Source organism: Pogona vitticeps, chromosome 1 (assembly GCF_051106095.1).
Source record: "Pogona vitticeps strain Pit_001003342236 chromosome 1, PviZW2.1, whole genome shotgun sequence".
Taxonomy (NCBI): domain Eukaryota; kingdom Metazoa; phylum Chordata; class Lepidosauria; order Squamata; family Agamidae; genus Pogona; species Pogona vitticeps.
Window position 1 is genome coordinate 336,543,950 of NC_135783.1, and position 72,089 is coordinate 336,616,038.

Genomic DNA, 72,089 nt, shown 5'->3' on the forward strand with positions numbered 1-72,089 from the left:
TGCAGGAGAGCCAACTACTAAAAAATATTTCCAGTTCATATTGTTCCTTGTCAAAGATGTTTTGTAACTGCAGAACTGGAAACAGATGGTAGCACAGAGCTGCAGTAACTCCCTCCTCAGGTCACAGAAAAAGCTCTGTGTGTCATACAACTTGCAAGCATTATTTTATTATTGTGTTTCCCAACCCTGGGTATCCCAGGTGTTCTTGGACTGCAATTCCCAGGAGTCTTCACCACCAACTGTGCTGGTCAGGGTTTCTGGGAATTGCAGTCCAAGAACACCTGAGTTACCTGAGGTTGGGAAACACTGCTCTATTAAACTGAATATTCCCCAGCCAGCATGGCCACTGGCCATGTTACCTAGCAGAGGCATGCTGTCTTGCGTTTTTGGACCCAGCAAGTCAACCACTCCCACTATTACCTAACTGGCCAACAGGGTCAGGGTTCCCTGGGTGAGGAGGATCCTGGGAGTCATAGCCTGTCTGCCCGTTTCGTTTAGTCGTTTAGTCGTGTCCGACTCTTCGTGACCCCATGGACCAGAGCACGCCAGGCCCTCCTATCTTCTACTGCCTCCCGGAGTTGTGTTAAATTCATGTTGGTTGCTTCGCAGACACTTTCCAGCCATCTCATCCTCGGTCGTCCCCTTCTCCTCTTGCCTTCACACTTTCCCAACATCAAGGTCTTTTCCAGGGAGTCTTCTCTTCTCATGAGATGGCCAAAGTATTGGAGCCTCAGCTTCAGGATCTGTCCTTCCAGTGAGCACTCAGGGTTGATTTCCTTTAGAATTGATAGGTTTGTTCTCCTTGCACTCCAGGGGACTCTCAAGAGTCTCCTCCAGCACCACAATTCAAAGGCATCAATTCTTCGGCGGTCAGCTTTCTTTATGGTCCAGCTCTCACTTCCATACATCACTACAGGAAAAACCATAGCTTTGACTATTCGGACTTTTGTTGGCAAGGTGATGTCTCTGCTTTTTAAGATGCTGTCAAGGTTTGTCATTGCTTTCCTCCCAAGAAGCAGGCGTCTTTTAATTTCGTGGCTGCTGTCTCCGTTTGCAGTGATTATGGAGCCCAAGAAGGTAAAATCTGTCACTGCCTCCATATCTTCCCCTTCTATTTGCCAGGATGAGATGGGACCAGTGGCCATGATCTTAGTTTTTTTGATGTTGAGTTTAAGACCGTTTTTTGCACTCTCCTCTTTCACCCTCATTACAAGGTTCTTTAGTTCCTCCTCGCTTTCTGCCATCAGAGTGGTATCATCTGCATATCGGAGGTTGTTGATATTTCTTCCGGCAATCTTAATTCCAGCTTGGGATTCCTCCAGTCCAGCCTTCCGCATGATGTACTCTGCGTATAAGTTAAATAAGCAGGGAGACAATATGCAGCCTTGTCGTACTCCTTTCCCAATTTTGAACCACTCAGTTGTTCCATATCCAGTTCTAACTGTTGCTTCCTGTCCCACATATAGGTTTCTCAGGAGTTGGATAAGGTGGTCAGGCACGCCCATTTCTTTAAGAACTTGCCATAGTTTGCTGTGGTCCACACAGTCAAAGGCTTTTGCATAGTCAATGAAGCAGAAGTAGATATTTTTCTGGAACTCTCTGGCTTTCTCCATAATCCAGCGCATGTTGACAATTTGGTCTCGAGTTCCTCTGCCCCTTCGGAATCCTGCTTGTACTTCTGGGAGTTCTCGGTCCACATATTGCTGAAGCCTACCTTGTAGGATTTTGAGCATAACCTTACTAGCGTGTGAAATGAGTGCAATTGTGCGGTAGTTGGAGCATTCTTTGGCACTTCCCTTCTTTGGGATTGGGATGTAGACTGATCTTTTCCAGTCCTCTGGCCACTGTTGAGTTTTCCAAACTTGCTGGCATATTGAATGTAGCACCTTAACAGCATCATCTTTTAAGATTTTAAATAGTTCAGCTGGAATGCCATCACCTCCACTGGCCTTGTTGTTAGCCAGGCTTTCTAAGGCCCACTTGACTTTACTCTCCAGGATGTCTGGCTCTAGGTCAGCAACTACATTGCCTGGGTTGTCTGGGATATCCAAATCTTTCTGATATAATTCCTCTGTGTATTCTTGCCACCTCTTCTTGATGTCTTCTGCTTCTGTGAGGTCCCTTCCATTTTTGTCCTTTATCATGTCCATCCTTGCACCAAAGGTTCCTCTGATATCTCCAATTTTCCTGAACAGATCTCTGGTTTTTCCTTTTCTGTTATTTTCCTCTATTTCTTTGCATTGTTCATTTAAAAAGGCTCTCTTGTCTCTCCTTGCTATTCTTTGGAAGTCTGCATTCAATTTTCTGTAACTTTCCCTATCTCCCCTGCATTTTGTTTCCCTTCTCCTCTCTGCTATTTCTAAGGCTTCCTTGGACAGCCACTTTGCTTTCTTGCATTTCCTTTTCTTTGGGATGGTTTTTGTTGCTGCCTCCTGGACAATGTTACGAGCCTCTATCCAATTCTTCAGGCACTCTGTCCACCAAATCGAGTTCCTTAAATCTGTTCTTCACTTCCACTGTGTATTCATGAGGGATTTGATTTAGATTATACCTGAGTAGCCCAGTGGTTTTTCCTACTCTCTTCAGTTTAAGCTTGAATTTTGCTATGAGAAGCTGATGATCAGAGCCACAGTCAGCTCCAGGTCTTGTTTTTGCTGACTGTATAGAGCTTCTCCATCTTTGGCTGCAGAGAATATAATCAATCTGATTTCGATATTGCCCATCTGGTGATTTCCATGTGTAGAGTCGCCTCTTGTGTTGTTGGAAAAGAGTGTTTGTGATAACCAGCTTGTTCTCTTGGCAAAACTCTATTAGCCTTTGCCCTGCTTCATTTTGAACTCCAAGGCCAAACTTCCCTGTTGTTCCTTTTATCTCTTGACTCCCTACTTTGGCATTCCAGTCCCCTAGAATGAGAAGAACATCTTTCTTTGGGGTCAGTTCTAGAAGGTGTTGTAAATCTTCAAAAAATTGTTCAATTTCAGTCTCCTCAGCAATGGAGGTTGGTGCATAAACTTGGATTATTGTGATGTTGAAAGGTCTGCCTTGGATTCGTATTGACATCATTCTATCATTTTTGAGATTGTATCCCATTACAGCTTTACCCACTCTTTTGTTGACAATGAGGGCTACTCCATTCTTTCTATGGGATTCGTGCCCACAATAGTAGACATGATAATCATCTGAGTTGAATTCACCCATTCCTGTCCATTTTAGTTCACTGACGCCCAGGATGTCAATGTTTATTCTTGCCATCTCCTGTTTGACCACCTCCAGCTTCCCAAGGTTCATAGATCTTACATTCCAGGTTCCTATGCAGTATTTTTCTTTCCAGCATCGGACTTTCCTTTCACTTCCAGGCACGTCCACAGCTGAGCGTCCTTTCGGCTTTGGCCCATCCACTTCATCAGCTCTGGAGCTACTTGTACTTGTCCTCCGCTCTTCCTCAGTAGTATATTGGACGCCTTCCGACCTGAGGGGCCCATCTTCCAGCGTCATATCTTTTAGCCTTTTGTTTCCGATCATAGGGCATTCTTGGCAAAGATACTGGAGTGGAATTGCCGGCTCCTACTCCAGGTGGATTGCGTTTAGTCGGAACTCTCCACTATAACCTGTCCGTCTTGGGTGGCCCTGCACGGCATAGCCCATAGCTTCTCTGAGTTGCTCAAGCCCCTTCGCCGCGACAAGGCAGCAATCCATGAAGGGGAGCCTGTCTGCCCACTAGGCTCTATATCGGAGCCTCCCAAAGAACTGTAACCCTCTGGACAGTAAGCCCCTCTATGTTGTGGGAGAGAACCTTGGATGTTTGTGGACTGAAACTCCCAGAATTCTGCCTGGATACTTTTTGGAGGATTCTGGGGGCTTGAGTCCAGAAACACAAAAGACCATATCCCAATTGCCTAGGGATTTTGTGAGCTGGGGTTTAGAAAAGAAAACTTTTCCAGGCCCTCTTGTGTCATATCTGGACAATACAGATACAAAAGCCTAAACCCAGAAAAAAATATATATCTGTGTCATAAATGACAGGGAATAACTTCAGCCATCTATCTTACTGCCAATCGGGCCTGTCTTTAGGTTTGGAATACATGCAAAGAATCCTAAGCAGTAAACACATAAGACAACACCATGAAATCCACAAGGAGAGAGATGCTGGGTAGTTTGAAACTGTATCTATGATACAAGAGACATAATTATGCACTATGCAACTAATTAAAGTGTGCTATAATTGTTGAAATATTTTACTGAAACCTTTCCCCCCATTTTTTCCCCAAGCGACAGGTTTACCAGATGATAAAACTTGTCTTGTGGTTTGTTTGCGCTTGCCAAAAACCTTGCAGCTAAGTACAGTGGGCTGGGTCAGTTGTGGACATTAAACTCGCTGTGAATGCCAGCATTTTTCACTAAGCTCTCATTCTGAAGGCTTAAGTCAGGCTTCCTGCCAGACACTCAAGTCCAAGACAAATAGCCTACGTGGGTGTTTTGTGCACAAAGGCGACTGAGGCTCAGTTTAGCTAGACGGATAAACCTTTTGAAACCTTCCTTGTTCGCGCTGACTCTATTATAGATCAGAGTTACTTGCTTATTGAAAAGCCCTGTGACAGGAATGTAAATTTGCCAGCAAAATTAAGGCAGTCTGAAAAAGACACATCCGATGAGCGTACAATTGCCTGTTCTCACACACCACTGACATTTTTGTGCATTGTGGGGTTTTGTCCAAAATTACGGGCCCACTATGTGGATTTCATAATTTATTTATTTGTATCAACCTGATTTACAACCTGATTTCTGCCTCATTCTCTTCATGCAGTTTCCACTTTGTTGGACATTTTAACATTTCATTCTGCACAAATGAGTCATAACTGGCAATTTTAGCACCCGGGGCTTTACTGCATTATTAGTTAATCTTGTTCATGCAAGATTCATATAGTTGGACAGTGGATTAAGGAATGTAGGAACACATGACTCTCCCTGAGTTTTCAGATCTACTATCCATCCCACTATTCACATAGATATGCCTTAGGGGACATAAGACAGGGCCATTTCAGTGGTAGCTCCCAGGTTTGGCAGGTAATTGGCTGCCAAAGAAGGGAGTTTGATGGAGGAAAATTTTATTTGCAGGCATTTTCAAATGCTTTCAGATGGTTTTATTTGGTTCTTATTTTGATATGTAATATCTTTAATTATTTTCAGTGTTATTCTATTTTAATGAGATGAATGAATTGATGAATGTCTAACTGTGCAACAGCTGTATTGATCCCATGCTTTTTACAGAATGAGCAAGACTGAACCAATATGATTTCAGATTGGAATGTAGCTAAGAGCTGCTGCCTTCTTCATGGATTGCTGCCTTATCGTGGTTAAGGGGCTTGAGTAATTCAGAGAAGCTATGGGCTATGCCATGCAGGGATACCCAAGACAGACAGGTAGTTTCCAACATACTACTGAGGAAGAGCAGAGGACAAGGACAAGTAGCTCCAGAGCTAAAGAAATAGTTGGGCCAAAGCCAAAAGGACGCTCAGCTGCAGACATGCCTGGAAGTGAAAGGAAAGTCCGATGCTGCAAAGAAAAATACTGCATAGGAACCTGGAATGTAAGATCTATGAACCTTGGTGAGCTGAATATAGTCAAACAGGAGATGGCAAGAATAAACACTGATATCCTGGGCGTCAGTGAACTAAAATGGACAGGAATGGGCGAATTCAATTCAGACAATTATCATATCTACTATTGTGGGCAAGAATCCCATAGAAGAAACGGAGTAGCCCTCATAGTCAACAAAAGAGTGGGTGCCCTGCATAGCGACGATAATCCGTGCAGCCAAAATCGTCGCTATACGGATTCATCGCTATGCGAAATAAAAAAGCCCATAGGAATGCATGAAAACCCTCTTAATGAGGGTGAAAGAGGAGAGTGCAAAAAATGGTCTGAAGCTCAACATCAAAAAAACTAAGATAATGGCCACTGGTCCCATCACCTCCTGCCAAACAGAAGGGGAAGATATGGAGGCAGTGACATATTTTACTTTCTTGTGCTCCATGATCACTACGGATGGTGACAGCAGCCATGAAATTAAAAGGTGCCTGCTTGTTGGGAGGAAAGCGATGACAAATCTAGACAGCATTTTAAAAAGCAGAGACATCACCTTGCCAACAAAGGTCCGCATAGTCAAAGCTATGGTTTTTCCAGTAGCGATGTATGGAAGTGAGAGCTGGACTATAAAGAAGGCTGACCGCCAAAGAATGCTTTTGAATTGTGGTGCTGGAGGAGACTCTTGCATGTCCCCTAGACTGTAATGAGAACAAACCTGTCTGTTTTGAAGGAAATCAATCCTGATGCTCACTGCAAGGACAGATCCTAAAGCTGAGGCTCCAATACTTTGGCCATCTCATAAGAAGAGAAGACTCCCTGGAAAAGAGCCTGATGTTGGGAAAGGGTGAAAGCAAGAGGAGAAGGGGACGACAGAGGACAAGATGGTTGGACAGTGTCATCGAAGCTACCAATATGAATTTGACCAAACTCCGAGAGGCAGTGGAAGACAGGAAGGCCTGGCGTGCTCTGGTCCATGGGGTCACAAAGAGTCGGACACGACTTAACGACTAAACAACAACAAAGATGCTCATAAAAGCAACTAGTGGTAGCGGTAGGATAGGATAGAGGCGAATCCTGCTGACAGCTCAGGGCATCATATCATTGAATGCTTCCTTAAACAGCTCGGTCTTTAACAACCTCTTAAAGGTGCACAGTGATGGGGCTTGAGGGACCTGCATAGGAAGCCTGTTCCATAAGAAATGGGCCACTGCTGAGAAGGCTTGATTCCTAGTAGAAGCCTTTTTGAACTTCTCTGTATCAAGGCTTAGTAAAATCAGGTAAGGTGAGCAAACATTATTGAACCTGTTAGATCCAGCCCAAAAGGGAAAGGCAGATTTATGAGCCTTAAATTATGTCCCCCAAAAAGATAAAGAGGAAAAGGACTGTCTGGCTCCGAACGCCATGCCTATTTCTACCATCTTTCTTCCTCAATCTCAGCTTCTTCCTTCATCCATCATAATTCCTCCACCACCACCGCTACACCATCACGTTCTTTTCCTTTTAATCAGTCACATAGTATAGTATGTTGTCCAACCCACATTGTGGGACTGTGTAGTTTTCAGAGATGCAGTGGCAGGAGCCCTTGGGGCAGCTACAGCTCCATTACCCCTCAGTGCCCTGCCACAATGTTAGCTAAGTGCCGAACTCTTATGTTCCAGATGACTTGTTAATAGAGTTGAAAAGATGTTCATGGTCCAGACATATGACGTAGGCAGAGATCTGTGTCTGAAAATGCATCCTATGTTAGACCCAGCACAAAAAAACAAGAAAAACAAAAAAAAAGCTACATTGCAAGCTTGGTGAGGGAAGGAAAGCTGCTCCTACAACTATCAATTGCTTTCAGCCATCAAGGAATCCCCTTTCCTAATGACTGTTTATGTGTAACCTACAGTATAGTTCAGCCCTAATTCACATAATGAACATACAGTACTACACTGGCATTTATTAACAGCACTGCTTTCCAGTCAGCTAAAGGTTCACTGCACAGCACGAATTTTGACATTTAAATGCTTCTTTGTCTTGTACGACAGTACCGGAAGCATCTAATGCTTCTCTGTATAACACGATATTCAGTAATAACCCTTTCAGGAGTATCCCATTTCTAGGGATGGGGATTCAAGTTCCGGGACTTACTCTCAAGTCGAACTTAAATCACACCTGTGACTTGATTCAAACTCAACTTTGGTTTCTTTTCTTTTTTCCAATGACTCAGACACAACTCATGACTCAGAACCCACCCATCCCGTCCCTTTTTCTGGGGAGAAAAGTGTGTTTTTAATAGGGACTCAGACTAGGGACTTAGGACTTGGTACCAAAGACTCGGACTGGCACCTGAACCCAAGTCCCAAGTTAAGAACCTATTACTTCTTAGTAAGAACATATTACTTCTTAGATAAGAAGTAAAAGGCTTCTTCAAGATTTTGAAATGTGCTTATCATTTATTTATTTCAAACAATTTTTCCTTTCTCATCTGAACCCACAATGCTCAAGGCACCTTTTCATAAAAACAAACTATCCATTCAACTTCACCCCAAGAAAACAGAATCCAGCAGCAAAAATATCACCAGCTATTTAAAACAAGCCACTGTCAGTGCATTCTCTTACTTGTTAATATTCCATGAAAAAAACACAAGTTCAGAAATAACAAGAACCAAAAAGAGCAACAAACTAAGACAAAATCATGGATTAAATGGAACTTCAGCTTTTTAATATATTAAAGTTAGGATCACATAACTCCCCTGTTACAGCAGCTCCACTGGCTGTTGATCAGTTTCCGGACACAATTGATGAAGTTAACCACTATTATATACTCATTGTTTTCAACTTTAAATATTGTCTTTCATTGTTGTAAGCCGCCTTGGGTCCTTTTCGAGGAAAAAGGTGGGATAAAAATAAATAAATAAATAAATAATCCCCTTCATGTATTGCTGCCCTGTCGTGGCGAAGGGGCTTCAGTAATTCAGAGAAGCTATGGGCTATGCCGTGCAGGGACACCCAAAATGGACAGGTCATCGTGGAGAGTTCCGACTAAACGCGATCCACCTGGAGCAGGAACTGGCAAGCCACTCCAGGATCTTTGCCAAAACAAGTTCATGGACAGAAACAAAAGGCTAAAACAAACAAACAAATACATAAATAAATAAATAAGGATCTAACAAATACTCCCTAAATTATTAGTTCTGTTCAATTCAAGCTATTGTGATTCAACAACACACCTCAGCAGTGAACGTCTGATCCCTACATGATTCCTTGCGTGCAGGCAACGGTAAAATGTTCTATTTTTTTCTCATCAGGGTCTTCATACATTTCACAAAATGTTTGTGCCAAACTTGTTTTCTTTCCATAGGAAAAGCAGCATGCATTGTTAAAAAGGACATAAACTGTATTTCTGAAGCTTCTAATCCTTTAAAGCTAATGCACCACCTCCTCCCTTGACCCTTGCCCGGCCTGGCTGATCAAAGCAGCCAGGCTGATAACAACAGAATGGGCCACAGCAATAATCAGCGGGTCTTTCCTTGAGGGCAGGGTTCCTCCTGCCCTCAAGAAGACATTCATTAGGCCCATAAGAAAGAAACCTAATTTGGCAGCAGATGAAATTGGCAATTACAGGTCCGTCGCCAATGTTTCTTTCATCAGCAAAGTGGTGGAGAGGGTGGTGGCTGAAACAGATGCCCTGGATCCATTTCAGTCAGGCTTCTGGCCATGCCATGGTACAGAAACGGCATTGGTTTCCCTGCATGATGACCTGTTGAGGGAGGCCGACAGGTGTAAAATATCTCTGTTGGTCCTTCTCGACATCTCAGCGGCCTTCGATACCGTCGACCATGGTATCCTCCTGGGGAGGCTCTCCAAGTTCGAAATTGATGGCCTGGTGCTTGCCTGGCTCCGTTCCTTCTTGGGGGACTGTCCCCAGAGAGTACAGCTTGGGGAGAGTGTCTTGGCCCCGTGGAGTCTCAACTGTGGGGTCAATTATCTCCCCAATGCTGTTTAATATCTATATGAGGTCGCTTGGTGGGGTCATCAGGGGGTATGGGGCATTGTGTCATCAGTATGCTCCTCGCCTTTGGAATAACTTACCTCCTGGCATTCGCGGAGCTCCCTCGCTGGGCACCTTTAAGAACCTATTAAAGACTTGGATGTTTCGGCAGGCCTTCTCTCCAGATTACTTTTGATTTTCTTCTCTCCTTTATTGTTTCCCTATTTTTAATTGTTGTTGTAATTATGCTGTTTTATGTTATTGTATTTTATCTCTGTTGTTGGCCGCCTAGAGTAGTCCACCACGACTAGATAGGCGGGATATAAATTAAATAAATAATAATGATGATGATGATGATACCCAGCTCTACATCTCCTTTCCATCTGCTGCAGGAGATGCCGTCCTGTCTCTTCAGCGTTGCCTGGGGCTGTACTGCAATGGATGCAGGAAAATGGGCTGAGGCTAAACCCAGACAAGACGGAGGTTCTGAGGGTGGGTGCTCCCACTGTCGGTGGCCTGGGTGACTCTCTCTCATTTGGGGGGGTCACCCTTGCCGCAAAGAGTGGGGTCCGCAGCCTGGGGATCCATCTGGACCCGGCGCTCACCATGGAAACTCAGGTGGCGTCGGTCGTCCGTTCCGCCTTTTTCCACCTTTGGTGGATAGCCCGGCTGCATCCCTATCTCAATACAGGGGTGCTCACTACCTTGGTTCATGCGCTCGTAATCTCCAGATTAGACCATTGCAATGCGCTCTACGTGGGGCTACCTTTGAGGTTGACGGGGAAACTCCAAGTGGTGCAGAATGCGACGGCCAGACTCCTTACTGGAGCAAGAAAATTACCTCATATTTCTCCCATTCTGGCCGCGCTGCACTGGCTGCCCATTCGTTTCCGCGCTGACTTCAAAGTTTTGATGCTTACGTACAAAGCCCTAAACGGTTTAGGGCCTGATACTTGGTGGAACGCCTACTCCCACCAAGTTCTACCCGTGTCACTCATGCGAGTCAGGAGGTGAGGCTAAGGAGCCTGATGCCGAGGGAGGCCCGGAAGGAAAAAACAATAAATCGGGCCTTCTCAGCAGTGGCTCCTCGCCTCTGGAACAACCTGCCTCCGGAGATTCACGCGGCTCCCTTGCTGGGTATCTTTAAAAATCAACTAAAAACGTGGATGTTTCGGCAGGCCTTCCTCCAATTAATCCCTGATGTTTTCCTTTCCTCTCTTCCCCTACTGTTTGCCTCCCATCTTGTTGAATGTGTTCATTACATAATAATTTTTTTTCTTTTATATATTTCCTGTATATTTTTATGATGTAAGTCGCGTAGAGTGGTTGTAACTGACCAGATAGGTGGGATATAAATAAATAAATAAATAAATAAATAAATAAATAAATAAATAAATAAAGAAAGAAAGAAAGAAAGAAAGAAAGAAAGAAAGAAAGAAAGAAAGAAAGAAAGAAAGAAAGAAAGAGGGCTGAAATCCTATTACAAATTAATGCTTGCAGAAGGGGGATGAAGTCACCATCTAGGAGCAATTTTCAGTAATTAAAAACTTCCTGTTCAGTAATTCAGTAATTCAATTCAGTAATTTACCCCCACCCCCAAACAGCCCCTTTCATTGCATAGAAGAAACTGTGGGAGATGTGGTATGGAAGGAGAAAGTCTTTGAGTACCAAAAATCACCACTACCAGATGATGTTAGCTGTTATTTATTTATTTATTTATTTATTTGATTTGTATCCCGCCTATCTGGTCTGGTCGACCACTCTGTTACTTGAAAGAAAGACAGAAGAAAGAAAGAAAGAAAGAAAGAAAGAAAGAAAGAAAGAAAGAAAGAAAGAAAGAAAGAAAGAAAGAAAGAAAGAAATTTGTTTTTTTGTCATTGCTCACCAATAACTAAGACTGTTAGCTTTAAAAACAGCTGTCATAAACTGGAAAATTGGAAGAGTAAGAGTTTGGACACATTAAGCTAATAATTTACACTTTTCCATATGCGTTGTCTCTGACATGGTATCACCTGGCAGGACAAAGTTCCAAATAAAGGAGCCCTAGAATGAGTTGGAATGTTTAGCATGTATACAATTGAAACAGTGACGTCTACGTTGTCTTGGACATGTTGTAAGAATGGCTGACGGTCTGATTCCAAAAGATCTCCTGTATGGAGAATTAGTGCATGGAAAGCGCCCCAGAGAGAGACCACAGCTGCGATACAATGATATCTGCAAGCAGGATCTGAAGGCCTTAGGAATGGACCTCAACAGATGGGAAACCCTGACATCTGAGCATTCAGCCTGGATGTAGGCAGTGCCTCATGGCCTCTTCCAATTTAAAGAGACCGAGGCAAAGAGGCAGTCCCAAAACTAGCAAAATCAGGGAGCTGGGTAGGGGACAGGTTGTATTTGTCTTCAGTGTGGAAGGGATTGTCACCCTCGAATTGGCCTTTTCGGTCACACTAGATGCTGTTCCATGACCTTTATTCAGAGCACTATTCAGAGGATGCCTACTACTACACAACAGAACAGTATACTTCAAAGCTGCCATTGGTGTTGTCAACATTCAAGCTGCCCTTTGGTATGTAAAGCTTGCAATCCTTTTTCCTGCTGGCAAGATGGGCATGATATTGTGCAGCAATGGTGGGCCATTTCCCGGCTTTTTGAATCACGGGTACAGAAGCACGATATCACACATTCCTAAACCAAAGTTTTCGTGAAGAACTAAATATAAATAAGCATATGCAACTCTATGCAAGTGTTGTCCTCTGTTGGAAGAGATGCATGTCCTTTTTGGTGATATGTGGCCACCATGCCTACTCCATGTGGGTCTGCTCAGGACAACAAGTTCAGCAGGGTTTATTTCCAGTCAGACCCACAGCTAGAAGGTTACAGCCAAAGTGATTTATAAAATAAGATATTTACACCCACTGCTGTGGATTAAGCTAATGTACTCAAGAATTGAGTTACCATGCTAATACAGCAGGTTGCAGCACCTTTTCCAGATCCTCATTCAAATTTCAGTTGTTGACCATGAGGTCTTTAGAGAGTGCTTAGTTGAATATTTCTATATTCAGTTGATGTATTTGATTTCAATACCAAAATGTTGATTCATCAAAAGCCACCATCCATGCTAACCCTCAATCATGTAAACATTAAATACTGAATCCAATTGCTTTGGGTTTCCCCATAAAGTAAGGAAATGAAATGACAAGGCAGGCAGGCAGGCAGGCAGGCAGGCAGGCAGGCAGGCAGGCAGGCAGGCAGGCAGGCAGGCAGGCAGGCAGGCAGGCAGGCAGGCAGGCAGGAAGGAAGGAAGGCAGGAAGGAAGGCAGGAAGGCAGGAAGGAAGGAAGGAAGGAAGGAAGGAAGGAAGGAAGGAAGGAAGGAAGGAAGGAAGGAAGGAAGGAAGGAAGGTAGGTGGTAGAGAAGAGAACAGGAAAGATTTTGATCAAGAAGCACTCTCATTAATAGTTTGATTTTCTTACAGATTCTCAGATTCTCCCTCCTTCTCCTCTCTCTTTCAAGCCATAATTAAAAGCATACAAGAGAAGATGACAAGGGATGCACAAGGTTTTGACCATGTGCTAAACACATGATAAGGATTTTGTTCCTCCACACTGTCACTGATGTCAATGAGGTTAAATGATGAACATTTGAACAATGAGTCATGGCCTAACTGTACTGGAAATGTGTCAGATTCATGCCAATTTCAGAGCACGGCTGCACAGCAGCTGCCCAACGTATGGGTTGTTAGGCCCAAGCAAATATTCATTTTCCAGGGAGAACATGACCTGTCTGAAATGGTCATTGCCGTTCAGGGTTGGGGATCCCAGAAAAGAGCTCCTCATTCTCCTGAGATTAATTTAGATGTAGTTTCGTTCCATAGGCACTGTTCCAACATTTTGAATAGTCCAAATGTTCAAGCTGTGAGGCATCCAGTGAGGGATTTTTATGACTTTTCTACAGCCAGATGCTTTGGAAGACATGTGGCTGTTGCCAAAAACAGCAACCTTGGGTTTCCTTTGCCTCTATTTCCTTGTAATATCAGGGGATGTTGGAAAGCTCAATACTTATTCATAAACTTAGCAATTGAATGGATGGTTTCTAGGTAAGGAAAAATGGGTGGAGGAAGCATTCCACTTCAGCACTACAGATAAGCAAAGAAGGTTTTAATCTATTGCCTTGGTTTTAGATTAGTTTAGGACAGAGATGCTTTTGGATTATCTGACACCATAGAATAGGCTGTTTTAGGGTTGACAGCAGTTACAGACCAACAATACAGGAAGATCCACGCATTCCCTCCATCTCTGATATGGAAGGGAGTCATTGGATGGATGGAAAGAGCTCATGAGCAGATAAATCTTGAAGGAGACCCATTTGGTGTCTTCCCCATGCAGCTCTTGTGCTCCTGCAGCAGGAGGCTTTCCTTTCCTCACTCCTCCAGCCTTCCATGCTACATGAAACTGTTGCAATGGAGGATTTCCCATCCCTTCAGATTTGATAATAAGGGTGTATGAGGTCTACATGGGAATGGGGGAGCTGCCATCCTCAAGAATATCTGGAAAGCTTTCTCCATCAACAGTAGGATCTAGGCCAGTGTCACCCATGTAAAAATCACATTCACATCTCTTACTTTGCTGCTCTCCATTTCCACATCAGACCATATTCAAACACAGAAAATCAAAAATAAAAAAGAAAGTAAGATTTAATTTGGAGAAGATGGTGGAAGTAACAGACAGCAGAAAGGAGAGCTCCTACAAGGCCCTTTTCTAGTTTTCAGGCACAAAAGGCTTCTGGATGTTTTTAGTTTTTAAATATTGCCTTTTAATGACGTAAGCTGCCTTGGGTCCTTTTTAAGGAGAAAGGCAGAGTGAAAATATTTTAAATAAAATAAAAGTAATTAGTTAATTACAGGGATCAGAATTCCTCTGTCCCATTGTTTTTACTGGCTGCCAGTCCATTCCTGGGCTCAGTTCAGTGTCTTGATTCTGATTTATAATGTCTAAAATGAGTTGGGTTCAAATGTCCTGAAAGATGACACCTCCCTTTTAGAGCCTGCCCATGTTTTTAAAACCATCAGAGGAAGCCTAACTTTCTGTCTTGCCACCCTCACAGATGCATTTAATGAGAACATAAAAGAAGGCCTTATCTATCACTGGTCCCAAGCTGTGGAATTCTCTACCATGGGAAGCCAGTCTTTCCTCCTTTTTGCTGACTTTGATCTGGTCCAGTGATACCCTTGATTGACAATCAGATTTTCTCACATATGAAAAATGGGTGATCTTTTGTGATCTTCTGCTTACAAGCCCAAATCTTATGGCCCTGGTAAAAAATCGGGGATGCTGCCGATGTGCTGAGTACGAGAATGACTTCTAAAAAATAAACTGATGGTCCTGTGAATCATGGGTACTCATCATAAGACATGTTCGCAACTGAAAGGAAGGCCAAATTAATAAATATCCTTACAAAGAGGACCCAAAAGAAAAGAGGAGAGTAAGAAACAGAAAAATCAGTTCCAGTAGTAGATGCATAATAGGAACTGTGTTTAAGGTGGGAAAAGGCTAAAGGTTAACTAGATCTACTAGTTTGGGTAGATAATGAACACGAGCCCTTATTTGATTGTAGATTTGCAGTCTACAGTCCAGCTAGAAGGCTGCTGTCATTAATCTCAAATCTAATGCAGACCTCACAAATTTTCATTCAGACACTTCCATTATAATGAGCTCAATTTTTGGACTAATCTGGAGGCAGCAGAGAGTGATAACTCCAGTTTCTTGATCTCTTTAGAAGGTTTGCATTCAAGGGCTCTGAAATTGTGAAGTGCCATTGGATGGGGTTGTAATTCACCATTTCTGAATTCATTTCACTCATCCCTGGCATAACATATGATGAACAGAAAGTTTTTTTTAAAAAAATTATGCCAGAGAACTATTTCTGTTTTGTCTTTGATAAGTAGCTTAGCATTGCCAAGAACCATGTACAAGGAGATCCTTGAAAACTGGAATGAAGACTGAGTTCAGGTTTGAACACAAAATGTAGAATCATAGACTCACAGAATAGTGGAGTTGGAAGGGGCCAATAAGGTCACTGTGTCTTCTGCTCAATGCAAGAATCCAAATCAAAATATATCTGACAGATGCTTTTCTAATTTTCTGTTGAAAGCTTCCAATGTTGGAGCACTCACCGCTTTCCAAGGTAATTGGTTCAATTGTCAATCTGCTCTAACAGGAAGTTTTTTTCTGATACTCAACCAAAATCTAGCTTCCTGTAACTTGTGCTCATTATTATGTGTTCAGTTCTCTGGGATAACAGAACAGATCCTGCTCCTCTCTGTAGGACTATTTATTTATTTATTTATTTATTTATTTATTTATTTATTTATTTATTTATTTATTTACCTTGCCTTTCTCCTTTAAAAGAACCGAAGATGGATTGCATCACTAAAAGACCATTTTTCAAACTAAAAAGAGTAGGTATACAAATTCTAAAAATCTTTAAGGTATTTGAAAAGTGCTATCATATTGCCCTTCAGTGTTCTTTTCTCAAGGTTAAACATCTCCTGTTCTTTCCGTTCGTCCTCATAGGGCTTTGTTTCCAATCCCCTCATCATCCTTGTAGCTCTCCTCTGAACTTGTTCTGGTTTGTCAGCATCCTTCTTAAAGTGCTGGCGATGCAGTGCTGAAGATGAGACCTGATAGTGCCAAATAGAGGGGAACTAGTACCTCATGGGATGTGGAGACTATATTTCTGTTAATGCAGCCTAAAACAGATTTGCCTTTTTTTTTTCCAGCTACTGTTGGTTCATATTCAGTTTGTGCTTCCAAGGTCCTTCTTGCATGTAGTGTTTTGTTATGTGCTGCCGTCACATTCAAACTATAGCAAACCCACCCCCCAGTGAGTTTCCATGGCCAACTGGGGATTGAAACCCAGATCTCCTGTGTCCTAATCCATCACTGTACCCGCTATACCACAATGGGTACCAACAGCTTAGCTGTTCAGAAAGTCTCCTCTGTCTATGATGTTAACATCTCTATTGCCAACAACCTAACTTCCAGTTCAGAAAGAAAGCTTTCAGGTGGCCCTGGGGCTCGAACATTAACTCAAGGTAGTTTGGTGGCGGGGGGGGGGAAGAAGTAGGCTTAGCTAAGCTTCTAAACCTTCCAGTTCTAGCCTTTTCTCCAAGATGAACCACATTTAGCTGTCTGTAAGGGACGTGGTAACAGCGTTCTGTGTCTGAGTCGCACTGGCCATGTGACCACAGAAGATTGTCTTTGGACAAAAACACTGGCTCTATGGCTTGGAAACGGGGATGAGCACCGCCCCCTAGAGTCGAACACGACTGGACAAAAATTGTCAAGGGGAACCTTTACCTTTATCTTTACCTTTAAGCGACGTGGTGGCGCTGCGGGCTAAACCGCAGAAGCCTTTGTGTGCTGCAGGGTCAGAAGACCAGATCGAATCCGTGCGACGGAGTGAGCTCCCATCACTTTGTCCCAGCTCCTCGCCAACCTAGCAGTTCGAAAGCATGTAAATGCGAGTAGATAAATAGGTACCACCTCGATGGGAAGCTAAACAGTGTTCCGTGTATAGCCGCGCTGGCCACGTGGCAACAGAAACTGTCTTTGGACAAACGCTGGCTCTACGGTTTGGAAACGGGGATGAGCACCTCCCCCTAGAGTCGAACACAACTGACTAAAATGTAAAGAGGAACCTTTACCTTTAAGGTGTGTGTAAATCAGGTAAAACTCCAAGGATGGGGGAATTATGGTGGCTGTAGTCAAGGAAATCCAGAAATCCCATCCCTGCCCAGCTCTTACCTTTATGCTCAAAAGGTTGGCACCCAGGAACACCTTTAAAATAACAAACAAACGGAGAGAACCTTTTATGCCAGCCATCAGGTAGTTACTAGTGGTCAATCCCTGTTATAAACAATTAACAGTTGCTTTTAAATAGCCCACTCATTTTCTTCACTGCTTTCAGGGAAGCATCTTTCTGGTGCTCACACACATGCCCACAAGCATTTTTATCTGAAATAGCATAAGCTGCATGTTCTTCTATAGAACTCCTGAAATATGAAACATGTCAAACTTGTGAGAAGGATGGAAACCCCAGGTTTTACCTGTGGCACAGAAAACCCTGAAAAATCACTATAGACTGTGAAGACATCTTCTACACTAACCTCTGGAACTTCACATTGTTTCATTCTGTTTTTCAAAATGGAAAGAAATTCAACATAAATCAGTGTCAGAGGCAAGAGTCGTGGGTAGCCTACCAAAACAAATATAAATATCTGAGTCAATAGGTTATACAATGTGATGAGAAAAGACAGAATGGGGAAAAGCAGAGCTGCAAAATCAAAAGGCTGCCTCTTGTTCATACGCCTGGCAGGGTACATATATCTGTAGGGCTCCATTCACACTTATCTGGGATTGGGAGTAACTGCCTTAGCAGGACTTAATTCTGAGTAGCGTTTCACTGGATTGCACTGTAAATTTGTACTAGAAATTATCTGGTATTATTCCAGTCATTCCTATTCTAATCCAATTTTTAAGTTGCTTTGTGAGATTTCCTTGGAACCTGAAAAAAATAGCTAAAAAATAACAAATACACAAACCATTTAATGCCTGATGAAGTAGGTTACAATCTAAGAAACAATGCAAAATCCAGATTTTCGTTTTCGTTTATCCACTGTATGAAATCCTATTGTTTAGAATAGTCATTGTTGTTTAGCCATGACCCCATAGACCAGAGCATGCCAGTCAATGGGTGTTAAACGTTGTAAATTAACAATGGTAAAATAGCAATGGTAAAATTTGTTAGTTTATGACAGAGGTTATCACATTCTTTACAGCACAAACCTCTACTACTTGCCTGATGAAGTGGATTTGTCCACAAAAGCTCACATTAAAAAAAATCTAAAAGTTAGTCTTTAAGTTGCCACCATTTTTTTTTAGTTTTACTTTTTATTTTGGTTTCAGCTATAATGTTTGCGCAGACTAACACGGCTACCCCTTCTACAGCCTTGTCTTAAGTACCGTAGTTTTTGTGAGTCTGTTGAGGCCTGTTCCTGCAAGCAGCCATGTTTTTTTTACAGTTTGCTGTTTCGTCTGTTCAATTTTAAGTAATAAATCTTTTGTTCTTTCGACCACTCATGTCTCACAGCGAGTTTCTCTTTAACTGTAAGAGAAAAGAAAGGGAGTGGACTAATCTGGAGAATTTGCAGCTATATTCTGTTCTGTGAATCCCTGCACTTCCATTGTGAAGCTAGAGGAATTTAGCCAGAAATTCTAAACACTACAGCCATGTAATATGTAACTCAGCCTTCAAACATGATCTCTTCCAGCCTGACCAGAGGCAGCTTATAAGAAGGACATTCCCACATGGTGATCTGTTGAACACAGTATTCTCATCTGTTTTTCTCCTTTCTTGGATAATCCCTCGGCAGTGCATCTGCAAGGTCTTCCATAACATGGATTAGCCATCTTTGCCATCCTCTTCTGAGGGTCATTACCATGTGACACTTTTAATGTTTTGCCATGGGTTGCTAAAATAGAATGAAGAACCTCTGTAATCTCCTTGCACAAAGTCATCAGCTAAAGCTCAGAGCTGTCTCTGACAATGTAGAAGTCAATCCTGTGCTCTGGATTGACTTCACACATACAATAATTGGGAGGGAACAGTCTTCCAGCCCTCCTCCATCATCTGCCTCCCCTTCAGCATCCTTAGCATTCTTCTTTCAATAGAAGAGCACAGGGGAAACAGCTAAAACTTCCATTGATGGGATCTCATGCTCCCTAATAGTACCAAAACAAAAACCTAAGCACCTAGTGGTTGAGCAGGTCAATGTAAATCTGGAAGTGCAGGAACTCATCATGACAGTCCCCATTGCTGCGACTGTCAACTCATAAGTAAAGTCCAAAAATGCAGGCAACTGGATTGACCAGTAGGCAGGAAACAAAGGAGAAGTAAGTCTTTGGTAAAGTTAATGGTTCTTAATGATCAAATCACCATCAAATACTTGCGTTACAAAATGGACAGCTTGCAAAAAATATACTGTTCCTGTGGAAATCCCTTGCTCTCCCAGCTAGTCAGAAGATTGTAGTTAAAATCCAGATAGGGAAGTTCAAAGTTTACTCAGAAAGTCCTGGGCCTTTGATGCTGCAAGCTCTGACTGTACTGCACCACTGCAAAAGAATAGATAGCAATGTGAGGCAAGGGGACCAGAGGACCAAAGCCATCTCTGCTCTACCTCCCAAAGATTTCTCTTCTGAACGTGTGGAAGCTCATTAATGGGCCATTTTGTGAAGAGGTTCAGAGAGTCCCATCACTTGACCATTTGACATTTTATTATTCTAGGCAAATATCATGTTCCATGCTATCTATGCATTCTAGACAGTCATTCATTACCTTTCTCAAAACAATGTACATGCACATACATGTCTTCAAATTTGGAGGGTGGAGGGATTCCCTTTTCCTTCCCTTCCTGTACCATTTTGTGGAGGGAGGCCACTGGTATAAAAGTGCCACACATCGTAAGGATGGTCACAGACAAGCCAGCTGCAAAGAAGAATTCAGAAGAATAGGTGCAAAGGCTAGCAACTGATGGTAACTGAACACCAATGTGTGGTGGCACTGGAAGCGTGATCATCTCATTTTCCTTTACTTGCCCTATCTGAAAACACAAGAAATGAAGAAATTGCACTATAAATTGTGTCGGTCATCTTCCTTCTCCCCAGCTGCCTGGCATTTTCACAGGAAGAAGACCGAGAATATAGTACTCTCAACCCTCTGTGTCTTTCCAAAATCCAGTGCATGCTGTTTCAACCAGGGAGCAGCTGTGATTTTGTTCTATTTAAAGGGATGCTCACTTCTCCTAAGGAAAGGACAGAATCAGGCTGAATGGGCCATATTACATTGAGGACTCCTCCAAGTCCAGTATCCATCCATTTTAATCATCTGTAGCAAAATTGCTTTCCATATCACATGTAAAACTCTTTTGCACTGTACCTCTTGAAAAAAACTACAGTGGGTGTGAAGTACAACTAACGTGAAAGTTAACCACCTACCGGCAAAAAAGGCTCTCCCAATATAGTCTGATTTGCAAAAGCATTCAGTCAGGTTGTTTAAAGCCGATCGAATTTATTTTAAGAACATTACACTAATTTCAAAGATGTGTGTGTGCATGCACGTGTGCATGTGTGTGCTTTCAAAGCCTCTATGCACAGTTTGCAAGTGTAAATGATTATCATTGGCAATGCATTGTTCAGGCTTATTGCAAACCAGATTTAATTAGCAATGCCAAAGGGGTATGATTTGCGGGCAGGTATCTAAGCTGTATTTTTTTTAATCTCCACCTCTCCCCATAGAACTGTCCACATTGGCACCAAAGGCTGGAGGGCAAGAGAACAAAGGGAATTTTATGTGTCTGAATTCAAATTCTTTCCCTTTGAAATGAAGCGTCCAGAATGGGCAATAAAACTGTGAAAATGGATTTCTGGCCGCATTTGATGTTAAGCCTTTAGTGTCAAGAGCCAAGGCATTTTTTTTTTACCCTCCTCTCTGAATGGTCTTATGGGGAATTTGTCCTATAAATTATTTCTCACCGTTTGTATGCATAAAGTACCACCCTATTTTATCCCCTTGAAGGATGAAAAAAAAAATACAAGTGGATTTTTCCCTAATTAACTTCTGGTTTCCCAGAAGTAAAATAGAATATCGGGTATCTGTGGGTCTGTCTCTGTGCATGTTCAATAGTCATAGACTATCAAGTAATTTTTTACAGCAGTGCTGGATTTTGTGGTGTTTTTCAGATTTGAACCTCTCAGCTTGCAAGATTAATAAGCCCCTCTAAAGAAAGAAAAAAAAGAACTTTCCTCCCTTTTTTAAAAGTCTTCCTGTACTTTCTTACTGATGAGTTATAATCTTTTGTGTCATCTCTTCTATTCCATCTTCGAAGATTGAAATACAATGAGAAAAGCAGAGGATTAAGGCTAGTTTATTAGAATGGTCTTATAGGGTGGGGAGGGATCTATTTCAGAAGTGATTACAACCATTTTATCTTTAATGGTTATCCACTGATTGAAAGAGCAAGAGAGGAAGAGTGGCAAGCACATGAAAGCTATCTTAGCATATTTAAATGATTTGTTTCTAAGCTGCCAAGGCCTATGGAAAATTGATATTTAAATATTTATTGGTAACAAAAGCAGTTGGTGATATTTTATTAAGGCCGGCTGTTATTAATTTTGACTGCTCCAGCTTTCTTGTGGACGATATATTGGAGGAATTGAAGAGAAAGTTTTCAGTGACATGTTATTTAAGAAAGAAAATTAAGTATCACTCCATTTTAATGTATTTATTTTACTCTTGAGCGGCTCACTTGGGGAGAAGGATTAGCATCAGAAAGAACATCCCATCTTGTGATCACCAGCTTTCTGTCAAGCTAACTCGAACTACAATATGTTGAAAATCTACCCAGCTTTACTTGACGAACCTGTATTTTATTTCACCAGTATACAGTAATTTATCAGGGTTGATCCACATGTGGAAGTAGACCTTCATGAGCACAAACAGCCCATAGGCCAAGGAATAGCTGATTGTCCTTCTCTATTTGCTCTGAAGAGTTTTCAAGGAAGAAGTCTTTTTTGATTAGTGATGTACCTGAGCTCCAGAACAGGAGAGTCTAGATCATCATCACATGAACTGAGATCAGAATTTCTGGATGGAAAATCTAGTAGGCCCAAAGTGCTCCAGAGTTTCAGAGCAGTTCATATTTAGTCCAGCCCCTATCCATGTCTACAATCAGCCCTTTAGTTTTCTCACAGCAACATATCCAATGACAATAGCAATAGTGGTGACAGGAGCTGCCAGTGGAGGTCTTCTGTAGTAACCCACAAAAATATAGACATCAGTGTCCTTAGAAGTGACTCAAAACTCCTGAGGAAACTCCAAGCGTTGTGGCTCCATAAAAGCTAAAAATATAGCAAGAGGCTGCAAGGTCTACAGCCTGCTTGCAGATGCATAACATGTCGTCCAAAACTTCTGAACTTGACTCAAGATTTGTTCTGCAGAGTCTTCACAGCTGAAACCTCCAAACGGTCTTTGAAGGCAGCCAGTCATGTTTTGCTTTGAAGCTGGAACACATGGTGAGCAAGGCAGGCCAGGTACTGCAGCATCCAGAGCCCCATTCTGGCATTCCATAAAAGGTTAATCTGAATGTATTGGGAAGGGGAGAGATGTACCCCACTGCCTCTCCATTACTGTTGGTCTCTTTGGTCTGACAAGCAAAAGCTTCTGCTCAATGCAGAGGCTCTCCATAAAATCATATAATCAGCCATGTTAGCAAATCTCGGGACCCCAATCCCAGGTCCAAGCCTTGAGTCATTTGCCCTGCCTCCAAGGCTTGGGACTCAAGGACTATGCATGTGCCACCCAACTGATAGGCGGTACATGCACAGAGAGAGCAGTTCTCTTTACCTACCACCATTGGTGCCTCTGTCTGCTACCACCCACCCACCCTGGCCACCACTGACTTTCCTGCTCTTGCCCCTGCTGCCAACCACCACCGCCATCTTCAGAGGCAGTAGACCCGGCTTCCCTTCCAAGAACTAGCCCAATGCCTCTGCCCACACATGCGCTGGCTAGCAAATAGGCCAGCATGTGCACAGAGGCAGGGACCAGCTCCAGAAAGAGAAGCCAGGCTTGCTACCTCTGAAGATGGTGGTGACAGACAATGGTGGTGGGCAGCAGATGGACCCATCCCTTAGGGACTCGAAATGCAACTCAGAAAAATGGTTCTGAGTCACAAGTCAAGTCACGGAGGTCCCCCCAAACCCTGGAGTCAGGTTCTAGTCAAGTTGCTGGTGTGACAGCAACTCTCAAGTTTGCGTCCCTGCATTTAATTGGGATCCTGAAATACCCAGGTTCCATGTGATATGGAAAGACTTGTGAGCAGCTTTTTCTAAAAAGATCTGCGACTACATGGAGGTTTTTATGCATTCGTTTGGAAGATTCCCCTCAGGCTCCATCGCTTTATAGGATGTTGGACGAGACAAGCCTCTGACTGCAAACCAACATCCCGACAGATTTCTAAAAGCTCCTCTTAGGTGTGCTGCTGGTATAAGCACTCTACCTCTGCAGAGAGGGGCATGGTGCCTGGCAGCCACCACTAGGCTCATGAGACTGTGTTTGTTTATCCCGGCTGAAGGGTCTCAGTCTTAGGCACTTCAGCATCTCAGGCTCTGGTTCTGCAGCAGCATTCAGTCCCAGCACATCATCTTCTGGCACTATTGGTTCCTTAACTTCTGAGTCCAGGTCTAGCTTACTGTTTGACTCCAGGGTCACAACACAGCTTCACATAAAACACACTGTATTAGTCCACCCTGTACATTAGTAATGCATGAATAAACCCAGCAACATTTGTCTTTGCATTGGCAGAAGGTGGCCTACAAATGAGAAATAAATAAATAAAGTTGCATTTTTAGCATGTGTTTAATCATTCTCATTCCATTTGCATAAAAAGGCATTTTTAATGGAGTAATGTCAATCCTTCTCGGAAACTAGAGGCTTCTTTCTCCCCCAAAGGGCTTTCTCATTTTCATTCATGTTGTAATCATCTGATTGTCAAGTCTGTTGTTTTGATTCATTCAGCTCCTCAGAATACAAAGGAGTCGGTATGGGCCTATGCCTAGGCTGAGTATGGTTGGGGGTTTAGAAAAAAGAGGGGTTACTTACCTGTAACCATGGTTATTCCAGTGGTACTCTGTGAATCCACATGAATGGGTTAAACTGCGCCTGCGCAGGACTCTTCAGAATATTCTAGAGCTTAAATAACTGACCGATAGAATGTTTCCCCATGGTGCAATGCTCCGCCCACCCTTGGTACCTCAGTTCCAAACATCCTCTGCTGTAATAGCTCTGAAAATTGCAAAGCTCTAGACAACCCATGATGGACAGTAGGGAGGCCGGGTGGGACATTTGGATTCACAGAGTACCACTTGAAGAACCATGGTTACAGGTAAGTAACCATCTTTCTTCTTCATGGTCTCTGTGAATGAACACGAATGGGTGACTAGCAAGCTCACTTACTGAAAGGGGGCCGTCACGGTAAAACTGAAGTCAGCAAAGCTCTTCCAAAACATGCTTCCTTTTTGGCTCTGACATCCAGCCTGTAATGTGTCACAAAGATCAATGGTGTAGATCAAGTAGCTGATCGACAAATGTCAGGGACTTCAATGTCACAAAGCTAGGCAGTAGAGGTAGCCATAGCTCTAGTGGAATATGCCTTCAATACATCTGGTGGAGTCTTGCCAACCAGCTCATAGGCTAAAGCGATGGCAGAAGCTATCCATCTGGAAACTGTCTGAGAAAAAATTGGATAACCTTTCTGAAGACTGTGGAAGCAAACAAACAGCCTAGAAGATTTGCGGAAGTCCTTAGTTCTAGAAATGTAAAAGGCCAAAGCCTGGCGAAAATCAAGGGAATGGAGCATGCACTCAACATCGGAAGAGGGATTAGGAAACAACGTTGGAAGAATCAGAGGTTGATTAACATGGAAACTCGAAATCACCTTAGGGAAAAATGACACAGGATATAAGACGACCTTGTCCAAGTGAAACTATATATGGGGCATCAGACCGTAGGGCAGCCAACTCACTTGCTCTCCATGCAGATGTAACAGCCACAAGAAACCAAGTCTTAAGCGAAAGAAGTTTTAAAGGAGTGGAAGCCATAGGTTTGAACGGTGGGCACGCAAGAGCCTGCATAACAGTCTGAAGAGACCATTGAGGGATTGGAGGCCATACCGGTGGACGAATGTTATGCAGACCTTGAAGGAACCTCTTCACGGTCGGATGCGAGAATAAGCGAGAAGCATCTGAACCCACAGACTGATAAAAAAGAATAGCTGAGATATAAATGTAGAATATGCCAGGCCTAGATCAAACAAATAACGTAGGAAAGCGAAAAGAGTAACGTAGCTGGAACAGCCAAAAAACCTCTGGATGCAGCAAATTTGGTAAAAACAGACCACTTATAAATAAAACAATTTGGTAGAAGGCTTTCTACCTCTGTCCAACACTTCTTTTATACTGGGAGAATCCTCCATACTGTGAGATGGAGCGACTCGATGTCAGGGTGACAGACCTTGCCTCTGTCCTGATTTAGGAGGAATGGTTGGGGAGGCAGTCTCAGGAAATCGGATGCGGTGGTCTTGAGGGTGGTAAACCATGCTTGCCGAGGCCACCATGGAGCTACCAGGATGACATCGGCTCACAACTGGCAGATCCTGACAATCGTCCATTGAATGGGAGGGAAAAATAAAGAAGGACAGCATCCCAAGTCACCATGAAGGCATCACCCAAAGAGCCTGTGCCTCTCCTTGCTCGAGAACAAAACTATTTGCATTTTGTGTTGATCTGAGTAGCAAAGACGTTGATGGCTGGTGTGCCCCACCTGTTGCAGATATGGGAGAACACAGAGTCATCGAAAACCCACTTGTGAGTTTGAGTGGTTAGGCGGCTCAGGCAATCGGCCACATCATTGTCCTCTGTCGATATGTGACAAGTGAGCGCCAATGTAGTCCATGGTCTGGGATGGTTGAAGATGGGACTTCACAAAGTTGTCTGGAGGCCTAGATCTGCCAGAGTTTGTACAGCAAAACCTGTATCTTCCTGTGCCTTGGTGTAAGAGCCAGTGATAATCAAGCAGTTGTCTATATAAGGAAAGACCATGATATTGTGCAGACTCAAGTAGGCTGCTACTTCACACTTTGTGAAGGTCCTTGGTGCGGTGGCAAGCCCAAATGGTAGGGCACAGAATTGTTATACTGACTCCATAAAGATAAAGTGGAGATATTTGTGATGACACTCATGGATGGAAATATGAAAGTAAGCGTCCTGTAAATCTATCACCACAAACCAATTGCCTGGAGAAAGAAGCGGAATGACCAACTCTAATGTGACCGTTCGGAAACGCCTTGGACGAAGGTAAGTATTGAGAAGCCTGAGATCTAAGATTGATCGTAGTCCGCCATCCTTTTTGGGAACTGTAAAATAGCGGGAATAGAAGCCGTCGAGTGCTTCTTGAGAAGATACACATTGAATAGCATGCTTCTGGAGAAGAACAGAGACCATTTTCTAGAGCTGGTGAATAAGCTGTGATCTCGATGAGACCGACAGGAGGAAAATCTGAGAAATCTAGAAGGTAACCAAAATGTATGATGGCGAGCACCCAAGTGTCCTTGGTGACGATAGACCACATGTCAAAGAAAGGGGCTAGCCAGGGAAGGTGGGACAGATTGATAGAAGGATTCAGACGAGGACAGTCAAATATATTGTTTATTTTTCTTGTCAAGGTGAAGGAAAGTTTGGTGACGTTGACTAGGAGCCTATGACCAGAAAGAGATGGTAGCAGAAGATGGAGGAGGATTTGACCTGGGCAGGAGGTTTGTAAGAGCAGTAGGTTTGATGGTAGGGTTGTTGATAAGATTGCTGTGAGGTAAAAGGCCTACACCACTGATAACGTTGGTATCAGGGCTGCTGGACATAATAAGAGTGAGCTGTCTTTCGGATCTTATGTAAATTGTCGATCACCTCATCCATTTTCTCATTAAATAGGCCAACACCATCAAACGGGAGTTCTTCAGTATGGGACCTAGCATCGTCATTGATTCCCGCTGAACGCAGCCAGGCGTGCTCCCTGAGAGCAATAGCCGATGTCATGCCTTTAGATGCTGCATTAGCCATATGACGGGGTGCCAAACTTTGTTGTTTAGCCAGTGTCGTTGCTTTCAGGTGAGCGTTGAGAGCAGCGGTCCTAATTTCTTCAGGAGCGGCTTGAAGAACTGGTAAAACCTTGTTCCATAATTGCCTCTGATGGGCACCCATGGCTGCCTGGTAGTTAGAAACTCTCATTACAAATGAAGCCAGAGAGTAGAGGTGACGGCCCAATACATCCAGTTTGTGGTCTTCCCTGTTGGTAGGAGTGACCTTAGAACGATTTCCAGCCCTTGATTGATTGGATTGCACTATAATGGAATTCGGTGCAGGGTGTTTAGTGAGGAAAGTAGTGTCACTGCTATGTGAAATCTAGAGATTTCAAGAGACGTGTCCCATCTGTGAAGGGGATCTTGTTGGCACATGACATACAATGTTTGAAAGGGCCTGATGAGGCCATAAAATTTGGCGGGAACAGATGGGAGGAGGGGGGAAAGAAAATTGAGGAACGTTAATGATTGCAGTCCAAGATTAAAAAACCGAGAAGACAAAATCAAGACAAAATCCGTAATCCAAATCACAAACGGTAACCAGTCCAAAGGTCAAAACCAGACACAACAACAGTAGCCAATCCAACATCCAAGAATCATAAATCAACTCAGTCCAAGTCAAAATACTCCAGTGATCAGAAAAACGTAGTTAAGAAACCTAGCCAGTATCAAAACCAGAAGACTTAAAGAACTGAAAATAGCTCTAGGTGTTGCGAAAGAGTCTGATTGCAGCGGCAGCAAAAAGGAACTGAGGTACCACGGGTGGGTGGGGCATGCGCACTACAGGGAAACATTCTATTGGTCAGTTACTTAAGCTCTAGAATATTCCAAAGAGTCCTGCGCAGACGCAGTTTAACTCATTTGTGTGCATTCACAGAGACCATGAAGAAGAAGCAGGTTTTGGACCTGATACTTTTTACAACCGGAAAGTAAGACACCGATCCATTATGTCAAGGTATTTCAAAAAGCACAAAATGGAAGTGTCAGCATGCCACTTTCCCTGTCTTTTTTGCAGCATGCCTGCATTTTGTCATTCATAAAACAATTCGGGCAGATCTGTTGATTGCATTGAGAGGAATGGGGCAGCTTTTGTAGACTATGGTTCCATGTATTTGTCAGCAGGAGAATGTCCTATAGTTAGGAGTTCTATACATACATGTAAAAAATAGTTCTATCGGGGCCTTTAATATTCACAATAACCAACAGCAAAAGGTCCCTGAGCCATCCACCACGGCTGCTTATTAATGTAAATCCAGATAATCCAGGTTCGTGGTCGAACATTTCATTCATACACTCTCTGTTATGTATTTAACACCAGAATTGTAGTGTGGTGGTTTCGTGCTGATACAACAGCAAATGTGCGCAAAGCTACAACAGCATCTCAGAATGTACCAGGAGTGGAAGACCGATCATGCTGATGAGTTAGATAATTATATAAGCAATCTATCATATCCCTGGCACCAGAGCATGCAAATAATGCCCTAGCTTGCAATATCTTGCCGAGATCCATCTTTTCCAGCATACTATTCTCATTTGTACTGACCTGCTGTGTGAATCCTCATGCAAATTGTGGCAGGTTTTTTCATGTGACCCATGGCCTGGCATTCTGGGAAACAAGAGCTAATCCTCCTGCAATAATGAGGATAAGAGCCAATATGAATATAAGAAGTCAATAGGCATTTTCTCACAGTTCCAAACCTGTTCTTCAACCCACTTCCTAAATCATCCCAAATGCACAGCCTGGCACAAGGCAAGTACTAATTATGCTTCATCCATAAACGATCACCATCAACAATATTTACTGGAAAACACAGCAATTCACACTGCATCCAATTTACTTTCAAATGTATTTGGTTAGGTGCTGAGCCCCAGCAAGGTATATGGATTTCTACAATTCCATTCCCCTTGCTTCTCCAGCGTAATTTATAGAATAGTGTAGAGGATAGAGTTGAACTCCAAAAAGTAACTTTTCCAAGTGTGGTATCGTGTGCAGAATGAGCTCTTTTTCAAGTATTCAAAAGTTTAAATATAGAAAGGACACCATGCTGTGCAAACCCGTCTTGTCTTCTTCACCCCACTCCCCACCATCTCCCTGGCTGAAACTGAAGGTCTAGAAGGAAAACACAAGGCCATGCCAAAGGCCTTTCTAGTTCAGCATTCACACAGTGGTCGAGCAAATGAACCTTCCATTTTGCATTCCCCAGCAGATGTAATGCTTTCCAGTCATGAAAAACCTCCTACTTCTGTCCCACAGCTTTTCCAACTGGTATGTAATCCCTTTCATCTTGTGGAAACCATGGAAGCTGAAGGGCAGAAGTTGTTGTTCTTGTTGTTGTTTAGTTGTTGTGTCCGACGCTTCGTGACCCCATGGACCAGAGTACGCCAGGCTCTCCTGGCAGAAGTAGGATGCTTTTAATAACTGAATGTTTTCCCCTACCAGTTACACCATCATCCTTCAACAGGTATAAGCCGCACAACAGGATTTCATCCACTAATTTTATTTTATTTCTTTATATTTCATTTCATTTCATTTTTAGATCACTTATCTGGCTACCAAGGGCATTCTATATCATGGGAGAGATGTTACGGAAACACTCTTTTCTTTTTGAATTCCCAAAATTATTACACACCATGGCCTGGAAAATAATGGCAAACTCACCTTTTTCCAGCATGTAACCTCATTATGCAGAAGGTTTTGACTGTGTGAGAGAGATGAGTTTTCTAAGCCAAAATGATTGCATTCCGGAATGTGATTTCATTTAGAAAGGGAATCGAGCAGCACCATTCGATGAAAAATAAAATCAAGAATCCTCTACACCCCAGTCGATCTGTTAGCAGGCAGTTTAAAAGTGTTGTCAATTGAAATGTTAAATTCAACAACAGTTTTCCACAAAGCAAGAAGAAATTAACAGAGTGCACTCTCCCTGTTCTTAAAAGAAGCACAGTGGTTAAACTGCTGTACTACAGCGAAAACTCTCCTCATGACCCAGCTCAGTCCCAGGTACCCAACTCAGGGTTCACTCAGTTTTCCATCCTTCCAAGGTTGGTAACTTGAGTACTCAGCAATGTGCAGCCTGCATAATTAACTTGTAGCCTGCCTCCCCAAGAGTGCTTGAAGTGCTATGGATCAGTATATAAACAGTATAGTTTGCTTTTTTAGCTATTTAAGATTCTTAGCAAACAAAAGGCTGGCGGTATAGGAATTATTTATCCTCTCCAGTAACTCAAAAGAATAAGCAATGTTATTCTCGATGTGATGCACCAAGAGATAAAACAATACACATTCTAATGCCCTAATTTGGTTTATTAAGCCAGGATTCCTGGCTTAAAGTGATGCATAATAAAATAGGCAGTGCGGTGTAATGTACTGGGACGCAGGAGTTTTTGTTTGTTTTTTTGGTGGTGGCGGCGGCTCTCATCCATTCCTTATGGCAGAATGGGTGGGAGACTGTGCTGCTTACCCCATGGGCCATTTTGCTAGTTACAGCTCTGGATATGACTCATTTCACATTCATAATGGCATCATTAGGTCTCTAGCTTTGGCATGAGAACAGCCAGGGTACTTTGGACAACAACCTTGGATAGTTTTACACCATCTTTGTCTGTTGAACAAAATGAAAATGTCCATCATATTTGTATTTCCCATGCTTTGACTTTATTGCTATGCATTTATTGATGGAAATACCACGATTGCGCCTTGAAAGAATTCTGCTACCATAGAAGAAGAGGATTTGCAGTCATCTTTACACAAAAAAAAAAAATCCTTCCTAAAACCAGGGACATCTGCTGCCCATATTGAGCTTGAAGGACCTATAAGGAATGTGAAAAATTCTTCCAAATTTTCTCAGCCAAACCAGCTGTCTCTATCTTGACAAATCCCCCACAGCATTCCTCTTGCCACTAGCATTAGAAGGGGACAAGCACTTTTTTCTTTGAGGTTGCTGCAACATAATGCAAAATACCTCTGTACAACTCCTCTGTGGAGCAAAGCATGCACACTGAGCAAACACAGAAGAAATGGCTGGTTGATTAAAAAAAGGATACAAGCAACCCACTCACTGCTTCTATTTTGAAAATGCCCATTCAGCAAGTTAGCAGCTGTCATCGCTTTGTGGAGCTGCACAGCAATCTATCTTGCACATACAAAATGACTTCTCAAGACAGACAGAGAAAATCTTGCCATCTTGTAGGCAAGGGGAAAAAATACTTGCCCCCAGTTCCTATGTTCAAATCTCTCTCATCATCCGTTAGCAGTTCAGCAGAAGAGATTCCACACCCATACTGTAGCTTTGAGACTTGGAGAAGAGCACCAGTTTTCTGTGTCACCCCCTCTCCAGGCCAAGCAGGAAGGCCGTGTGCACACGCATGACCTGTGCCCCTTTGTTTAAAAAACTGGGATGTGCAATCCAATCCAGAGCAGTCTCAGCTGTGTCCTTAAACAACTTTGCTGCCTACTATTTACATCTTTAAAAAAACTGCCTGGCGAAATCGATCTTGCCAAGAACTTTAGGACTTTACATTTAAGAGTAACTTTCCTGGTAAAATCCATCTTGGACTTTTAGTACCTTGTCTTGAAGAAGTAGGATTTTCCATAAAAGTTTTCATATTGTGTGATTTTTATTTTTATTTTATCGGCAGTCTACAAAGGCATCTACTTCTGCATTTATTTATTGTACCTACCACATGGCCCCCTCCTTTTCATTTCCATGAGCTCAGCAATGTTATTTAGACTCCAATTCCCAGAATCCCCCAGTCAGCATGGTGGCTGGAGGATTCTGGGAACTGCAATGCAAAGAACAATTCCAAGTTCTGTTTAGGCAGCTTCAAACTTGAATGGTGACTGAGCTCAGCAATCACTCATGTTGTGCACAATCCTTTCCCTTCTTTCCCAGGCTGCCACTTTTTGCTGTGTTGTCTCCTCTGTCTGCAATAAACCTCCTGGAATAAGCCTTCCTAGCTGACTCTTTCACCTCCTTGAAATCTGTATGCAAAATGTGCTTGCTTTGGAAAGCCGCTGGAGGTCTTTCACAGCCTCACCTCTTTGGAGCAGTCTCCTACCCAATCCATCCATCTTCACGTCTACATTTCCAGGCGCTTTCCTGTCCCTTCACGTTTGTCCTCTCTTACACCAGTGCGAGGTAGTGAATAGAGTGACAGATTAGGACCCAGGAGGCCTGGGCTCAAATCCCCACTCAGTCACGGAAACTCACTGGGGAAGTGGAACTGGTAAAACCACTTCTGAAATATCTCACCTTAAAAGCCCTCTTAAGGTCGCAATAAGTCGGTTCCAACTTGATGGCACATAACAACAACAACTCTGGATCAGATTTAGCTGAAACAGCACAAGCAGGAGCTTGTGCCACTGGGAGTGAAGTATAGTTCTGTGCTTGGGAAACCTCTTTAGGCTCACACATTCTTACTTATGGCTCATGCATCCTATGTGTGCATCTCAACCTCTACAGATCAGATAAAACATTTTCCTCATCTACATAATGCATACAATCGTACACTGAATGTCTCTGATCTTGTCTGATTTTGGACAGGGTGAGGCTATGGTGGGAGATCATCAAGGAATACAGGGACTTCCAGGTAGCTCCAGGACAGAATCATGCTTCAAATCCTGGACAGCAGCAACCAATTATAGTCAGCAGTGATGATTTGGCTTAACATAAGACATTTCAGATGAATGGGCTACGTTGATTGATCCATTTTTCACTCTTCCTACATCCAAGAGGCAAACGTATAAGCTTACCCAACAAACATGAGCATGAGCATTTCCAGACTGAGGACAACATTTTACAACTCTCTGTGTAAGTAAGTAAGTAGTAGATGGGTCCCCCCCCCCAATTTTTAATTTTTATTTAGATATTTGGTAGACAATCACTGCTGGTAGCTGTGCAAGGTACTGAATGGGCCAAATACCCAATCATGAGGAAATGAAGCCACAGCACTTTGAGATAAAAAGATTGGCCAAAATCCTATTTTCATAAAGTTACACAGTGGAAGCTGATGATGTCATCAGCTGGTACCAATAACATTTCATTGAACCAAATTAAAAGTTTCCTTTCCTCCCCCCCCCCCTCCCCTTTTAGGTTCCAAGGCTCTCTAGGACTCCTTTTTGCTCTGGAGAAGCCTTTGGAAGCCTTCGTATGTGAGAGGGGGAACCTTTAAAAGTAAAACAAATCACAGCGAGATCACCACTGGTGGTCTTTATTGACTTTTGATATTTAAAGCTCCACCCCTCCAGTTCCAAGATGCCCCAAGGTTCCCCCAGAGCAAAAGGGAACTCTACAATCTAAACCAGAGGGATAGGAAACTTTTAATTTGGTTAACTTATTACTGACACCAGCTGATGACATAATCAACTTCCACTGTGTAACTTTATCCAGACAGGATTTTGGCCAACCTTTTTATCTTAAAGTGCTGTGGCTTGTCCTCCTGGTTGGGGTGTTTGGCTCATGCAATATCTCCTACAGCTACCAGCAGTGATTTTCTACCAAATAACTAAACAAAAACTATTTTTAAAAAAATCTTGGATTTTGCCTGTTTCTACACCTCTGCAAAACACATTATCTGCTGGCCATATTGTTCATCCAGGACTTGGACTGTAGGTCTCTTCTATGCTAAGGTAATTGGTTTGATCAATAGCCAGTACAATGTGTTCTTGTTCATCCAGGTCAAACAACCATAAATCCAAAACACGGACATATCCAAATAGTCAAGCTAGTGTAAATTTCTAGTTTTGGAGTAACTAGATAGATATCTAAAAGTGCATAAATATAATGCAGTATGTGTATTTAATTACAAATGTGTATGTGCAAACACATACCTATCACTGCATAATATTGGGGAGTGTGCAGCTAATGTTAATAATGTGCTACAGAATGACAGTGCTTTCCCATTCTTCATTGCCTGTGAAAGTTGTATAACAGGGAAGTAAACTCCTCTATTTCTTGTCTCTCGAATTTACATTCCTGGCCCATTAACTGTAAGCTACCTTTGCCAGTTACCTTCAGGGAAGCAGACCGAAATTACTACATTTGTTGAAAATGGGGCCTATCAGCACCACTCCCTCCTATCAGGTAACTCCATTTTCTATGTTGATTGGGAGATTTACATGGGAGTTGCCCTAGAAGTTCCCTTTATCTCAGCTGGACATCTCATTCCCAATTTCTGTATGGCTGGCAATGAGATTAACTGGTTGGAGCCTCTGTCTGTTCTACTGTATGGCGAGAAGCAACACCAGCAAAGGACAAAGTGAAGATTGCTATCTTTTTATTGCCTGAACAAAGATCTACTTATAAAAAGTTTCCCTCTTCTCAAAATGTTGATTGTTCTTTGAAAATGTAAAACAAATGACTGTTGATTGGAGTAGAAAAGTTCAGGACGAACTTTCAGGGGGATTGCTTCCATGTCCCCCGTTTGGCACTGCAGCTGTCACACCCCATAGCAGAATGTAGGAAATTCCCTAGCAAAATGGGGCTTTTACCAGGAACCTTATTGTCTGTCTCTGGGACTAGCTAAACAAGTTTTGTGTGCTACAATTTCAAAGTGATACTCTGGTAGCCAAGGGCATAGGTGTGTACATCACTGGCCGCTCTTGATTTGCAGGTGATATTAAGCTTGTGGATGGATCAGATTATAGCTTGGAAAAGTTTTCATTCTTACTTTTGCCTCTTACTTTTACAACTCCAAGGATCTCCCAGACAACATGGTCATGGAAGGGTGGGAAATCTGTGAACTGCAGAATGGAGGGTCAAGGGCCAATTCTCCACCCTCAGGACCCACCTATGGGACATACCATGCCCCCCCAAAAATGGAGAAAAAAAGAAAGAAAGCACTCTCCCACATTTTCTAGAATTTATCTTTCAGGGATTTCCTCCTTAAATTAAGGGCTGTTTTAAAAGGTTTTGGAGTAGATGTCCCTGTACCCTTTTTTATTAGAGAGTAATTGTTGCTGGAAATTGCTGTAACACTAATTCCCAAGATGTTCCCTTTCCATACAGCACGCTGCCTAACCCTGGTTTATGGGACAAGGCTGTTGACCAGTCCATCCAGCTCACTGTACAGGACTAGGTAGCCTGATGGTCTCCAGATACATAGGACAACGGCTTGTGTGATCTTGTCTGAGTGGGTCATGTTAAGTTAGAGTTACTGGCGTTGTCATCGAAAACATCTGGAGACCATCAGGTTTCCTTACCCTAGTCTGCAGTTGGCCAACAGTGGTTTGTCCAACATTTCAGACAGAGGTATTATCCAGCCATAGTTTTAAAAGCCAGCGATTGAACAATGGGACCTTCTGCATACAAAGCATATACAGTACTCTACTACTAAGCAGGAACCTCTTCTCTGTAGGTACATCCTTAATTGCTGATAATGTCACATGCAATGTATCTGTACATTTTCCAAGGTCGGCAATGTATAGGTTGGCCATTTATATGGTGTTCAAGAGACAAGCTGAAGGACACTGACTTCACAAGCAATAGGTTCCTCTTGGATAATCCTCTATATTAACCAGACTGTACTGCCATTTGCTGAACCATCCCTTAAGAAGAATGTGTTCACTTGGGCAGAGAGAACCAGCTAGCATAATATACCAAGAGTTTTTGCCTTTCTTGAAACAATCTGACTTGTGGGGGGAAAGAAAGGCTGCCCTTTGAAGCTTCTTATTGCATTCTGTTTTTCCTTTGAAGTACTTTTCATCCCAAAGGGATTCTTTCGATTCCTGCCCAGCCCCAATATTTCAAATCTTTAGGGGTCTGGTAAGAAAATATTCCCAAGAGGTTAATACCCTAGAAGCATTTCTCACCCTTAGAAAATGTTTCAACAAATGCATTTTTAATGTTATTATTATTACCTCCTACTATTGCCGACAGCAGACAGTCAAGATGGAGCTCAGCTCCATGGCTTCTGGGCACTACAGCAGCACAGATCAGACATGTTGCTGTTCTTCGTATCTAGCTTTATGGGCTGAAACACAATTAGCTTCTATTTTCATCCTCTTAGAGTGGTGCTGCGATGGATCTTGACTTTCAACTCTCCACACTCAGAGCACACAGAACGTCTGGAAACATTTACTTCACAGACTGAAATTCTCCCTCCCTTCTTGGCAACCCACTAGGGAATGAACTCAATGAGTCAAAGATTCCCCGAGTTCATTCTGAGTTTGATGGCTTTTAGGAGATTCTGTGGATCTGCAAGATCCAACCCACACACTTAATCCACACTCCCTAATGGGCAAAGAACGTAGACATGTTTGGGAGGTGATCTAGACCAATCCTTTCTCTGCGTTTTCAGGACAAGAGTACAATAGCAAGACATTGATCCACAAGCAATACACAACTGCAATGGGATCTTCTTGCGCATGATCCCAAACAATTCAGTACAAAGGCTTTCTGTTTCTTATTCTGGAAATTAACTGTACCAGGGCTATCATCTATGGATCCCTCTGTCCTTTATGTGATATAGTGAGCTTTGCACATAAAGCAGAATATCATCAACAACAACAACAACAACCACCTCTGAACTGCAGAGCTGGAAGGAACCCTGTGGATCAACAAGTCCAGCCCCTGTCAAAGAGGCTCAGTGGGGAATCAAACTCCCAACTTCTAGCTCTGCAGCCAGACACTTAAACCACTGAGCTATCCAGCAGTTCTATATGAGGACACTCTGTCCACATAAACGTAGGGCACTCAGTAGTCACAATAATCACAGCTGGAAACAGAACTACTACCATAATGCTGCTGAATATAAGTTAATTAGTGACTGAAGAATACTTTGCTGTCTTAGAGAAGTATGGGTTCAAAACTGCTTTTTACCATATTCTACCCTATCTTATTTAGAATTTCTCTTTCATTTTTTTCAGGCAGTGACCGACACACATACACAAAGAGAGACAGACAGAATCACAAACCCTCTCATCTATCTCTTTAAAAAACAATACCGACCAACATCCCAAATGCATATTTTCAGTTCTGTTTCTGGTTTTGAGCTGTTTTCTATTCCATCGGAAGAACTGACTTTAAGTATTTGTCCTTTTCACTGAATATTCCCCATTTCTTGTTTTTTTAGACTCTGCTTTGGTTACTTTTTGACCTCATAATCTTTCCATGCATGACATCACAATTGGTTGCCATGGAAAGGCCCACAATATCAAACAAGTGTTGTGGACAAAGGTTACCTTGCAGAAGAGAGATAGAGATTTCATGGGAAAAAATCCATTAATACTTAAATATAGTGCGATAGGAAATATCATAGTATCTTTACCAAAATCAGTTACATAACTTTAAAGAGAAGCATTCAAGTCAGATGAGACCATATCTGTTCTCCATATCTTCTATTTCAGTGGTAATTGAAGTTTTGCACACGAGCCACAGAGTTTATGCACATACAGACAGATATATATATATAGCTTTCTATATATGAAGTAAGGTGGGAGGGGACCCAGCCCTTTTATTGCCTGTAATTGCAAGCAGGATCATACTGAGATTGCATTAAATTCAGAATAATTTTGGAAATGCACAATAGCTTTCTGTGTATATATATATACATAGAAAGCTATTGTGCATTTCCAAAATCATTCTGAATTTAATGCAATCTCAGTATATCCTGCTTGCAATTACAAGCAATAATAGGGCTGGGTCCACCACCACCCCTTTATCTTTTCTTCAGGATCCTCAAATATTTTATACGCAAGAAACCTTTTCCTCTGATTTACTGCCAAAGACAGTGAAACAGGTACACAACATGCAGCAGCTCCTTGGTTTCCTAGTCTTCCTTGCTTCAGGTCAGAATTCAGAAAAAAAAGAAGGTAAAACATGAGAAAAGAAACAAAACAAAAAAGTACTGATAGGTTCATTAAGCAGAAAGCCCATCAGTAGAATGAGGCAGCAAAGAAAACCGGACACAGGTTAAGACGTTTCTCAGATTGAAATGCTTGGGAAGATAGAAAATATCTTGGCATCCTAAACAGTGAGGCGGAGGTGCTGCTAGAAATACAGGTCTGAATCTAGTTGGTAGTCCTAATTGCAAGAGACCCAATGAATCATTTACCTAAGTGTTGATTGACCAGTCAGCAGCTGCTTTCATGGATCTACTTCAGTTGGCACTAAAACTGGATTTAGGCCATTCTTCTTTAGGAAGGGTCTGGGGCCTACCACCAAAAAGGCCCGTTCCTTTGTTGTTTCACAATAAACTTCTAACAAATAAGGCAACTGCAAAACAGTTTAAGGATGAGTTCTTTGATACATTGGCAGGTTGGTTCACATCCATTGTTGTCCTTTTACTCCTGGCCCTATTAACGTCACTCCCCTCCTTTCCTAGGCCATTTCAGTATACTCACACTTAGCACTTCAATGTTTAAATGTTCAATTTCTTACTTCACAGTTTCCAGTTTATTTTGATTCATGCTTCTCACATTCCATGTTCCAATGGTGTGTGTCATGCAGTATTAGATTTTTCTTTTGCCTTTGTGCACTTCAGCTGCTAGATGTCCCTCCAGCTTTAGTCTAGCAGGGAATGTGAAGTTGCTTGTCACCATTTGGCACCTGGAGAGCAGCCCTAAGAGGATAGACAGGTCACTTGGTCAGTCATCTCCATTAAAGTGAAATGTATTGCATTTAAAAATTTGCATTTGCTAGGAAATGCAAAACAGCCCATAATGTTCTGTTGAGTCAGTGGTTCCCAAACTTTTTCCACATGTGGCTCCCCTGATCAGTGGCAGCAGCAAGGGTTGATGTGTGGAGCAGGAAACAAAGAAGCAGAAGGAGCTGGAGCTAGTTGGATCAGCACCACCATCACCACCATCACCACTGCTGACTCAGCAAAAAAAGAAAAGCTTCCGCATTGCTCCTGGCTGGTTTGTCATCACACCAAGGAACTTCAGGGTGTAGTGAGGCACAATGGGTACTGCAGCACACACTTGGGAAGCTTGGTGTTAAGTGATTAGTATGGAGAACTTCAGGATATAGCAATTCATGACAGACACACATGCAATATAAAAGTCAAAAGGGAGTTATTAATAGAGATGTGTTCGTAGACATTATTAGAGTTTTTACAACCTCACATGCTGCCTGTTGTTTGGGAGGGACTGGGAGGGATCTTCCAGGCTTTTGGTGACCGTCAGTCTATCCAGCACTAATTGTTTTGCCTCTAACTTCAAAGAGACTTCCAACTCTCTGCTGAGCTTTCCTTTCCCTCTCTTTAGCCTATTGAGGTCACCAGGTTTATTAGTTTACTGTTGATCTGCTCACAACTGTAAGTAATGAAACACTGTAATTCTTTCTTCTACAAATGTCTCAGAGTGAATTACTGAGACTTCAAATGCCAGTTAATGAGAAAGGGGTGGACTATCTGGGGAGCTGGGAGCTATTATTCTCTGTGACTCTCTGTACGAGGAGTGTGCAGCTAAAAGGAATTTAAGCAAAAATTCAAAACACCGCATCAGATATATGGCAAACATTTATTGATTTTATGTTAATAAAGGGGAAGGGACAGAAGAGGGAGTGGTGGGAGAGGCAGTATGGCAGTGGTTGTCCTGGAGGTCACATTTCAAAGTGTCCTCCTGCCACAACCTCCTTGGCTTGATGGCTGGACTACCTTGAGAGGTAGGCAGAATACATTTCCATTCTAGCAGACGTATGGGAGAAACAGGCTTCTGTTAACTAAGGGCTCGTCTACACAGCCTCATTTGGAGCAGGGTGATGGAAGCTAAATAGTGTTGCTTGAGGTTGGGTAGAGGTCTGGTATGCCATGTCGTGCAATTTTTGCATCCAGATGGCATACACACCTTAAGCAACCCACTTGGTCTGGCTTTTTTTAAAAGGCTAAAGTGGGGAGGACTCCAACCTTGTCTGCTTGTATCTCCTCCTGCTTCTGGGAGGAAGATTTCAATCTTTTTATTTTCTGTAAATGATGCAGTGCAGCAGCGCTACCCTAATTGATTAAAAAAAGTTTTTGCTTCTTCCTCCTCCTGCTCCATGGAGGAGCAGAGGAAGTAAGTTTTTAATTTCTCTATTTAGTATATGTTATCTATGTTATTGCATCAAAACTCCTCCTCTTTACCTCCTCCTGTCTCCTCCCACTTCCAAGAGGAAGTTTTCAAATGTCTTATTTTTTCAAAGTGGTGCATCAGTGCTGATTTCACAGTAAAGATTTTTTTAAAAAACCTTTTGCTTTCTCTGCTCTTCCAAGAAGCAGGGAAAGAGCTTAATTACCTAATATCATGAAGTAGCTAAGCTCTCTTCTTCACATACTTCACGATATTAGCAAACTGAGAGCTACAAGGACACTTTGATTCATTTCCAACATCAGGTGCACTGGAAATGAACCAAAATCAAGTGATCCTTCAACACCAGAAAATAGTAGCCCCTTATAGCCCTAAACGGTTTGGGACCTCAATATTTGGCAGACTGTCTTCTCCCACCCAGATCTACTTGAATCACCCGTCATCGCCAGCAGGGACGGCTGAGGGGTCTGATGGCGAGAGAGGCTCAGAAGGAAAAAACTAGAAACCGGGCCTTCTTGGCAGTGGCCCCTCAGCTGTGGAATGCCCTTGCAACAGAAATTTGGCTGGTACAGTCAGCTAAGTCTTTTATTTTTCTTTTTTCTCATCTTATCCCATTTTGCTAACTTTTTCTTAATCTAACTGTATTAATTAATATACTAATTGTATTTTAAGATTATTTATATTTTATATTGTCTTATTTTATGTTGTAAGCTGCCCCGAGTAGACATGGTCTAGAGGGGTGGGGTATAAATTTAATAAATAAATAAATAAATAAATAAAATTATAGGGACCAGAAAGGTGTGGGAAAGAACTCTCTGGAGATGCATTGGTTTGCTCCAGCAATTACAAAATCAGAAAAAGGAGTGAACCAGCCCATCCCTGCAGCAGACCAAACAGATTTGCAGTTTAAAGATTTGTCAGCTGATGTTTTTGATGAATTTTGTTTTGCTAATTGATTGACTTTTTTTCATTTTATTTATATTATTTGTATCCCATGTTATGAACGGTGTTGTGGAGAAGTGCTAAAAAGCAGGAACCAAGCAAACATAAAAACATAAAGTGATACAAACTGAGAAAGAATGACTAGATCAAAACGTCCTGCTGCCTAGTTCTCCGGGGTCAGGTGTTCCCACTATTAGCCTGCTCAGGTGTTAAGATAATCAGGAGAGGCCTTTCTCTCAGTTCCACCACCTTCACAGGTGAGTTTGATGGGGACACAGGAGAGGGCCGTCTCTGTTGTGGTTCCCAGACTTTGGAACTCCCTCCCACAGGAGGCTAGACTGACCCCATCTTTGCTGTACTCCTTTAAGCAGGCAAAGACTGTACTCTTCAGGCAAGTGTTCCCTTAGTGACTGGATGCCTGAGCGGGATTTTTAAATGGATTGTTATGCATTACTGCTTTGACTATGTTTTTAGTACACTGGGGTCTTGACTTGAGAACTTAATCCGTATTGGAAGGCGGTTCTCAAGTCAAAAAGTTCTCAAGTCAAATCTGCATTTCCCATAGGAATGCATTGAAAACCATTTAATCCGTAACTGCTCTTTTCCGTCCATAGAAACTAATGGGAAGCTGCTATTCCGCCTTCGACCACTAGAGGGGGATATTTTGTTTCTTTTTTTCTTAGGTCAAGAAAGGTTCAGGGAAGGCAGGGAAAATACAGTCCAGGCAGTACCAGGCAGTCTGAAGACTCCCAATCCACTCTCTAAACGCTGGGAGGAGTGAGGAAGCAGACAGGCACCCTTTTCACTGGCCAACAGTAAACTGAAAGTTCACTTTTTGCACTTTCCCTGCCTCCCATGTGGGTTTTTTCAGTTCTTAACTCAAATCTAAGTACTTAAGTCAAGTCAATATTTTCCTATGAGAGCGGTTCTTACGTCAAAATGTTCTTAACTCAAGCCGTTCTTAAGTCAAGACCCCACTGTATTGCCCGTGTTTACCATTTTTGGAGCAGTTTATTTGTTCCTTTTTAATATTTGTTTGCTTATTGTTTTTAACTTTAAATATTGTCTTTTAATGATGTAAGCCACCTTTTTATACTCATTGTTTTTAGTTTTAAATATTGTCTTCCAGCGATGTAAGCACCTTGGGTCCTTTTTAAAGGAGGATGTCAGGGTAAAAATATTCAAAATGAATAAATGCTATAGAGCTATGCAAGAACGGTCCCTCAAAATTATCCATTCTGTTTGTGGGCACACAAACTTATTGTGTTGTCAAAAGCTCCTAGAGATTGCCCTACTGAAATTTTTTAACTACTGAAGAGCAGTGTAGTGTAATGGCTAGTGTGGGACTTGGGAGAGCCATTTCAAATCCCCACTGAGGACTGAGAAGGAGCTTTCATTATAGACTTCTACTGTGCCACTTCCTGTGAGAGTTTACATTCATCCTCTGAGTTAATCATGCTATTGTCACTTGGTTGGCACCTCCACAACTGTGTACATTGGTGTATATCAACCTCTGACCTCAATATTGCATTCCTTCAGCCGGAGAGAGCAGATATAGTCCACAAAAGGTAGCATAGAAATAAATCTGCTAGTCTCTAGCCGCCTAGAGTGGTCGTAAGACCAGATAGGCGGGATATTAAATAAATAAATAAATAAATAAATAAATAAATAAATAAATAAATACATACATACATACATACATACATACATACATACATACATACATACATACATACATACATACATACATACATACATACATACATACATACATACATACATAATAGTCTTAAATGTGCCACAATAATTTTTGTTTCATTTTGGTTTTGTTAGACATTTTGGACAGCAGTTTCCAGTATCCACAGCCAGCCAGGGGACTCTGGGGACTGTTGTCCTACCAAGAAACTTCATTCTTTTATATGATCCCTTCCATTCCACGTGCAAATCAGCAAGAGACACTCTTACTGAGTTCCATCTACAGTGGTGCCTCGCTTAGCGAGCGCACCGTATAACGACGAATCCGTATAGCGATCCCCTTTTTCGGGATCGCTATACGGAGCACCCAATCGCCGCACCTCGCATTGCGACGATTGGGGAGTCCGGCCGCCATTTTGGAGCCGCGTTCGGTGGCTCCAAAATGGGCGCCGGATGACCCAAAATGGCCCCGCACTGTGTTTTTGCGCCCTCGGCAAGCGAGGGGAGGGCGCGAAAACGCGGCGCAGGGCCATTTCGGGTCCGTTTTGAAGCCACAAAACAGCTGTTTTGCGGCTTCAAAATGGCCGCGGATGACCCGAAATGGCCCCGCGCCGCGTTTTCGTGCCCTCCCCTCGCTTGCTGAGGGCGCGAAAACGCTGCGCGGGGCCATTTCGGGTCCGTTTTGACTTCAAAACGACCTGTTTTGGCTTCAAAACGACCCGAAATGGCCCCGCACGGCGTTTTCGCGCCCTCGGCAAGCGAGGGGAGGGCGCGAAAATGGCTGCCCGGGGCCAGGAAACTTCTCTAAGTGGGAAGTTTAGGGCCGATTTGGAACGCATTAAATGAAGTTTAATGCGTTCCAATGGCTTTTTACTTCCCGCTTAGCGAAGATTTCATATAGCGAAGGTTAATCCGGAACGGATTAACCTCGCTTTACGGGGCACCACTGTATTTATGATATTTGATTAAAGTCCTCTTTGCAGAGCATATTGTCTGGAGAAGATCTGGTGAATATCTCCTTACAAGTCTCCAAGAGGCAAGTGCAAATTTTTCTTTTTGGTCTAAACATAATGTTTGATACTGTCCTGTGATTTTTTCCCCCTGCTTGTTTGCTCTGTCAATTAGTCTGTTCTGTTTATTTTTATGTGTTCTCTATTACTGATTTTATTGTATGCTGCCCTGGGCAGAGTATTCCTCTTGACCAGCAAGTAATACATTTGAAAATAAATAAAATAAATGCTTTCTTGGCACTGTGAACAAGATTCCCAGATAACCAGCAAGGAAAAGCAGAGTATCAAAACCAGTGTAGACACATGGAATTGTGTTAGTGGCATTTGTCTTTTTGGAGTAAGATGATTACAGTCTGGATAAATATTTCACTGAATAATAATTAAGGGATGATTTCAAAATTCATTTTGTCCAAATTTACCTGTAGTACATTCTGAATTATTAATTATATGTCTCTATTTTCCAAAGCGAAAACCCCTTCATTAAAAATATTACATTGTTCAGTGTGAGTTGTCTTTTTATCTTTGGTGTGTTCAAATTGCCCCCCCCCCAATAATTAGAAAAGTTACTTTTTGTGGTACAACTTCCAGAATCTACCAGTCAGCATGACCAGCAAAAAAACCCCAACTTTTTACCAGTGTATATGACTGCAGACTTAAGTTGTGATCCCATCCACATTTATTTGGGAGTAAGCCAATTTAAGTTTAGTGGGTTTACGGTTTTATGTAAAGGGGGATAGAATTACTTTCCAAATTTGGGCTGATTATCTATTAAAGCTAGCATTTAGGCTGATGAGGGTATTTTTAACAGGGCATAGGGGAAGAAGAGTTTAGGGTATGTTTACAAAATTGATTTCAACCCCACCAGGAACTGCCTGTTTTAAAGACATGGTTGAAGTCTAGAAATTGGTGGAGATAATAAAAATGATCATGTTTTCTTTATGAAGGCTACTCTTCTTAAATGCTGCAATCACTAGGTTGCCATGAATGGAAAGTCATACCCAGTCTATAAATATAATGTTGTTTACATCTTTCATTTTTGACAATATTTCAAATAAAAATAGTTATAAAATTGCACAATTTTTGCACTGCACCATAAAAATGGAAGCATATATATTACATTAAGAAGAAAAGAGCTGTATCTCATTTAAAACACATAACCACATATTTTTGTAGATATGTATCTATAGAGAGATCTATCTATCTATGAACAATGAAATTTCCCCAAAATTAAAAAACCTTCTGGCGATGTATTTGTAAACATAATCAACCCATAATCCAATAAAGACACTCTGCTTTGAATTAATGTGAATTACTTCTCTGCTCAGCTTTATACAGCTAGAACTTTTCATTTCTACTATTTTACTTTCTTATTGTTGTTTTGTGAAAATGCAATTTTGGACAACTCCCCCTGCTAACTTATAAACAGAAAAGATAGCTCTTTGGAAGAAAAAGGTGGAGAAGAAAACCAAGGAGTATTACATATATGTGTCTATTCTTTTTATACCTGCAAATAAGAATGAAGGAAAAAGCCAATCCCGTTTCTCAGAACCTTCGCTATGAAACACTTTGCATTTTAAAAAGAATCCATCATTTCCATCTTTTTTATGATTCTGATAATGAGAATGAAAGCTATGTTGCTAAATGGAAAGTGCCATGATTTTATTCATGCATTTTAAAAAAGTAAAAGGAACCATTTCTTTAATTTAGATAATTTAAGACAAACGTTTCCCAATGACAACCTTTTACTTATAATTAATTAACCTACCATTTGACAATTATTATTTTTTCTCTTCACATAAGAGCAATTCTTATCATCTAAGCAGACAAATGAAATTCTTGGATGTTTATCCTGCAAAAGACATGAATCTGAAAGTAAATGTTGGATTTGCCAATACTGACCGGAGCACAGGCTGAATTGTGTTGATTCAGGTTATGTTTAAATTAAAACAGCACACCTGATAGACAGTATGGGTTTGGTGTGAACATTTTCCTTCCCAGAGCTTGGAATAGTTACTGTTTTGGACTAGAACACCAAACATCCCCCTGGCCACACTGTCAAAGGGGTTCTGCAAGTAGCAGTCCAAAGAAGTAACTTTTGCAAGCCCCTCCCTACCCAAACTACAATTAACTTTTGGAAAAGTTCCTTAAAGAATCATGGGCACTGCCCTTTAAAGGAAAAGGTACAGTCTTCTTCACACTTGCCTCATCTTTCCCTGCTCACTTTTCCACTGTTGGTGCAGCAACAAGCCAATACCTGCAGTGGGTCCATTTAAATTTGCTGTTAAAAATTATCAGGTACAGTGGACCCTCAACTTACAGATGGCTCGACTTACAGACTTTTTGAGTTACAGACTTCTCTGGCCGCAAAATTTAGGTTCGACTTGCAGCCGGAGAATTAACTTACAGACCAGAAAAAAACCAAAATGGAACAAAAATGGCCGGTTACGGGATTAATCGGTTTTCAGTGCATTGTAGGTCAATGGAGACTCAACCTACAGACTTTTTGACCTGCAGCCACTGCAACTCTGTGACAACTGAGGCACAAGAATGATGTGGTGGTTTGAGCTAGGTATGAGCACTCTGCATAAATTCCCCTTTGAAGCATGAAACCTATCAGGTGTAATCTGGAAGCTGAGTCATGGCAAGTGAACTTCTTTCTTATTTTGCTACTCATCCAAGTAGCTTCTTCAGTATGAGGAGAGTTGGTAGGAGACCCCTGATATATTCTCCACATTGGTTTCACTTCCCCCTGTTCTGAATAGGCTTGTTAAAAGGACAAAGGACTGGAAGTGAGGGATAATCTCACTTCCGCAGTCCTTCTCCGCCCATTGTCATGGGGCTGTTAATGGTTGCTAACAGGGGTCTTTCTGCAGTGTGTAGTCCTAATCTTTCTGGGGCAAAATTTACCAAAAATGTTACAACCCAGGAGGACAATGGAACATTCCGAGACCCAGAGCTGACAGAAGATCTTGGTCATTCCTTACATGGCAGGTATGTCTGAGAAGCTCAAAAGGATTTTTGGTAAACACCACATACGTGTGCACTTCAAATACACTAAGGCAGAGACTCATCCACCCAAAAGACTGTATACGAAAACACAACAGTACAATATTGTGTAGGGGGCCCAATGCAAAGAGGAGTGTTCATAGCTCTACACTGGAGAAACCAAACAGCCACTAAACAGGAGAATGGCCCAGCACAGGACAGGCAATGGCTCAGGACCACAACCAGCAGTATTCCTTCATTTGAAGGACAAAGGATGCTCATTTGATGACCAAGTTGTACTCATTTTGGACAGAGAAGATTGGTAGTTTGTGAGAGGGGTCAGGGAGGCCATGCATGTGCATATAGAAAATCCCTCACTCAACAGGGGTGGAGGCCTTAGATACAATCTGTCTCCTATTTATCATGCTACCTTTTCATCCGTCCCCAGAAAGATCAGGACCACACACATCACAAAGACCACAATTAATGACCATTAATGATCCATTACAATGGTGAAGGACTGCAGAAGTGGGATTATCCCTCGCCCCCATTCTTATGTCCATCTACGGAGTCTATTCAGACCAGGGAAAAGTGAAACCAACGTGGAGGATATATCAGGGATTTCCTACCAACTCTCCTCAGACTGAAGAAGCTACTTGGATGAGTAGGGAAACATTTCAACCTAACAAGAAAGAAGTCCAGTTGCCATGACTCAGCTTCCAGATAACCTCACCTGGATGAATGAGAATCTCCACAGATATCAGGTGTAATCTTGGGTCAGACTGACCTGCCTCACACAGTTCTGAGAATATTTATTTATTTATTGGATTTTTACCCCGCCCCTCTAGACCATGTCTACTCGGGGCGGCTTACATAGATAAAACAGAACAATATAATGTATACAATATATAAAATTGTAAAATTATAAAATTAGAATTACAATTGAACAAATAATTTGAGGAAGATTACCAAGATGGCATGGCCTAAAAGGGGAGAAAAATAAGAATAAAAGTCTGGAAGAGGAAAAGCATTTTACCGGAGGAAATATGGGATATATAGAATGAACAATAAATACATAAGGATTCTACAGTTCCAGAGAAACTGAATGACTGATAACTGATTTTGAGCTTGCAGTATAGGTATACTCTGTCACATGTGGCAGCATGATTGCAAAATCCAAGCTAGCAGTGACTGTGTGTCTACCTACTTTTCTCTGACTCTAAGCTAGTGTGCTATATATTACACTTCTCAGGTTATTGTATTTGCCAAACAACTCTTTGCCTTTTGCTATCATAAGCCTCAGCTGTGGAAATCCATAATGGCCCCATCAGGAATGTCCTTTTGGCTCAGAACTTAGCCCTATTCAGCCATTTCAAAAGGGTTAGTTTGAAGGAGTGAGCAGGGAAAGAGTTCTAGCCCAAGCATCTGCATGTTGATGTCTCCCCAAGAGGAACTATCTGAAGAGGAAAGGCTCTGTTACACATCTTCTCATGACTGTGGCTTCCCAATGACATAGAGAAGACTCCATGCCTAGTAGACAGTCTCCTCTTCAAATTATCCTTCACAGGAATACAGTGATAGGCAGTATAGAATGCCTCCCTCTCACGCTTTGAAATCAAGAATGGCTGAATAGGACTCTTGCTAGAGGCCCAAATGATTGCACCCCTTTTCTGGACTCTGAAGGGAAGGTTTTCTAAATTGTCATAAATGCTGGGTTTCCTCACACAAGTACTGAATTATTGAAAAGTGTATTTAATGAATCAGCTTTAGAGATGGCTATAAAGCTAATCAAAACAGAAAGTTGCATTCAGTCATCCACAGCATTTTTGACTGATGCCAGTATCAATAATTCGTATTATACACATCTCTAATATGGTAATCATATCAAGCTATCAATAATGTATGAATCCCTTCTCTATGTTTATATAATTTCAGTATATAAAAAAAGGTGGATGCTGTATAAAACAGATAGGCACAGTACAGACAATTATGAGCCTGGTAAAATGAGGGACGACCGAGGATGAGATGGCTGGACAGTGTCTGCGAAGCAACCAACATGAACCTGACACAACTCCGGGAGGCAGTAGAAGACAGGAGGGCCTGGCGTGCTCTGGTCCATGGGGTCACGAAGAGTCGGACACGACTAAACGACTAAACACAAAATGAGAATGGGCACCACAGGAGAAATGCAACGTTGGCGTCCCCATTCCCCAGTTAAAAGCATAAGACCTGTTGCACTGGATCAGTTCAATGACTGACATGGACGAGTCTAAATCTTCTGCACTAGTAAGTCTAGCCAATTTTTGTGAATGGCAATAGTCTGTGAATTGATACCATCGCTGCATCCTTTGTTTCATCAATCGAGGTTAGTATCGTGAAAAAACTAGACAAAGAGCAAATGCCTGGTCTGTGGAAAGGAGAGGGTTTAAAATTTATTTATTTATATATTAAATTACCTTTTAAAAATTACCTCACTTTTCTCCTTAAAAAGGACTCAAAGGCAGCTTACAATAATTAAAAGATAATATTTGAAAGCTAAAACAGTGAAAATACAAAGAGTTAAAAAGAATTAAATAAGTATATTAAAATGGTCAATAAAATGAATACAATTTAACAAAGCAGAACAATCCATTTAAAAAAAAAAACCCTTTTAGGCTTCCAGTCACTAAGGAAAAGCCTGCCTGAAGAGAAAAGTCTTTGCCTGCTTGTGGAAGGACAGCAAAGATGGGGCCAGCCTCGTTTCCCATGGGAAGGAGTTCCAGAGTCTGGGAGCAGCAACCAAGTGCCCCTGTGAAGGTGGTGGGACCAAAATAAAGGCTTGCCCTGATTATCTTAATTCCCAGATGGGAGATGCACTATTTTCAATAGAGAATGACTTGGTTCCTCCCCACTTTCTCCCAGATATTCAAATAAATTGGGAGATACTCTCCAGGGAGTTCTCTCAGTCCCTGCTCTGACTAATTTCTACATGTAGTCTTACACTAGCTTCATACCTGCCCTATCCTGGGAACATAGGAGGCAACACAAAATCAGTTCCTATTTTTCATTGATCTAGCTTGGCCTTAAATGACAGTGGTTCACCAGGATTCATGCAGAAATCTTCCTTATCATCCCCTGCTTGGTCCTTCCAATTAGAGATGCTTGACATTGTACATGGAACCTTCTATTTAATGCTGTGTTTTTCAATCATGTACTTCTATATGGTTTGGACTTCAGTTTTCAGAATATGTAATTATTGTCCATGGTGTTTGCAGTTTCTGGGACTTGAAGTCCGAGAGCTCTAGGGGTACAACGGTTGAAAGCCATTGTTCAACAGTCTAAAAACCATGCAAGATCTGCTCTTTTGGCAGCAGGAAATAGAACTGCTGGTTTCAAAGAGACTCATATACGTGGAATGTTTGGCTAGTTCCTTTTCCTGGATCTCAAAGAAAATTGTTTGGGGCTTCATGACTACATCAGTTTTATGGAATCACTGGAACACTCTTTGATCAGCCCTTTCAATAACTGTAAAAGTCCTACCCGCATGCATATAAACAGATCAAGGTTTAAGAAAAGGGCTTTATGGTCATAATCCCTGCATTCTAGCAAGTGAAAGTTAGGAGGAGAAAGCAATTTGTCCTGCACTTTGCTTGTGACGTTAAAGCTGATTGACAGCACTGGCGTGAAAATGGGGAAAGCTATTTTCAAATATTCCAAAAGATCAGGGCAAAATGAACGTTTGCAATCCAAGTCCTGTGGCTGAGGGGAAAGTCTTCATTTTGGGATAAAAATGTAACCCCAGCCCTTGGGACAATTCAGGATTAATTTGTGAAGGAGCTACTAGGAGGGCTAGGATCTAATTTAAAGACTAAGGAAAAAGTTATGTGAGTACATCGATGTGGAGCTCAGATGCCAAGTGACTAAAATACAGTGGTGCCCCGTATAGCGAGGTTAATCCGTTCCGGATTAACCCTCGCTATACGGAATCATCGCTAAACGGGTAGGGGAAAGGTATTGGAACGCATTAAACTTCGTTTAATGCGTTCCAATACCTTCGTTACTTACCCGTTCAGCGAGGATTCCAGGTGCCGGCAGCCATTTTCGCGCCTTCGCTAAGCGAGGGCAGGGCGCGAAAACGGCTGCCAGCAGCCATTTCCAGGCTTCCGGCGGCCATTTTGGAACCGCCGATCAGCTGTTCGGCGGCTCCAAAATGGCCGCCGCAATACCCGATCTTCGCAATGCGGGTTTTCCCCATTGCGAAGATCGGGTATGTTTCCGTATAGCGATCCCGAAAAAGGGATCGCTATACGGAAACATCGCTATACAGTGCACTCGTTAAGCGAGGCACCACTGTAAATGACTGAAGATGCAATCAAATGGAGGGAAAGCTATGGGTCTGCTCACACTGGAAAGAGACACTTGATAGGAGCAATCTCATTTGAACTGCTGCTTCCATCTGTTAGGGAATCGCTACAAAAGTACTCCTATAGCTGGGCCAAAAGAGCCCAGCTTGAGCACAGATCAGGGTCAGGCTGGAGTACAACTCCCTGAAGATTAGGTGTGGCCGCTCAGAAATAGATTGTCCTGGACTGCACTGCAAGCCCCCCAAAATGCAATCTATTTCCCCCTGTGATCTCACCCTCAGATGGAAGCTAAATAGAAGACTTCCACTTCTTTCCCCCCCTCCCAAAAAAAAGGCTGATGGAAAGGCAAATAAAGGACAAGAAGATGCTAAGAAAAGTGTAATGAACAGGGCAAGATGAAACAAGTATTAAAGGGGAAAAAACTTAAGGTTTCAACTAACAAAAGGTAGGAAATGTTTGGGGTTGACACGAATGATACAGAGGGTGATTAGCTAGAGAAGTGGCCTAAAGGAACAAAGAAGATAAAGGGGAGGTTAAGTACAAAACAGTTCAGAGGATACGGAGAAACTGGGAGGAAATCAGGGCCAAAACATCAATTTGGGTGTAGGTACAGGAGCGGGATGAGAGGGAAATAAGGGTAGCTGGGGTAGGGGATTAGGATCTATGGACCAGGCAACCTAGAAGGTATAAGGTGCACAAGACAGTGCCTTGACAAAGCTTTTTGCAGCTTTAAAATGGGGGGGGTGGTGGACAAAAATGTGAACATTGACGCAATTAGAGCAATTTGTGCAGTCCCTTGAAAACCTCAAAGTGGAAACAAGTTGCCCCTGGTCATCCATGAGTTGAAGCAGTGCTTCACACAGATTCCTTGTGTTCAATTTGCCTTTCTTGGGTTAGAATAGGGTCTCCAAACTTTTGAGCATCAGGGCCACATTGTATATTTTTCGTATTTTTGAAGGCCAAAGGAATGTGCGTGTACGTGCAGACGCCCACCTGCCCACACCGCCCGCACAGATGGACACACACACGCATGCACCCCCAGATGCCCGCCTCCATGTGCGCACACACGTGCCCACAAGCTGAAAGGAACAGGCCAGATAAAACAGCAAGGCAGGCCAGATATGGCCCGCGGGCTATAGTTTGGATACCCCGGGTTAGAAGTATAAAACAGCTGTGCTGCACAAGAAAAAGGAAGTCAAAACTAATGCATGATATTGAGAAGACTGAGTTGGCACCAAAGGACAAGAAAATTGACAGCTAAATCCCCCATAAAGCCCATGCTCTCCTGGAAACTCCAAACACTGAGGCATTAGTAGGGCCTCTGAATGAGTTCATTAGGCTTTAGTAGCCTCAATCTATAAGTGTAGATCCAGTGAGTGGCTCTCATTGTAGAATTTTCCTTGGACTTTTCCTTTTTGTCCTTCCTATTAAAAAAACTTAGTGACACAACAGGTACTGATTCTTCTGTGTGCAGATGAATGTGTGCATTCTTGTGGCTAGATCAGAACTTTACTTTAGGACGTTAGATCTTGCTGTTCTTTCATTTCTTCTTTCTGTTGGTGGTGGTGGTGATATGGCGATGTTGCTGCCAACTTCAAAACCGTTGTCTGCTCCTGCTTATTTTCTGATGTTCTCTGGACTTTTAGTTGGGCAAATAATTCTCATGGCTCCATGGGACCTCCCCACCTCAAGTCATAGCTGTTTGCCTTTTCCCCCTTCATGGGAACTGGGTTTTCCATGGAGATCTGCCAATGCAGAACTGCTGGCACAGGCACAGACAAGGATCGGGGGGGGGGGAGTATTTCTAAAAGGGCACAAGGAAGATGGTGTCCTGCTCTATGTGCCCTGGTTCAGGCATGAGCAAATTTGGTACACCAGCACACAGGTCTACTTTAAATAGTAGTCTGCTGGCATAGTGACCTAGGTATACAAAAGTTACAGGAAAAATTAAAAAGCATGGTGAAGAGGGAACTACTTTTCATATACTGATCTGAACTAACTGAACAGGTCTTCAGCAGCAGCCTTTTTGCTTCTGTTGATGCCTTCTCTCTGTGCTGCTCGTGATTTCCTAATTGATTTCTTTCCTGATGACTTCCAAATGGGTTATCGAAAGAGAGAGGCTGTGTCTTTTTAAAATCTCCATCTAGATTGGTTGCAGGCCTCAGGGAGACTGTGGTCAAATCTAAAGGCAGGGAGAATTCCCGTAACGAGTACAGCTCAGAAGGCACCGTTTATTTATACAGGGCAAATTATTGAAATCATCTTGCCCCAGACTGGCCAGGCCTTATTTACAAACAGTAATTCTGAGATGAGCAATACACACGGACTCTCCACCATGACTTTAAAAGCCACCCCCCTCTCCCTGCATTCTCTGCTAAAGCCCTGGCCCCATGAGCCATGCCACATGAAAGATACATTCCTTTCTTGTTAAATTAAAATCTAATCATACTCCACAGTAAACAAGGCACAAAGAGCTCACTCGAAAATTGTGGGATGAAAACCAGCATCACAAAAGGCCAAACTCTCCTCTTCAGATCTATCGTACAGATCTTTCACAAGTGCAATCAGTTAAATGTTTGAGCGCTTGACAACAGCCACCCCACTAGACTTTTGATCTGCTTGGGATTTCGGCTTTCCTCCATAAATTATGGATCCTTAGATGTACATGTCGTCCATGTTTGGGATGGCAGGTCTCCAAAGGGGAGATGGCTTGGGAAGCAGTGGGTATTTTCTCTCGACATTCTCCAACTGTTTTCTCTTTTTACTGCCTACACAAAGCAGACCTGGAACCAATTAAATGTGCGCCAGTCACACACAGCCAAGTTTGAAAGAAATAACTTTCACTCTTGATCCTCCTCAGACATGTAGCCAATGAGAGGCATCTGCTTTCCATGAGTTTTTCAGCAAGCCCAGAGATCCTAACACTGGAAACTATCATTGTGGAAAGACTAGGTGGACGGGTGGCTAGATGGACGACTCAGTGTCATCCAGAAACACACAAGCTACTTTGGCTAAACACCATCCCATCAACCAGTGATGGTCATTAGGAAGATCACCGACACTTCCTCTCCACTACATCTCAAAGACAACAGCCAGACTTTGTGACTTTATTGTATCTTCTCCTTTCCTTCTCACAACCTGCGTTTTCAAATGCCTTTGTTTGAGGAAGTCATCAAAAGATCTTGAAAACTTACCCACAATTTTGTGCCATTTGGGGGGGGGGGTGGCCTAACCAAGGCATGATGTACATCACCATCATCATTACTATTATTATTATTAAAAACACCAGGCACATCCAACGTTATAAAAACATTGGCTGGTATTATATAACAGATACAAGTTTTAACAAAAAACCTAAGTATCTGTTAAATATTGACGCAGTATGTATGCTGTTCCTAATGTTGCCAGTTTTTGTAGTTCTGATGGTGTGATTTCTGAGATCTGCAATTGCTTATATTACTGTGTAAAGTTTGTTGATACTGTTCTCAAAGCCCCAATGACTACAGGGGCCGCTGAAGTATATTTCTTCCAGAGGCGAGATGTTTTGATTGCCAGGTCTCTATACTTTGTTAATTTTTCCATTTCTTTAGTTTCACTTCTGACGTCCCCTGGAATTGCAATGTCAATGATCCAGGCGTTTCTTCATTCTATCACTACTATGTCTGGTGTGTTATGTTCAAGGTGTCTGTCCGTTTGGATCCAGAAATCCCACAAGAACTTGACTTCCTCATTTTCTGACACCTTCTCTACCTAATATTCCCATGGGTTTTTGGAGGCTGGCAAGTTATATATATTTTTCTAATAACGAGGGTTCAGCCCCATGGGGCCAGACTACCCACTCACAATTTCATTGCTGCTCGGCAAAGCCTTCCTATTGCACTGTTCTCTGCAATGGATTAGCCACTCTGCAACCTAGCAGAGAGATTTGTCATCCCGCCTCCTGCCAGGAGTGTGTAATCTATTGTGGACAATGGTGCAGTAGGAAGGCTCTGTGGAGCCAGCAGCAGCAGCAGCGAATTTGAGAGTGGGCAGTCCAGCCCCAAGGGTCAGACCCTCATTATTTCCACGTGTTCAGGGATATTTGTATTCATATACAAGTACCCCCATCTTTAGGTGTGACACAGTTCCATCTTTTTCTTGGCAGAGTTGACATTTGCTGTTAGCACTAATTCCTTTAATCTTAGCTTTCATCACATTAGTTTGGAGGGCTTGTTCTTGTGCAGCAAAAATCAAGCCTTCAATTTCTTTCTTAAGGTCCCCAATTTTAGCCATGCCCATGTTGATGTATGATCATGCTTTCCATCAATATTTCTCAGGTGTTGTCCATGCAGTGGCTTGTTTTTCCAGCTGTTTAATTTATTTTCAAATTATTGTTTCTTATATTGAGCCTTTGTTTCTGTTGTTTTCAAAATATTCTCCATTTTCACTGCCTTAAGTAATTTTTCTCTGCTTGTACTGATATAATTATTTAGGATTCCTTTTTCCTCCTCGACTACCTGCTGCATTTGCAGTAATTCAGAGCCTCTGATTTTTCGTGGTGAATATAATCTGTCCAGATCACTTTTTGGATGTAGTGCATGATGCATGTTCATTAGTTTCTGTGGTTTTTAAATTTATTTCTTCTAATTTGTTTTGAATCCAATCTATTATTCCATTTGGGTACCTAATTACTGGAACTGCCCATGTGTTTATGGCTTTGATTGTATTTTCCCCCATTTAATTTTGATTTTAAGATTTTCTGCCATCTTTTGATATACAGTATTCCCTTTCTGTCAGATGTTGAATTTTTGTGTGCACTATGTTATCTGTTTCTAGTATCCCAAGGTACTGATAATTTTCATCACTTGATTGTCCTTTTATAATATTACCATTTTTTTACTCTATTCCATCCAGCTTTTGGATCTTGCCATGGTGTATAGACAGAGCTGCATGATGTTATCTGTTTCTAGTACAGTGATGCCTTGACTTACAAACGCCGTGACCTATGAACATTTTGGGTTATGAACAGCTCCGTTCACATAATTTTGCTTTGACTTGCAAATGGAGCTTCGACTTCATAGGCATCCTTCAGTCTCGAGAGACTATGGTAATGTGCTCTGTATGGAGAATTTGGAACAGCGTCTAGTGTGGCTGAGAAGGCCAATTCGAGAGTGACAGTCCCTTCCACACTGAAGACAAATCCAATCTGTCCCCTGTCTGGCTCCCTGCTTTTGCTGCTTTTGTGACTTCCTCTTTGCCTCGGCCTGCTGGGCAAGGGTCTCTTCGAATTGGGAGAGGCCGTGATGCAGTGCCTGCCTCCAGGCTGAACGCTCAGATGTCAGGTTTTCCCATCTGTTGAGGTCTATTCCTAAGGCCTTCAGATCTCGCTTGCAGTTGTCCTTGTATCGCAGTTGTGGTCTCCCTCTGGGGCGCTTTCCCTGCACTAATTCTCCATACAGGAGATCCTTTGGAATCCGACCATCAGTCATTCTCACGACGTGCCCCAGCCAACGTAGACGTCGCTGCTTCAGTAATGTATTCATGCTGAAAATTCCAGCTCGTTCTAGGACTACACTGTTTGGAACTTTGTCCTGCCAGGTGATACCAAGAATCCGTCGGAGGCAACGCATATGGAAGGTGTTCAGCTTCCTCTCCTGCCGTGCACAAAGGGTCCAGGACTCACTGCAGTACAGGAGTGTGCTTAGGACACATGCTCTATAGACCTGGATCTTCGTACGTGTCGTCAGCTTCTTATTGAGCCATACTCTCTTTGTGAGTCTAGAGAACATGGTGGCTGCTTTGCCAATGCGTTTATCCAACTCGACATCTAGAGAGAGGGTGTCAGAGATGGTTGAGCCGAGGTACACAAAGTCATGAACAACTTCCAATTTTTTTGTGGAGATGGTAATAGAAGGAGGAGCTTCGACTTACAAACACAAAAAAGGCAGGGGGAAAGGGCGGGAAATTCAAATAGCTAACTGTAGGTGGCGACGAGGCTGCTTCTTTGTAGCTCTTTCACCCTGGCATTTAGAGAGAGTGTGATCGGAGGGGGCTGCCTACTAAGGTAAGATGCTGCTTTATACTTTAAAAAAACTGTTATGGGTATTTTTTTCAGTGTGGTTTTTGGTTGGGGGGTTATTTTCTGTGCTGTGATGGGTCTTGGGGGGTTGTTTGTTTTTTGAGTTTTTCCCCACTTCTGATGGGGAGAGTTGTTTGCTTTTTGGAGTGTTTTTTTTCCCATTTCTGATTGGTCTTGGGGGGTTTGTTTGCTTTTTGGGGGTTTCTTCTCATTTGCGATGTGTCTTGAATGCTTCCCTTGCTTTCTTGCTTCGTTCTCTTTGCATTTCTGATCTGCTCCATTTGTTTTCTGTGCTTTTGCAATGGTTCCTGCATGCTTCCCTTGCAAATCAGAAAAGTTTTTGCAAGGGTCTGTGCTGGCTTGGTTTAAAATGTGGTGGTTTAAAATGTGTGGGCTTAGCATGTGTTTTAGGCTCCAAACTCTCTCCCTTCCCCATTGTCTTCTCTCTCCCCATTTCTCTCCTTTCCTGCCCTTTTTAAAACCTAAGTCATCTTAAGTTTTACAAAAAAAATCTCCCCCTAGTGGTAGAGTACTGATTAAGTGGTTTTGCATCAGTTCCTATGGGAACTAATGCTTTGACTTACAAACTGTGCCTTGACATAAGAACAAAAAACAGCCGGAATGAATTAATCAGGTTTCAGTTCATTCCTATGGGAAATGCTGATTTGACTTATGAATGTTTTGACTTACGAACACTATTCCGGAACAGATTAAGTTTGTAAATCAAGGCACCACTGTATTGTGCACAATGTTATCTGCTTCTAGTATTACCAGGTATTTATAGTTTTCATCACTTGATAGTGCTTTTATAACATTGCCATTTTTTACTGTATTCCATCCAGTTTTATCCACTCATGGAAAGGGCTTCAGGAGATAACCTCGAGGCAAAATCCGGAGCTGGAGTCCCGGAGGCACTTTGTGTCACTCTGCCAACTCCTGCGACGTTGCTGGAACCAGTTGTATTGGCTCTTGCCTCTCCACTGGACCATTTCAGCGACGTGGAGAGGGGGGATTTGCTGCTTGGGTAACAGCCTATCCTCCATATTATTTTACCCAGGCTTCGTGCTCTGGAGAGGACACTCCAGCTTCGCATACAGCGTCGAAACAACACGGGAAGTAGCAGTTACCGGTTATAAGTCTTTGCTCAATTGGCGTAGAGCAGGACGCCAGGGGCTACTTCTGATGGTGGGAGAGGTCATTGCACCTCACTAGGTAGATACCGCCCGCCTTAAGCTGGGCAGCCCCCAGCCAGTAAGGTGCTACCTCGCCACGGTCTGTTAACTCCACGGGGTGCGTGGGGTTTAGGGTCAAACCCGACAAGCAGATCGATAACCGTGCACCATGCAACAATCGTAAGAAAACTTCTGCCCTAAAGCTGGGCACCTGGAATGTACGGACAATGACCCCTGGCTTTCCTGACTACGGCTTTCCTAACGACCTGCAAGAAATAGATGATGTGCGCAAGACAGCTGTCATTGACATGGAACTGAGTAGACTGCAGATGGACATTGTTGCCTTACAAGAGACAAGACTGCCAGACTCTGGATCTGTCAAAGAAAAAAACTTTTCATTCTTCTGGCAGGGAAAACCATCGAATGAGACCAGGGAATATGGTGTTGGCTTTGCAGTCAAAAATACTCTTCTGAGATGCATTGTTCCACCTACTGTGGGGAGTGAAAGAATCCTGTCTCTGCAGCTCCACTCATCAGCAGGACCAGTAACCCTCATTAGCGCATATGCACCAACACTGTCATCCACTCCAGAAGTGAAAGACAAATTCTACGACGATCTGGCAGCTACTATCAAAAAAGTCCCTGAAAGAGAGGCACTGTTCATTCTTGGAGACTTTAACGCTAGAGTTGGTGCTGATCATAATTCTTGGCCCACTTGTCTAGGCCGTTTTGGCATTGGAAAGATGAATGAAAATGGCCAACGCTTGCTGGAGTTTTGCTGCTATTATGGTCTTTGTGTCAGCAACACATTCTTTAACACGAAGCTGCAACACAGAGTTTCCTGGAGGCATCCAAGATCCAAGCATTGGCATCAGCTTGATCTAATCCTCACTAGACGTTCCAGCCTTCCTAGTATTACGATCACACGCAGTTACCAGAGTGCTGATTGTGATACTGATCACTCCCTGGTGTGTAGTAGAGTAAAACTACGAACAAAGAGAGTATATCACACGAAAAAGGAAGGAAGACCACGTATTGACATCAGCAAGACTTGCGATGAAAGAAAAGTGAAGGAATTTACCCAAGCACTTGAGGAAGCCCTTCCAGGTCCGGCTGATGCAAATGCATCTGAACGATGGGAACACTTCAAGAACACTGTCTATAACACCGCCTTGTCCACCTTTGGCAAGAAGACCAAAAAGATGGCTGACTGGTTCGAAGCCCATTCAGAGGAGTTAATGCCAGCCATCAAGGATAAGAGAAGAGCTCTAGCAGCATACAAAGCCTGTCCTAGCGAGTACAACTTGCAAGCTCTTCGAGCTGCTCGCAGTCAAGCCCAACAGGCTGCCAGGAGATGCTCCAATGATTATTGGCTCCAGCTCTGCTCTCAGATACAGTTAGCAGCGGACACAGGTAACATCAAAGGAATGTATGACGGTATCAAGCAGGCCTTAGGTCCAATACAGAAGAAATCTGCTCCCCTGAAGTCTGCTACAGGTGTGCTCATCCAGGACCGAGCACAGCAGATGGAACGCTGGGTACAGCACTACTCTGAGCTATATTCCAGAGAGAATGTAGTAACCAAAGAAGCATTAAATAACATTGAGTGCCTGCCTGTCTTGGAAGAGCTGGACAACGAACCAACCCCAGCAGAAATAAAAGCGGCCTTGGACTCCCTCGCCTCCGGCAAGGCACCTGGAAAGGATAACATCCCTGCTGAAGTGCTGAAATGCGGTAAGGAGATCATCACCACCGAACTGTATGAAGTCTCTTGTCTCTGCTGGAGGGAAGGTGGAGTACCACAGGACATGAAGGATGCAAACATCGTCACATTGTACAAGAACAAAGGAGACAGGGGTGACTGCAATAACTACCGTGGCATCTCTCTTCTTAGTGTGGTAGGGAAGCTGCTTGCCCATGTTGTGCTGAAGAGGCTCCAGGTGCTTGCAGATAGAGTCTATCCAGAATCACAGTGCGGATTTCGAGCTAATAGATCCACCACTGACATGGTATTCTCCCTCCAACAGCTGCAGGAGAAATGTAGGGAACAACAACAGCCACTCTTAGTGGCCTTCATAGACCTTACAAAAGCATTCGATCTGGTTAGCAGGGATGGCCTTTTTAAAATACTTCCCAAGATTGGATGTCCACCGCGTCTCCTTAACATCATCAGATCTTTCCATGAGGGAATGAAAGGCACTGTAGTTTTTGATGGCTCAACATCAGACCCCTTTGACATCCAAAGTGGAGTGAAACAGGGCTGTGTCCTCGCACCAACACTTTTTGGGATCTTTTTTGCTGTCATGCTGAAGCATGCCTTTGGAGCTGCAACCGAGGGCGTCTATCTCCGGACTAGATCAGATGGAAAGCTCTTTAATCTCTCTAGATTGAGAGCGAAGACCAAAGTCCAACTGAAATGCATGCGGGACTTCCTCTTCGCAGATGATGCAGCCATTGTTGCCCACTCTGCTGAAGACCTCCAACAACTCATGAATCGTTTCAGCAAGGCCTGCCAAGACTTTGGACTAACAATCAGCCTGAAGAAAACACAAGTCATGGGCCAGGGCGTGGACTCACCTCCCTCTATTACCATCTCCACACAAGAATTGGAGGTTGTTCATGACTTTGTGTACCTTGGCTCAACCATCTCTGACACCCTCTCTCTAGATGTCAAGCTGGATAAACGCATTGGCAAAGCAGCCACCATGTTCTCTAGACTCACAAAGAGAGTATGGCTCAATAAGAAGCTGACGACACATACGAAGATTCAGGTTTATAGAGCCTGTGTTCTAAGCACACTCTTGTACTGCAGTGAGTCCTGGACCCTTTGTGCACGGCAGGAGAGGAAGCTGAACACCTTCCATATGCGTTGCCTCCGACGGATTTTTGGCATCACCTGGCAGGACAAAGTTCCAAACAGAGCAGTCCTAGAACGAGCTGGAATTTTCAGCATGAATACATTACTGAAACAGCGACGCCTACGTTCGCTTGGGCACATCGTGAGAATGGCTGATGGTCGGATTCCAAAGGATCTCCTCTATGGAGAATTAGTGCAGGGAAAGCGCCCCAGAGGGAGACCACAACTGTGATACAAGGACATCTGCAAGCGAGATCTGAAGGCCTTAGGAATAGACCTCAACAGATGGGAAACCCTGACATCTGACCGTTCAGCCTGGAGGCAGGCAGTGCATCACGGCCTCTCCCAATTTGAAGAGACTCTTGCCCAGCAGGCCGAGGCAAAGAGGAAGTCACATAAGCAGCAAAACCAGGGAGCCGGACAGGGGACAGACTGGGTTTGTCTTCAGTGTGGAAGGGACTGTCACTCTCGAATTGGCCTTCTCAGCCACACTAGGCGCTGTTCCAAGCCCTCCATACAGAGCACGCTACCATAGTCTTTCGAGACTGAAGGATGCCTAACTATAGACAGAGCTGCACATGTGTCAATCCTAAATTTCATTTGAATATCTTCACTAAATATTGGCACTGTGTTTAGCAGGGATTCTATCTCTGTGGAACTTTTTGCATATCATTTTAGGTCATCCATGTATAAGAGATTATTGATTTTTCCTGCTTGTTCTGAAATATGGTAGCCCAATCCAGTTTTATTTAAAACTTTTGACATGGGGATTAGTGAGCTGTTAAACAGCAATGGTGACAAAGAATTCCCCGTGTAGTATCCCTCTTTTGATGCTAACTTTCCCAATTTCTTCACCATGGGCCATTTTCGATTTTTCCATGTTTTCTTGAGGAACCTCTGCATGTTTTTACTAATCCCAAATAATTTTAGGCAGGTTTTAATCCAGCTGTGTGCCAATGAGTAAAATGTCTTTTTATAATCTATCCAGGCCATGTTAAGGTTTGTTTTTTTGTCTTTTTTGCCTTCTTCAGGATCATTTTATCAATAAGCAGCTGATCTTTTGTGCCTCTTGACTTTTTAAAGTTCTCTTTCTGTTCAGTTGGAGTTTCCAATTAAATAATTATGTATTGATTTTGCCAGTACTCCTGTGAGGAGCTTGAACATTCTTGGAAAGCATGTAGTTGGTCGATTACTGGGTTCATTTCCCTTTTGATGACCTTCTATTATCAGAATTTTGTGGCCTGTTGTCATCCAGTCTTCAGTTGTAGAATTTTTAAGGAAATGATTAAATTCTGCTGCTACACGTTGATGGGGACTTGTTAGATGCTTTAACAAAATCCATGCACCTCATCTAGACCAGGTGCACTCCAATTTTTCACAGCTTTTACTCGCTCCTTAATCATTGTTATTACAATAGCATCCATTTGTTTTCCTTGAGGTTCTTTACAAATCTCTTTAATCCATGAGGCGTTTTTGTTATGGGCTTTCCCATATTTCTTTCCAAAATTTTAGAGCATCATGGGCCTAATTTCTTTTGCTCTGCATTTTCTCCTAGTGACATATAGAATAGTTGTTGGTTATTTTGAAATTGCGTGTTTTCCCTATACTGTTTCAAGCGTCCATAATATCTTTCAATTTTCTTTGCTGTACTTATTACCTGCTATGTCAATTCTTCCATAGTTTCAACAATTGTTTTCCTTTCTAGGTAATATTTTCGCATATTCTGGCTTTTATGCTTTCATTTTTAAGTTTTGAATTTTTCAAGTGTTTTCAGTTGCTAATGTCTGCACATAATTTGTTTATTTTTATTTCCAGCCAAATTTTCCATTTTGAAGTGCTTTCTGGGTTTTTTTTAGCTTGTAACCAAGTTCCATGATTATTATGGTAACTGCAGTATACATGAGCTGGTTTGTTTCCTTTAACGTGTTGGTTGGGATTGTTCTCATGACAACATTTTTATCATCCAGTAAATCTTTTACTAGTTTACTTTGTAATTGAGGGGCCATTGTCTTTCTGTGTTCTGGCTAATATGGATTACTATTTTTTCTCCTCAGTGATGTTTGCCATTCTGTCAACTCATAATTTCTCGGTTGCCCCATACATTGTTCCTGTATTGGGACATTTTCTTCCACTATTGTCTCTACCTCTACCCTCCATATTATGGAGGGACATTGGGACATTTTCTTCCACTATTGTCTCTACCTCTACCCTCCATATTGTCTTCCATATTATGGCCATTGTTCTATGTTGATTTTCCCACCTGTTCTAGTTCTTGCAAGTCTAGTTCTGAAAACACTTTACACCAGATGATAAACTTTCTCTGGTCCATTTATTGTTGTTCAGTTATGGCACTACTTGGATGTTTCCATTTCCAAATTTCCATCATTCTTTTTTGAAACCCCCAGCCGGTTGGGTTTGCCTCGTAATAACATTTCATAATTTCTCTATTTTCCATGAGAGTCCAAGTTTTGCGTTTACGTTGTTCCAGTAGCTTTGCAGCAGCCTGTCCTGGTCCCTCAAGAGGATCTGCTGAGCCCTGTAGCCCATTTGTCACCAGATGCCCAATGGCAACAACCAATCCGGTATGGACTTTTGTTTATTTCTTCTCATCATAATTGATGGTTGGTGGACATAGCTGCTCTGCCTTCTCAGCTGAGACCTCTCTGGCTTGGGAGACCCTTCAGCATACCTCTCAGCCTCACTGAAGCATGCAAGCTCCTCCACCTCAACAAGGCCTGTGCCCATGATAGGGATAATGACGATGATGGTGGTGTTTAACAAAGGTATTATCATGGTAAAGTTTTTTGTAAACCTTAGAGTCTCCCCCCCCCTAAATAGGTGTGAAAAAAATTGGTGAACTATTCACAAATAAACTAACATAATGATTTCCATTCATCTGCATTGGCCAGATGCCATATCCCCCAAATGAAGAGGACCATGGCATGTGGGCCTGCCATATAGGCATTAAAGAGGAACCTCAGAGGGGAACATTGTATGGATTAAGCTCCAAATATGAATGGCTCTAAATATGAATGAATCTGCCCATTTTGGTTTCTCCTATATTCACCTTCTTAACATATACTCTTCTTCCCTTATAAATGTCAAAATGTTTGCAGATTTCGTCTAAATGTTATTTGAAATGAAATACAATTCTCTCCAAATTGTAGCAGCGACTGGGGAAGAGGAATCAAAATCAACCAAATACATAGGTTTTTTTTTCCAGGCTCTGAGTCCAACCTTTCTACTTCTCCTATAACTCACAGGATCTCAAACTCATTCATCCTGGGCCCACACACATTGTGAATAGAGTCTTTGCAGCATTTCCTAGAACTAGAAATCTGAGCCAAACCATCTGGTCTACTTACACTGATGTAACGAATAGCATAATTTTGAAGGCAAATTGCCTTAGGTTACGACATCACCATAGATATTATCTCTTGCATATTGAGTTATATGACTTGGCATGCAACTGATATGTCTACAGTCACTTCTTAACTTAAGGGCAGTTTGCTTCCAAAAGATATACCATTTACATAGCATCACAAGAGGATTTTGGCCACAGTTTTGTAAAGCCTCTGTTCTATGTAACTGCATCTACTCCACTCCCCCAAAAAGGATCTCTTTATGAGATTTTTTTATCATAGGCAAGCATCTGTGGTTGCTCACATAAAACACAAAGCTGAAACTGGACCTCAGAGATATTGGGGAAAATAACTGTTATGTGCAGGCAATTAAATGCACAGAAGTAAACATTTAGTCACCATTGACTCATGAATGGAGACACACAGTAGTCAATTACAGCTTTGAGCAACAATAATTAATTTGGTGTGAATGAAAACTGTATTTTTCACTCAACACACAAGGTTATTTCAACTAATTAAATGTAACCTCAGATACATGTAATTTGCCTTTATACTGTGGATCCCATGTCTCTAAATCTGACTAACATGGCAATATTGTATATGTGCATGTTTGCCAAATGTAGCTTTAATCAACCTTTTCTTCATATTTGACAGGGGACGGAGTTTGGAAATTGCATGATGCGCTGCATGCCACAATATACTGGGGCACCTAAAATTCCTTTTAACTTTTGGGGTGTCTAGAGACTTTATCCTATCTAGTAACATTGGTGTTACATTCATTTATGTTGTAGTAAAATACGAAGGGGTGACCTCTTCGCTTAAGCAACTGATGAATGTTGCATGCAAGGCTGTGGCAGTTGTGACTTCTTGGTACATGACTCAAATTATTATATATGCTTCACTCCCGGTTACACTAAAGCAAAGCAAAAGTGTTCTGCTTAAAGCCCTCTCTGGGTGGTTTACAATTTAAGTATGGAGCCTACACATTGCCTCTCCCAGTGAACCATTTGTAGTAAGCTTATGCCGGCGCATGGTTCGCCAAAGGGATTTATCTTTTTATAAATTCATTATTTTAAAAATGCTGTATATTTTTGTTATTTTCTGGCTTCTCCACTCAAGGGACGAGGTATGAGTTTAAACACATAAAATAAACAAGCTAGGTATTCATTTTATTGATCTTGGAAGGATGGCAAACTAAATCTACCTTGAGCTGGTTACCTGAATCCACTGGAATTGAACCAGGTTGTGAGCATAGTTTTCACTGCAGTATAGCAGTTTAACCAGTGTGCCACAAGGCTCTAGACAATTGAAAATTAAAAGGAAAATTAGGAAGAGGAAGAAGAGAAGGCATATCCCTCATCTTCATTCACTATTTGACTACAGAAAACATGAAATTCCAAAACCTATGAGTAAGAGAGACAGAGAGAGAGAAAGATACAAACAATGATTGATGTAGCAAGTCTGGACCTTAAACTATAGATGCTTCCACAGGAGAACCATGTTTGCCTGTTGTACCAGTTAACAACAAAGAGTCTTGTGAGACTTTAAAGATTAAAAAGTTTTATCTGTTTTTCACTTTTGTAGACTGCACCCATTTCAGATGCAGCACCCTTTTCCAGAGCTCAGCCATAATCGAGAGCCCAGAAAAGTTACTTTTCCTCCAGCTAGCACAGCCATTGGTGGTTACCGTATTTGCCGGCATACAAAGCGACTGGGCGTATTAGACGACCCCCCCACACACACACATTTCCACTCAAAATATAGAGTTCATGGGCGGTGACGAGGAGGGCGAGAAGGAAAGGGAAGGGAAGGGAAGGAAAGCGAGCAGACGGGCGGACAGTGGCGGAGAAGGAGGTGGAGGGGAAGGAGAAGCAGCTCTCCGGTGGCGCGCGGGCAAGCTGGCTCAACTGCGAAGACAAGAAGGAAGGGGAAGCGGGCGGTGGAGGAGGAGGGGCGAAAGAAAAGCACCTCTCCAGTGGCGTGCGGGCGAGCGGGCGAGCTGGCTCAGCGGCGCGGGGCGGCGGGCTCTGGCCGCTCAGGCGTGGCCAGCTCTGCTTCTCTCCCTCCCTCCAGACCGCCTGCCTGCCTTCCTCTCCGGCCGGCGCAGCCCCACGTCACTCACTCAACGGCGGCGGTGGCGGCAGCTCCTTCCTGGCCCAAATGAAGTGCACCCGGCGTACAAGACGACCCCCACCCCATTTGGAGGCATGTTTTTTGGGCCAAAAAAGTCATCTTGTATGCCGGCAAATACGGTATATTCCCCCAAAGTTTTTTTCCCCAAACTCTTCTTGTGAAAAGAGGGATAGAAATTTCAGTTTTGCCATATCCCCTGTCTCTCAGGCTGAAACTCGAAGCCGAATCGATCAACTGAAATTCTGTTTATGTACAGTATTGACAGTTTCTTTTGCTCCCTGATCTATCTACAATACAGACAAAAGCAAGGCATATCTTGTGCTAACTCCCATGCTTGGGACCATCGTTTCAAGTGAAGGAAGAGGTGGGAAAGTTTCCACTTTCTTCAGAAATCTCTCCTGGCCTGGTCTGATAGAGAAGAGGGAGAGAAGGCGGCAGTCCAGTGTGGTGAAGGAACCGAACACAGCACTTGTGTCAGCAACCACTGTGCCAGATAAGTGGGAAGGAAGGGAACATTGACATGAACAATATCTCTGTGTTCATGGCAATGACAACAGATCTCCCTTCCCTGATGGCCTTGTACAAATTTCTCAAGAGTGAGGAATGAAGAAGACCTCCCTGCCCTGCTGCCGTGGTGCATTTAAGGGTATGCAAGAACCAAGAAAGAAGTCCATTTATACCCCCATAGCAGTATTATTCCTGAGTGTACTAGCTGAAGTTTTTGGGAACTGCTACACTTCCATGGGTCTTCATGCAGGGAGTCAAACTTCATAGCAAACACCCCTGGAGAAGAAGGAGAGGTGGTTTTAAAACAGGGACACCCATCTTCATCATTTCCCAGCTGGCACGCAAATGCATTTTGCCAGCTGTCTCAAAATAAGTTTTTTTCCCCATGGCGCTGTATTATCTGTATTATTTCTACAATCAACTAAACCAGATGCAGTCCCAGCCCTCCCAACTCTTACCTGCCCTACCTCTGCAACATCACAAAGCTCTGTCCTGGTCTCCAGGTTTTGGACCTGACATCTCAACAAACAAACAAACAAACAAACAAACAAACAAACAAACAAACAAACAAACAAACAAACAAACAAACAAACAAACAAACAAACAAACAAATAGGATGTTGCTAATCCAGCAACTCTCCTTGGTGGCAGAAAGGGAGTACAGTAGACCCAGTCTAGATGGGCGGGGTATAAATCTAATAAAAATAAATACAGTGGTGCCTCGCATAATGAGCGCACCGTTTAACGACGAAGTCACATAGCGATCTATTTTTTAGATCACTAATGCGATCGCATTGTGATGTTTTAATGGGTAAAACATCGCATTGCTATGATCAGTAAGCGTTTCGCTTACCAATCTTCGCATTGCGATGTTTTTTTAAACAGCTGATCGGCAGTTCCAAAATGGCCGCTGGGTGCCCAAAATGGCCACCGCAAGTGTTTTCGCGCCCTGCCCTCACTTACCGAGGGCGCAAAAATGGCGGTGCTATGGAGGAACTTTGCTGAACGGTGAGTTTGGGAGCCTTAGGAACGCATTAAACAAAGTTTAATGCGTTCCTATGGCTTTTTCCGTTCCATTTAGCGATGTTTCTGCATAGCGACGATTAATCCGGAATGGATTAACATTGCTATGCGGGGCACCACTGTAAATATTGGGGACAAAATGGGTGAAGATAGCTCTCTTCCCTGTGAACTGAAACCACAGGCCAAAGAAAATGCATAGCCCAGGAAGGAAGATTCAATGATATCTCATGGTAGGCTAATGGGGAGGCTCCCACATACCCAGGAAAGTTGAGGCACTTGTCAGTATATACTCCTAATAAGAAATTAGACAGAATTCTCAAATCCAGCTACCAAATCCACCAAACTGGCCTGTTACTGACAGGATACCTGCTTACACATTGCTGAAAAGGAAGAAACACATCATTGTTAAAGAAGACAAATAATATAATAATTGTGTGCCATCAAGTCAATTCTGACTTACAATGACTCTTTACAAGGTTTTCTAGACAGAGAGTACTCAGAAGTGGTTTACCCTTCCCTTCTCCTGGGGGAATCCTGGGACTGTGCAGCTTGCCCAAGGCCACCTAGGCTGGCTCTTCTCCCAGTAGGCACGTTGGGGAATTGAACTCCTGACCTCTGGCTCCACAGTCAGATACCTAAACCACTGAAGTAGCCAAAGAGGACAAAAGACGGCACACATTTTGCAAGGAAGGAATAGAAAGGAAAGGAAAGGACAATACAGGAAGGGAAAATACTGTATGGTAATCTGTGTTAATAGATAGTATTTCAGGAGGAAATTACTGTATAGAACTACCAGAGGTTGGCAAAATTACTTTTTGAGACCAGAATGTCTCAGCCAGAAACTCCCAGCATTGTAAAAATAAAGAAGAACAAGAATCTCTCTCTTTAAAATGAAAAAGATGGTGATTAAGTCCCTCCGTGTCCAGTCAATGCACTATTCAGGTGCTAAATGGGACAACTGCTCTTCAAACAGAGGCTACCTTCACAGACAGGACCATCTTCCAGACTGACTTGACAGCATATTTCTGGAGCTGTACACAGATTTTCTCTGCCCTACCAAGCAATGGCAACAACTGAGACTGGAACCTTTTGTTTGCAAGGCATGTTATCTACAACTGAGCCATGACTTTTCTCCAGAAGGTTTCTGTATGTACAAATTAAATATATTTCCTAACAATGATGCTTTCCACAAGCGTCCAGCTTGGCTTAGCAGGTTTTCCAGAGAACTAACAAAGGACGCTTTTTCTAGAGCATGACCAGCAGAGCCTTTCGGTGAAATTGAGGAAGGACTAAATGGTCGACTCACAGAGATATTCAATCCATGAAATTCTACTTATCATTCAATTATGAGACTTTGAAAACTAGGAAATTCCCTGGCTAGAGCATCAAACAAGCTCTCTCCCCTTGAGCAAAACAGCTACTGCTTTGACACATATTCAACCAAGGCACATGCCAAGAAAGAAAACTGAAAATGAAATGTTAGAATCATCCATTTAAAAAAAATGGTCCTGCAATGGTCACACAGAGGAAAGTGGTTCCTGCATAGTATATGATACAAAATAACGCTCAACTGCAGCCTTTGAAATTGCGCTCTCTCTCTCTCTCTCTCTCTCTCTCTCACACACACACACACACACACACACACACACACACACACACACAGACACACAGACACACACACACAAAAGATTCAACTGCCAATTAGTCCAGTTGGCTTCAGTATATGGAACTGAAAAAGGCAGCCTCTTTGTCATGTGTCTCAGCAAGCAAAATATTTGGGCCACATTTTTTTATGGACCATGCAAGAAAACATGTGTGGTGATTCCCTCTCTCCTCAAAAGTAACTGTCTCTGCTACAAGGCATGGTGATAGCATTCTTCTACCTTCCTTACCTTCTGCTTCCTTCTTATATTTCTCTTCTAAACAGTGAAATGACTTAGGGCAATTTTTAAAAAAATGCAATTAACTATTCAATGGCAGAAATCCTGTTGGTGTAACTATGTGTGGGGAAGAGTGCTGACATCATCAGTAGAGGAAGATTTTTCATAATTAAATACTTCGCACTTCTCTGCGTCTTGTCCAACTTGTGAATCATGTGGAAGCAGTTAGAGCCACGGGACAGAAGGAGGAAGTCTTTTATTACTAAAAAAAATCTCCCTTGATGGTAAGATCACATGATGGCAGCAGCTTTTAGCAGCAGCTTTTAGAAAGATCTCCTCCTTCTATTCCAGGGCTCCCACAGTTTCCATGTAATGAAACAGATTATTCAAAAGTCAGAAAAGCTGAAGGAGAGAAGGAGGAGGTCTTCAGTTACCAAAAAAATCTCCCTTTGCTGATAAGATCATCACACTTTGACAGGCACAGTTATTGCAACTAGATTTCAGACAATATGTCATTATTATGCTGCTCAGTGAACACTAGGCAATATCCCAGAATCAGAAACTGAATGTCTGGAACCTGTTGGTACAACTCTACTCACATGAGGCTAATTACATAATCAGCCTCACAAATATGGAACTACACCAAGAAGGTTCTGGCCATTAAGTCACTTTTTTGCACTATAACTTTCCAAACACCCAAAACAGGATAGCAAGTGTTAATGGAGTATTCTGGAAGTGTTAAGCCAAAAGAGCTATTCTTTATATGTTGGCCCACAAAGAATGTGAGAACTTCAAAAAGATGTCACTCACTCACTCACTCACTCACTCACTCACTCACTCACTCACTCACTCACTCACTCACTCACTCACACACACACACACACACACACACACACACACACTTGAGATGAAGGGCAATGTACAGTGGTGCCCCACATGATAACAATAATCCGTCCCATTGAAATCGCTGTTTAGCAAAATCGTCGTCATGCAAAATCCATTTCCCCATTGGAATGCATTGAAACCTGGTTTAATGCGTTCCAATGGGGAAAATAACTCATCATCCAGCGAAGATCACTCATAGAGAAGCCATTTTGCTAGCGCTGATCAGCTGTGAAAACGGCTGTCCTACGAAGCATGGGTCTGGAAAACACAGGGCAGCCATTTTGCGAAGCTATAAAAATCATCATCTTGTGAACAAATGGTTCACGTAGCACAGACCTAATCAACGTCCAGCAAAAATCACCCATTGGAATGACTGTTTTGCGAATCACTATAACGCTCGCAAAAAGTCATTGTTATGCAGATTTGTCATTTAGCGGGGTCATCGTCTTGCGAGGTACCACTGTAGACATTTTCAGCTGAAGAAACAACCATTTGCAGTTAGATAGGAACAAAGTCCCAAACAGAGCTAATGAAAAGACTTAGCCAAAAGCTAAAGTAGCCATGGCTCCTACTTTTCAAAGGGAGGCTCCTCTCTTCAAAAGCTGCAGGGAACTGATCCAAATCCGGTTCAATAGAAAGGATAGAGAGTAGGAACCATGAAGGAGCCTCACAGTGCATTGGTTAAATTGCAGTCCTGCAGTCTAGACTCTGCTCATGACCAGCATTCAAACCAGTTCAGGGTTAACTTGACCTTCCATACTTCCAATATTGACAAACTGACTACCCATCTGACTGAGAGGTGGGAGCAATTTATAGCCAGCATAATTAGATAGTGCTTTAAGTGCTATGGGGAAACGTAGAAGCAGCACACTTTGCTTTGTTTTGCTTTGCTTTTAGGAACCTTGAAGTTCTCTACTGGCAT